This window comes from Vicugna pacos, chromosome 3, assembly GCF_048564905.1.
Source record: "Vicugna pacos chromosome 3, VicPac4, whole genome shotgun sequence".
Lineage (NCBI taxonomy): Eukaryota > Metazoa > Chordata > Mammalia > Artiodactyla > Camelidae > Vicugna > Vicugna pacos.
This window is the reverse complement of record NC_132989.1, coordinates 5,167,648-5,239,736: the sequence shown is the minus strand read 5'-3', so window position 1 is coordinate 5,239,736 and position 72,089 is coordinate 5,167,648. Positions and strand designations below refer to the sequence as shown.

Sequence of the window (72,089 nt, the reverse complement as noted above, 5' to 3'; positions counted from 1 at the left end):
CATGAACTTTAGCAGCTAAAGAAGAGATCCTCATGTTGGAAAGTGAGTTTTGATTTGATGCAGAGCCTGTTGCTCAGTGACACTATCTTATACCACAGCTTCAGAAACAATGTCAGCAAAGTTTGGTTCTTAAATATTTCAAATAATTCAATGTATTGTTAGCAGGAAATTGTGCCATTATAAAGCTACTTCTGCTCTCAAAATACGCAAGAACTTCAGACAAGGTGAGCCATAATAATTTGAATTGAGTTGATTTGGGTTACCTTTACCCCAAGAGTAATTTTGGAGATGGGGTTTTCCTACCTTAGGAAAATATTTCCTTCTACACAGAGAATAGGCAGTTCTATAAAGAATTGGAAAAGTGAAAATTGAACATAAAATGTAAAAAGAAGTAATATGAATCTGGTAGAATTCTACGATCTGTGGCTCTAGAATGATGTATGCCTGTGTGTGTGACTTTAATTAAGACCCTTTATCTCTCTCTACCTGAGATCTCTCAGTGGTTAAGAAATTGAATGGACAAAGAAGACTGACACCTACTGAGGACCTACTATGTGTTGAACACACAGAGCTAGTTTAAGTCCATCTTCAGAGCTGTCTTAAAAGTTGTTGGGATTCCAAGATCGGTAAACACTTTGTTTACCGATCTTGGAATGATTGTCTATAAGCCTTTTTAAAGCGTGCTTGATGGTCAACTTCTGCAAAATAAATTTAGGGCTGGGAGATTGACACATTTACATATAATAGGTCCTCTAAGTTGAGCTTTTATTTTTCCTTTTAACTCTGTAAGTGTCAGCATATGCTTCTAAAGGTGATCAAGAGAGGCATTCATCGCCCACCCAACTGTAGTCACAAGAACAATATTCTCCAACTTATAATATAACCAGAAGGTGTTGTTTCATGTAATTCTGGTACAATAAATAAGGTCCCATACCCCATAAAGAAATCTGTTGGTTATCAATAAAAATGGATCCTGAGTTCTGGCTCCTATGTTCCATGTCCTAAAAGCTTCAAATCCCAGATTTATGGGATCCTGTATGTAACTAACTATTGATTTCCAGTGCCTCACATGATACCAGTTTTCAGCTTAAAAAGCAAAATAGGTGTTGTAAATATCATCAAAAAAAAATCTTTACGGTACTCTGAGCTCTAATTCATGCAGCAGAGAATCAAAATGCTCGTGAGTCTCTCTACAAAATAACTGGTCTTCATACATTATAACCACTATATATCATTGTATATATATATGCATATACGGATATCACCATTATAAAACATTAGGTAGCGATTCTAAGTTTGTTGGTTTATTGCCTGTATCACTTACTAAACTTTACCTATATGAATATAGAATCTCGTCTGCTTTAATTACCAAAGCATCTCAGTCCCTAGCAGAACTGTCATAAAACAGACACTAAGTGGATTTTGCTTGAAGGAATGAATGTACTTTAATGATGGTGACTATGCTTTTTCTGTTAGGTTATTAATTTTGATTTCTAGAAAGTTATAAAAAGCAGAAGATGTCTAGGATCCCATTTAGCATCTTTGTGCACCTCTTATGTGCCTACGCACTTCTTATTCTTAGCATCTGTGAACTAAACAACTGTCAGAAAGTATTCCCATTTCTCTATGGGAAGTATTTTTTTCTTAATTTCATTCATGCTTACCAAAGTTACATAAAGTAACGATTGGTTTTGAATTAACAAATGGGAATCATTGCAACAAACCATAAATGTTTGTTCTTTACTATTGAAAAATTAGTGGCCCAATCAACATTACCTAAATCTTTGACATAACATGGCATTAAGAGTCTCCCTCAGACAGAAGAACATAAACAAAGCAGGTGGTCCCATCTGACATCAAAGCTGACCTAAGGAAGAAATCGAACATATACCGAGAAAATATAAGAAATACCACAATCACCATTTATACATGTTTGGGAGACCGAGTGAAGGAAAGAGCCAGTTGCCAGAATCGATGTGACACAGAGAGAAAAAGAGAAGTTATAAAATGTTGAGTCACAAGTAAAAATGCTCAAGGATAGTATAGGTCAGAAGAGCTAGAAAAATTCTCCAAAATTAAATTTTATTCATTTTTTATTGTAAATAATTAAAAAATATAAGGTATTAATGTCACTGTTTTATTTAAACAATGAAGTCTGAAGAGAGTAATTACAATATGTAAGCTACAGATCAAACTCATACCTCTGTCCAGGGGAATCGTTTTTCAGTTTCTGAGACTCTGCCGCCACCTACTGTGCAGAAACGAAACTACAGAAAAAGAGTAAATGTCCTTTCTGATCTCAGTATGCTTTGACCTAGTACAAAATGTGGAATTAAGCAAAAGACTAAGAATTACAGTTTCTGTTGAACAAGGCAGCGTGCAGTGAGCAAGGCATTTACCAAATAGGAAACTTGGAATATTTAAATAGCTAGAAATCTGAAGCAGCCGAACAGGCTCAAAAATTAAATATCTAAAACACGGCGAAGTAACAGGAGAATTAGAATTTAAGCATATAGAAAGTCTTACGTGAGTCACGTGAGCCAATCACTGCTGTGAATGTGTTGTGTGCAATTGACAGACACTGGGCAATGCAGGCATTCCTGTGACTTGTTTGTGAATTTTGAGTAGTGAGCCTGGCCAGGGGTTAAACCGAGATGAATGCTTTAGTTATCTTGTTTACCTCTGCTGGCTATGACACTAGACTTTAAACTTAAAGATCACTTGATCAGCTATTTATCAGAGAAAACTGGAAGTGGAGCATTCGATTCAGATATTGAAACTGCGTCAACAAAAGCCGTAGTATTGAAGGAAGGAATTCATTCTCACCAAACATGAATGAAGCCAAAGCTCCCTTTTATGCTCCCGTTTTGTTTCATTTCACGTTCTGTGCTTTGTTTTCGTCTTCATTTGCCTTTCAAGGAAGTTGAAGCCGTAAGTGTCCGTGGAGAAATGGAATCAAACTTCAGATGATTTCATTTTGTTGGGGTTGTTTCCGCCAAATCGAACTGGCCTGCTTCTCTTGTTTCTGATCGTGCTCATATTCTTTCTCGCCTCGGTGGGTAACTCGGCCATGATTTACCTCATACGCTTGGATGCCTGGCTCCACACACCTATGTGCTTCCTCCTCAGCCAGCTGTCTCTCATGGACCTGATGTATCTCTCCACTACCGCCCCCAAGATGGTGTTCAACTTCCTCTCCGGCCAGAAAGGCATCTCCTTCGTGGGATGTGGGGTGCAGTCCTCCTCCTTTCTGACCATGGCGTGTTCTGAAGGCTTGCTCCTGGCTTCCATGGCCTATGATCGTTACGTGGCCATCTGCCACCCCCTCCACTACTGCATCCGCGTGAGTAAAAGGATGTGCGTGAAGATGATCGTGGGATCTTGGATCTTGGGGTCCATCAACTCCCTGGCACACACAATCTATGCCCTCCATATCCCTTACTGCAGCTCCAGGGCTATTAATCACTTCTTCTGTGACGTCCCAGCCATGTTGCCTCTGGCATGTATGGGCACCTGGGTCTATGAGTACATGGATTTTGTGAGCACCAGCCTCTTTCTCCTCTTCCCTTTCCTTGGCATCACCGCTTCCTACGGCCGCGTTCTTTTTGCCGTCTACCATATGCGATCCAGAGATGGAAGAAAAAAGGCCTTCACCACCTGTTCAACACATTTAACCGTAGTGACCTTCTACTATGAACCTTTTGTCTACACCTATCTTCGGCCCAGGAACCTCCGCTCACCAGCAGAAGATAAAATTCTGGCAGTGTTCTACACCATCCTCACGCCCATGCTCAACCCCATTATCTGCAGTCTGAGGAATAAGGAAGTCCTGGGCGCCATGGCAAGAGTGTTTGGGATATTCTCGTCCATGAAGCAGTAATTATGGCGGCCCTCACTCTGCTTCATTTCCTCTTTCCATGTTGGTTAGAAGACCCTAGAGGAGTACTGCCTGGTAGAAATATAATGTGAGCCACGAATGTAATTTAAAATTTTCTAGTAGCCACATTTAAAAAATGAAATTAATCTGAATAATGTATCTGTTTAATCCCAATGTTATAAACAATATTGCTATTAACAACACTGATATTAATGATACATTATATTATGCAACATATTATATTACATATATGTTTGTGCATATGGTACTATTAAGGTAATAATACATTCATATTGACATTACCATTTCTCCACGTAATAGATGCGAGATCATTAAAGCAATGTTTTGTTTTGTTTTCACTGTAAGTCTGTGTGTTTATACTTAGAACCCACCGCAATTTTGACTCTACACATTTTAAGTGTCCGTTAGCCCATTACTCTGTTGGACAACACAGCCTTAGAGCATTCACTGAAATGCTCTGAAATGTTTTAAATGAGGTATGTAAAGATATTGTGGTGTATGAAACATGGATAGTGGGCTGAGAAGTAACAAGCCAGCAAAACAAGCAGGCTGACGTGCTCCTGAGTTTACCTGTTTGTTTACCTTTTCTAAAAATATTCTGAGCAGGCTTACTTGACTCAGAATTTGTCTGATTTCAACAAAGATACAGAGATTACGTGACCTGTGTAGGATAATGAGGATAATCAAAAATTATTCTGTATTCAAACTAGGAAAATCACATATTTCAATGACCTTAAAGAAGGTTTTTGTACTTGACACAGTTATTTACTGAAAGGCAGGGAAACAAAACGACTGGGGTGGCTAGAGTATAAAACGTACAAAATGAAACAGAGCCTTCAGGTTTCAGCTACAACATGTGAAACGTAACTGTGGTAGTTGGTCCACAAGTAACACGCTGCTGACAAGCGCCCCCGGTATTTGCGTGCCAAGGAGCCCCACGCTTCTGTGACAGACACTGGACTATGTGTCGTTAGTGGGGTCCACAGACATCCAGCAGATTCCTGCTCCGGGGCCCCGCAAGTGTCCAGCTGCTGCCCTTCAAAGATAACACAGAACATTCCCTTCCCAGCGCACACCTCCCTCAGCGAACTAACTACACTGGACTGTGAACGCTGTACAATGCCCGGAGGCCTGACCATCTGGACTGGTGACACCCCCTGCCAGAGTCGAATGTCTCCTCCCCCATCACAGCACCCTTCCTTCCCTGTCACCTCAACATCAGCCAATCAGAAACTTGTGCACAATTTGATCACACACCCTGCAACCCCCTTGTGCCCAATGTCACACCAGCACAAGCAGTAAAAGGTCACCCTCTCTTATAAAAGACTGCAAATATCAACTCTTGGAGCACAGAAGCCACTTGTCCGTGGCCCTCTGTTGTCTTTGGGCACAGTTACATGTTCCAGGAAGTTGTGAACATGCTACGTGGCACATCTGAGGGAGGATATAACCAGGTAATTTCTCTGCGCAAAGCTAAGTGTTCATGACCTAGGGTCTCCTTTACCTTTCAACTGAGCAATGGGCTGTGAGCCAGATTCCTCAGCTGTGACACATCTCATTCATGTGCTCTGCTGGAGCCAGATTTTCTTCTTGAACTCAAAACAAAACAAAGGATAAAAGATATGTTTTGCTACCCTGATTACGACATTAAGCATTAGTTTGTGGCTCATTCAGATGCTGAAGATCCCTGCCTTTCCTCGCCATTCTTTGCCTGCCTCCAGGCCACTTGTCACCCCAAAGTGTGTGATTTCTTATCAGTCCAGGGGTTCCTGCTCTTCTCTCTGCCCTAAGGACCCCTGCTGTTCACAAGATGTATAATCATACATCCTGCCATTTGGCCCATGCCCATCTTTTTTTTGTCTAATTCCTGTCATTTGGCCCACGTCCCCATTTCTCTGCTCATATCTAATTATAAGCCTGCTCTAACATTAGCAGAGTTAAAATTACAACTTGCATTTTCAATGAGCAGCACATCGTCAGTGTCCTCCGTGTGACAGTAAGTGCCTTTTCTTCAGAGCTTAATGCTTTCTCCTGAAAATGACATGCCCTTTCTTCAACTTAATTTCAAAAAAGTTATTTAATCAATATTTAACATCTAATCTTCAGTTGCAATCTTCATGAATTAAGTTTTAACACCAGGGAATTATCTTTGCAGGATTCTGAGTGGCACTTCTGACTTTACCAGACAGCTGAAAATTGTGAAATGCCTAATATATTTTAAAAGTAAATCAGCCACTACTTATTATAAAGACAAATCTTCTGTGAAATTGTAAGTTACTTAGTACAGTCGTATGTTGCTTGGGTTTTTTCCTCTGGGTTAAAGCAAATAACTCAATTTTAATATAGCATCATGGAAATCTCTGGTGAAGAGGGAAAGTGTTATACATCCGTACTGGAAGCAAGGGTTGAACTCTGTCATGGTGACTAATTAAATGTCTTCCAATAAGGCTTCTCATTTCTATAAATAAGATTCTGAATTTTTGATGAATCATAGTGATCTGCCACAATAGTTGATACTGAGCCATGCTTGCTACCAATTATACATATGTAAACTTCTCTCTACCCATGAAATTATATTCATTTATGAAGAAAGACACCCCAAAATTCCACTAAGTAGTAAATCATTGCCTCCTGACAAAAACACACAACCTCTGGTTAATTTATAGTCCTTTCCTTCACGGGCAGAGGTCACTTCTTGCTCTGGCAGTGGATCCTGGTCTCTAGGGCAAATCTCCTAATCAAGTATTGTTCATGGTACCTTACTATACCCTCGGGGAAATTTTTCCTTATGTGTTACAATCCATGGCCTATCTAAACTGGATGGTAGTGTCTCTGTCTCATTGATTTTCATCAGTTGATGTGTCCTTCTTCTCAAATAACGCTTGACTTTACTGCCATAAGCCTTAGTGGTAGTAAAGGATATTGTTTTACTTATGATTACATTCTTTCATCTTTTCCAGTATGTTTTCCTCTGGTCAGTTTTGAGCCACCAGCCACCTGCTCAGTTTCTTTCCAGACTAAATTCTCAAGCCTGTGTCCTTTCAATACATCCTTACAGTCTGCTATTTTTCCTGTAGGTGTACTTGTTGTTGGTAGATGCGACTGGTGTTCCAGGTTCTTGTCCCGTCCCAGAAAGAATTCAGAGACAAGACACAGTGGTTAAAAAAGTAAAGTGAGGATTTATTAAGGGATGGATAGTACACTCTCAAGGGGAGAGCAGGCAGGCTCATGTGAGCGGCTGCCCTGAGTTTCTTTGGCAAGTTAGTTACACAGGGTGTAAAAATGAATGGGTGGAATATTCATTGGGGAGGGAAGGGTTTGGGGTCATATTCCCTGATTATCATCCCAACTCCACCTTCCCAGAAGGAGGAAGGATTTTTGTCCTTAATTAGTCTGGATCAGAAGTGTCTTGGCATCAGTGCATGATGGGTACTTCTGATCTGCAAGGCTAATTTTATTGAAGTGAGGGCATGATGAGCAAAAGGTTACATTTGGACACTGGAAATTCCTGTCTTTTCTCACCTTTCTTGGTTGGTTTCCAGGCCACTCATCACCCCAAAAGTTGTGACCCCTTATCAGCCCAAAGGTTCCTGCTTTTCTTTCTCTGCCCAGGGACCCCTGGTGCTTACATGATGTGTGGTTTCCTGCATTTGGCCTGTGCCCCTCCTTTCTGCTCAATTCCTGCCATTTGGTCTGTGTCCCCCTTTCTTGCTCATATCTAGCTACCTGCCTGCTCTAACATACTCACGAAACTTACTTTTAAGCACACATTGAATATTGCTCATGGTATGCAGACATTACCCCTGATTCTTGTGCATTTCTGAAGATTGTATGGAGACCACTAAATCTCTTTAAATATATCTAGTTGTTTTTTCTTTTTTTTCCAATGAGGATACGTTTTTATCTGTTGTTACCAGTTTTGAATTCTTGTTGATAGATTCAGGTAGCAAATACCAGTTTAGACAGCATTAACAACCACACTTCAGCCAAGTAAATTTGAAAGTCTAGTTGGCTTTATTCAAAGTTTCATGTATTGGGCAGAATCCTATCTATACAGCAGAAAGGCACTCTGAGAAGCTGCACAAAATGGAAGACTTTTAGAGGCAAAAGAAGGCTGGTCCAGAAAGTTCTCTCAGCAGAGTGTTTGTTTCAGGTTAGGTGACCTTCCTTTGGGGGAAGGTGAAGGGTTATCAGGCAGATTTCACTAGTATTGACCAGATATATTCCAGGCTGTCTCATTAAGATTACATTCCTTGTAGAGGCTTAAACTGTAATTAGGTTAAATATTGTCTCAGTTTGGTGACATTGGCTTGGCACAAGTGACTCCATTTTGGGCTTGTCTTTTTTTTTTTTTTTTTAACAATTTCTCCATTTTGATCAGACTCTCAGACTGAAAGATGTAATCAAAATTTAAGGTATTAAGACATTCCCATCTAATGCTATGTAGTTTTTACAGCTTTTATTTATTCTCTGTATGATTTTTGTTGTTTTTGTTTCTAAACCTCTTTCATATCCATAGGCCACATCTTCAGGCTCACAACTTGTTAGTTATTTACTTCATTCCTTTTTAGATATTCCACTCTTAGGGAGAACATTTGCTTGGTTGTCAGCAGCTGTGAACATATATTTAATGGTTTTGGGAGAATGCAGCATATCAAAGATACTAGTCTGACTATTATAAACAGAATAATTCCCATTATCTGGACTGCACTTTGGACCCATGGTCTTCAAGACCCAAACAATTCAAAATCAAATAAGCAAAGAAAGAACACACTGAAGGAGTCATTTTCTTAAGTCAAGTGGCTTGCTCAGTAATCTTACAGAGCTGAGTTTTAACATCCCCAGAAGTGGTAATCCAGGTGCAACAAATGGAGTTGGGTAAAGAATGAACACTTCTTCACTCAATTAAAAAGTCATGAAGGGCTATTCTGTTCGAAATATTAGCCAGAACATCTTAGGTTTTATCTAGAGAAGCTATTCTCTTAGAAGCAGATTCTGCAATGCTTTCAAGAGTTCAGGAGGCACTACACAGAACAGCCACATTCATATTCAGCCTAAACCAGGAAAGTAGGGATCTGCCAAAGAAAATAAATCCTCAGTCACGAACTTCTCCTGGAGGTCTTTTCTAACGTGATGACACAAATTCAAGGGAATTGACCTATGAGGCGTCTGTTTGTGAATAGTCAAAAGTTCAGTTAGATAATTTAAGAGGCCTTGCCTAGTTATGAGCCAACCATCTAGACATTCATAGGCTCAAGGAGGATGATAACCACTACAGACAAAGGTAAATTCATTGGGGGCACATTCCACCTTTGCTAAGGTGGCATTGCTAATAGACAGATCAGAGCTTTCAAAAAAAAAAAAAATCCAGCAGCCTGAAAGCTTAACCCCACCCTTAACAATGGCCTTGGAGATTTGGGTAATGCTGTTATCATTCCAGGCCAATGCCAAGTGAAGAAAAGAAAGAAAAGAAGAAAGGTTTTTATGTTTAGTTAGTGTAGGAAGTCTTGATAGAGCATCTGGGTAGAAGAAACCTACATTGATGCCAACTACTTCTCTTCCATGTCAATTTGGTTTAGAGGTCTCCCGCTGGTGTGCAGTTCCTAGAGTCTAAAGAAGCCCTTTTGATGTGATAGATATAGATCCAATCTTCGGTTTTGTAAGTATGTCTGTCACCTGGGTAATGAGGAAGATCGCCTACAGTCCCAACCAAGGAGATTCAAGGGCAGTCATTTTTTCCGAGTGATTCCAAATCAGAATGGTGGGGGTTGGGGGAAATTGGAAACATTGGTTTGGAGAGTTGTAGCCAGATATTTGGGGGAAAAAGAAGAATTCAGAATCCAGTCCAGTTTTATATATAAGGAATATAAGAATATATATTTATATTTATATATAAGGAATATAAGAAAACCTCAAGATAACTAACAGAACTAGAATGTAATGTTTAAAAATATGCAGTTTTTCACTTTATATTTATTCCCATTTATTACCAAAACAGCCATGGTAAAACCAATTTGTTTGCATTAAAGTTGACCTGATTTTTTATATTAAGTGCACCAAGATTGTGATTAAACATATAAGATAGCTTTGCTGGAACCCTGCAGCCAAGCTACAAGTCCGACTTTTCCAAGTGGCTTTATTGGCAACATAAAGTCAATCGTAGTTTCTCAAAGCTGTTTGGTCATATCTGAGTTTATACATACCGCTCTCAAATATGGCATTCCAGTCAAAGCCTTGATAATATACCCAGTGTTTCCAGTTGTGTCCTCTCACAAAGGGAACAGATTCAGATTAAACTTTTGCAAATAATTAATTGTATTTGCATGAACACAATACTCAAGAGTTTCCAGATTCCAGAAGGATCAGTTTGGAACAAGAGTAGATGGCGCATCTTTGTTCATGAAAGTATACTTTTCCCAAATTGTCAAAAGTCACAGACAGCTTAAGAGAAAGTTTTTCTTCAATTTGGAAAGAGAGACTTTAAGAAATCAGCAATGTTTCAGACAAAACAATGTAATTATCCTCCTTGGTCCATTTAGTCACATGTAATGAATACTTGTTCTGCTTGACTCCATTTTCTCCATTATTCGTTTCAATGAATTTCCTTGAAAATAGAACAGTTTTTCAGGAACCCTTTTGCAAAAGAATGTGACAAAAACAATAACTCTGTCAATGACAAAGGCTTAAAATGCCCATTGTTAGAGATCTGATGAAAGTTCTTCGATAAAAAATGTAGTTGTTACTGTGATATGCAACATTTTAAGATGATAGTCAGAATTATGACTGATAATAATATATCAGGATATATAAAACTACTAAAAATTTCATATAATTTCTGGAACACATATGTATCTATACAAATACAGCATAAAGAAGGCTTAATATTACTTCTTATTTGACAGTTATTCTCATGTAATTTTACATATCAAATAAGCCCCATTATTTTAACATCTTTATTTGAATAAGATGAAAGAAAATATCTTTTGAAATTTTACAGGAGCCTTATGGAAAGTCGTAAAGTGAATTTGAGGACAAAAATATTTACTATTCCATTTTGGAAAGTTTATCAAGAATTATTAAAAGGGTTTCATACACTTAGTCAAATAGAACCATAGGTTACTGTGAAAAAATACTTAGCTATCCATTCAATCATCATGACAAAAGTCTGGTAGGCAAACACAGAATGTTAAATATTTTCTAAAAATCAAACACAAAAAACTTAGCCCTTTTCATAGAGAAGACTCAATTTTCTTAAGTAATTAAAGGCCTGATAAAACACAGGAAATTAATCTGATAAAACCCACAATCTTTGCTTTTTAAGGAGGTTATAATTAAATTAAAAACTTGGCTTGCAATTTCTTGTTAAAAGCAGTTTAATAATCGAATAAAACACACAGCGTCAAGGCCAAGGATGGACCATGTCTCCTGATTCCCTGTATTTTTCACTTTCTGGAATGAATGAGGCGTCTGGGGTGGGCATGCCTGCTCCTCCGTAGATTCCTGCCAGTGGTAACAACTGACAAAAACAGCAGACACTCCCATCATTTTCCTGGTTTTGCATGATGGCATTCCCTTTATATTTATTCATTCTCCCTTCTTCAGGGCGAGAAACATGTGTGATTACAGAGGGTCTCATGCTCAGATAGTCCCCTTGCTTGCTTTAATCCTCTGTGTTTGCCAACTTGAAATTCTTAATAATTTTATTTCTGAGTCTGCATGTAAGCAGAAGAGCTGCACTGGTGGCAGCATTAGCGTGCAGTTTTGGTCCAGCAGCAGGAATTGTAGATATTGGCAAAGGTACCAATTAGCCTGGCCTTTTCATGTGCACACAGACACAGTAGAGAGATCAGGGCACAGATAAGTGTAAACAAAGGGCGCATAGTAGAAAGTCACCACAGTGAGGTGGGCGCTGCAGGTTGAATAGGCCTTCTTCCTCCCTTCTGCTGAGCGCATGCGGTAGACAGCAAGGAGAACGCGGCCGTAGGAACATTCAATCCCAGTGAAAGGCAACAAAAGAAAGAGGCTGGTGCTCACAAACACGGTGTACTCATAGACCCACGTGTCCATGCAGGCCAGAGTCAGCATGGGTGGGACATCACAGAAGAAGTGATTGATGGCCCTGGACCTGCAGTAAGGGATGTGGAGGGCATACGTGGTGTGGGCACAGGAGTTGACAGAGCCCGTTATCCAAGACCCTGTTATCATCAACACACACACTCTTCTGCTGATCCTGATGGGATAATGCAGAGGGAAGCAAATGGCCACCTAACAATCCTAAGCCATGGAGGCCAAAAGCAATCCTTCTGCTCCTGCTAAAGTCAAGAAGAAGAAGCTCGAATCCCACACCCAATGAAGGAGATAGACTTGTTTTCAAACAGGAAGTTGGAGGCCATTCTGGGGACAATGGTGGAGATGTAGGTCAGATCAATTAGAGATAACTGACTAAGTAAAAAGTACATGGGTTTATGAAGATGGGTGTCCAGACAGATGAGAAGGATCATGGAGAGGTTGCCAAATAGAGCCATTAGGAAAATGAGAACAATTAGAATAAAAAGAAACAGGCCAATTCTTGAAGAGGGGAGCAAACCCAATAAGACGAAATCAGTTGATGTTTGATTATAATTTTCCACGGGGCATTCATATAAATTTTCCTAAAGATAGATAAAAGAGTAAGTTAAGTTTTAAACAATAAGCTATTTTTATTATTTACTCAGACAGTATAATATTCAAATTTTTAGCTCTTAAATTATGAACTTATCAGTTTTAGAAAAACGTAGCCTTATTTTTGAGCTGAAGATTAAAATATGAAGATGCAAATTTTTTTGACCAAGATGTTTTCCAAGAAACATTAACAAAACCATTTTATTATAGCATTGTTGGGGTAAGTATGTTTTACTACCTGGTGCAAATTCAAGTGACACCAAACTCAGATGTCATATTCAGAATTTATTCAATGGAAATCAGTGTAAATTAAATAGTATAGAATTCTATTGTCGATAAATGTTTGCTGCCATCAATGTGTGGTTTCTCTTCCATATTGCATCCCACTTTTACCTCTAAAACTGTAGCAACCTATCAGCTATGCTGAGAAGCTACTTTATTTTTAGTCTTCTTCACTCAGAAGTGTTAAACCAAGCTTCTTTTAAGTCAGGCATTACTTTGGTTTTTCTTTTGTGAAGTCTAAAATGCATTCTTATTGTCAAGTATTATTTAATAAAAGTCACTCTCTTCAGCCTTTTCAATGAATATCTTAATGATGTAGTTACAGTAGAGCCTTTGCCTGAATATATATTCACCTCCCCCCTTGTAGATTTGATGAATCTGTGTAAGCTTTCCCAAACAGCATCCGTTTTATGTCTCTGTCTCTCCAATACTTATACGGTAATCATTGTTTCATGGAACTTTGTCTAATTTTTACCATTTATTTTTTGTGTGTGTATGAAGTTCTTTCCTGTTCTCAATTAGATATAAATTTAAGCTCATGTATTTATAACATCTCCGTGTTCAAACCCAACTATCATGATTTTTCAAAAATAGGTATGTTATGAATTAAAAGAGTTCAGGTGAACCTAAGGCACAATAAGAGAAGAAATAGTTTAGAACTCTTTGAAAGTAATAATTTGGATAGAGGAATGGTTGGTCATTTAAATGGACAAAAAAATGGCATTCTAGGAGTCTTCTTCGAGCAGGTGGTAGACAGAATTCCCTAGAGACATTTAAAGTGATCAAGCTCTACAAATTATGTAGTGCTTTAATTTTGAATGCTTTTTTAGAACCAAATATTAACAGACTCTTAAGGAAGTCTGAAACATGAACAAGGAAAATGCACACGTGCACACACACGCATATATTCATAAACAAACATGCAATGAGGTAAATGGCTGCAAAAATGTAGAAAATGATGCATTTTTTAAAAATAGAATTTCTATGTTCAAGGAAGTATGAGACACTATCATTTTGCAATATAAATATCATTGGATATAGAAAAGGAAGTGTAAGTTAACAAAGTCTCTTGCAAATTAAAAAATAACGATTGATGTAAAGGATTGCAAATTTAAAGACCAAATGAAAAAAAATCTACAGGAATTAAAAGAAAAATCAGCAATAATAACGTAAAAGGCTTGCTGTTTTCAAAGATAATTAGAGAATTAATACAATGCAACCAATGAATGCTTGTTGTCATTCTTAGAAATGCATATTACAAATAAGAATGGAGCTGGTAAAATCAAAGAAAAATATTTTCAGAATTGATATAATGAATCATCATATTCAAACCACATGAACAGAACGCAGAAAAATAATTGAGAAATATTGAAGAGTATTTTGTTGAAAATTCTACATTTTCTTGAAAACATTTTCTGAAAATTCTCAATGTTGCCTATGAATATATCGTCTTAAAGTAGTCTTAACTAAGAAAATACCAATAATGAAAATAAATATTTATATAAATACTGAAATTCATCAGGTTTCACAATAAGTTATATTTTTGTGTTTCCGTAATGTATGCTAGAAGGTGGAAGAATGCGCTCAACCTAGCTACCCCAAGACACAAAGTGGAATGTAACTATGTTGAAAAGATACAGAGAGAGAAAAAGACATGGAGGTGGTGGTATGTGGAAAGGGAATGTTTCCATTCACAGTGACCAGAGTAGGAGGCGACAGATGGTATTGATACTTGGTAATTAAACATGAGAAGTTAAACAGATGGGAGAAAAATACAAGGATAAATAGAGGAGAAAAGTGTTAAAATAATACAAAATATTTGCCTTGTGGATGAGGAGGATTGGGTTCTGACACCATTGTTTTGTGCTGTGGGCTGTTGAGCTCAATTCTTGATTTACTTGCTTACTTTACTTTATTAAAGTGACATAAAGCTGAAGTCACAATTAAAAATTGAACTAACAATTAACATTATGGTGAGAGACTGAAAACTGTTCTTTTAAAAGGAAGAAAAGACAAAGATGTCCACTTTTGTCACTTCTAATTTACATATAATCCTGGAAGTAAAATTACCTCAGTTCACAAATGACATGATCTTATATGTAGCAAAATGTGGACTCCACCAAAAATCCGTTAGAGCTAATAAAGAAGGCAAAGTTGCAGGATATGAAATCAGTTGTAATTCTATAAACTAATAATATGCAATACTAAGAGAATTTGAGAAAACAATTGTATTTATAGTAATATGAGATAGAATACAATTTTAGGAATAAACTTAACAAGAAGGCAAAAACTTCTTCACTGAAAATTGCCAAACATGACTGAAAGAAATTGAAAAGACAAACAAATAGGAAAATATTCTTTGCTCTTGGGTTAGAAGGCTAAATATTATTAAGATGTCAGTACTGCCATAAGTAAACAACAGATGCAATGAAATGTCTATCATAATCCCAATAAGTTTTTTGGTAGAAATACAAAAATACACCCTAAAATTCTTATGAAATCTCAAGGTACTTAGGATAGCAAAAAGAATCTTAAAAAAGAATAGGAGAACTTACTGTTTCTGATTCAAAACCTACTACAAAGCTATGGTAATAAAAATAGTGTAGCACCTTCAAAAGACAGAAATAAACCAACAAAATAAAATTGACAACCAGAAAACAAAACCTGCACATATTAGGCAAATGATTTTTAATAAGCATCTCAAAGCCATTCAATGGGGATGTCTCTTCAACAAATGTTGCTGGCAAAACTGCATATCCTGGTCCAATGAATGAAATTGGACCATTTCCTTACACCATACACAAGAATTAACTAAACTGGATCCAAGATCTAAATATAGAGCTGGAAGTATAAACTGGGAGGTAAAATCATAGGGGAAATGTTTCCATGACATTGGATTTAGCTGTGCTTTCTCGGACATAACACTAAAAGCATGTACAACAACAACAAACATAGAAATAAATTTGACCTTTAAAACATTAAAAACTTCTGTGCATCAAAGAACTTTATCAGGAGAATGAATAAGCAAGCCACAGAATGGAAAAATATTTGTAAAATATGCATCAGATGATGGACTGAGGTAGGGGATATACAAAGAACTACACAGCTCAGCAGCAACAAAAAAACTAGTTTACAGATGGAGGGAGCACTTGAATACATATTTATCCAAAGCAGTTATACAAATGGCCAGTAAAGATAGGAAAGGATGCGCCACATCACAGATTATTAGGAAAATTCAAATTAAAACCACAATGAGACAGAACATCTCACCCTTTGGTGATGGCTGCTTTAAAAAAAGAAAGAAAAGAACAAGTGTTGAAAAGGATGTGAAGAAATAGAAATGAGCAAATGGAATGCTGGTGGGAATTCAAAATGATTAAACCATTGTGGAAAATGCTACGGCAATATCTAAAAAAAATGAACAAAGTGAAACAAAAAACATGGAATCACCATATGATCCAGCAATTACAGTTCTGCATATATGTCCAAATAATTGAAGGCAGAGGATAGACCAGGTATTTGTACATCTATGTTCCTAGCAAATTCACAGAGATGAAATAGAGATGCAAGTGGAATGGCGGTGGCTAAGGACGGGGAGGTGGCAGGCATGGAGAGTTACTGTTCACTGTGTACACAGTTTCCGTTGGGTAACATAGAAATACTCTGGGGTGATGTTGGTAATGACCGCACAACGCTACCCATGTGCTTAATGTCATTGACCTGCACACTTAAAAATGGATAACATGATACCCTTTATAGCACGCATATTTACCACAATAAAGTCAAAACTATAATTTAAATGTAACTGAAATTATCCTGTATTTTCAACTCCAAATGTATTCTACAAAACGTATGACAGCATTGTGAACACGTGCAGGAGAAACGATCTTGTAATAATATGTGGCCTATAAACCAGCTTGCCGTGAAAAATTCAGGGACCATTTTTTGTTACAAATGTCATTTGGATTCAACCTGACATATATCAGACTTTCCCATATTATACAATTTATGTTGGTAATTTAATTGTTGATAGGTAAAATATAATATTTGAAATTACCAATGGAATTATCATCATCTCATCTCATGTATATTACATAAGGCTGTGAAAAAGTTTCCATCAGGTAGTTAATTTTCCCACTCTGAAATAATGAAAGGCACATTATATCTGATATTTGATTCTCTGTATCATGACTGCCAATGGAGCATTTTTTGGGTTATTCATGTTACGCTGTTCTGGTATTTGGTTGTGATGTTACCTAAAAGACTCCTGCATCTGACAGGGAAATAATCTTAATTGTTGAAAATACCAGCCTTGAATACTTCAACGTCTAATGTGAAGAGGACATATTTACCTTGGGTAAAAATAAAAACAAAGAGCTTCATTTACTCTTTAATTTTGTTTTAATCCACTGCAAGAACAATCATCTGTTTCCATTTACAAAACATTTCATTTGCTTTGCTATTTTACATATCTTTAAAAACATGTCAATCTATGCATCAGCATTAATGACATACATAAGAGGAAAAAGCTAGCAGAAAAAAAAAATTCCAGTAACAATTTTTTTGGGGGGAGGAAACACATCCCTGAATCTGATCCATGTCCTACACAGAAGAGAAAGTGAAGGTGTAAACTTGTTTTACTACGAGATGTTTCTTAGGTGATAAAATTAAGATTCAGAGATTTGAAGTGATTTTACCTTAAAATATATAGTTGAATAGCTGGATTCCAGATTGCTCTATGTATCTACCTATCTATCTATCTATCTAGTCTGTCTGTCTATCTACTTACCTACCCACCCATCTACCCATCTATCCATCTGTCTGTCTGTCTATCTATCTATCTATCTATCTATCTATCTATCTATCTATCTATCTGTCATCTATCTATCCATCCATCCCTCAAAATGCATTCTTCACCTATCCTATCTCATCCCTCAAATATTAAATGTTTTGAAGTAATGAATCTGAAATAAGAGTGGATCACTTTTTATTCACCAACTCAAAAAAGAAATGAAAAGTAAGAAAGAAAAAAAATAAATTGAAGTCATTAAAATAGAAAATCTATCTAGTTGGTAGAAGGTCAAGAATGCATGTGAGAAGTTTCTTAGAACACAAATAGTTATTTCAGTATTTACTCATTTTGACATGTTCTTCTGCGTTCTCATATATAATGACTTTATTGTATTTTCACTTTACCCAACAACAATCACAGACATTATGTTCCAAAAATGGTCTCTAAAAGCCTTTGAATGAAATCCAATACATGTCTAACTCTCATTACATAATGGTCCCTACTTTGGAGAATCTACTTGCAAAGGATCGTCCATATGATCTGTTGTCCATTCAGACTGTAGATATATCTACATATTCTATATGATGAATAAAACCATTCACACGTGGCCCAGATTTCAAAATGAATTACATATGACCATCTCTTGAAGTCAATATGCATCAATTTCATTGCAGATATTTCTCCTATTTTTATATTTATAGTTGAAAATGAAATACTGAAAAAGCATCAGTGACCCATACATATTATAGAACATATAGTTTTTAAATATATAGTTTCATTATTAAAAAGATAAAAAAACTGAATTGCAGAGATGTAAAGTTATTCAAAACCATGTAGTGACCTAGTGATGGAGCTGAAAGACATAAAGCATATTCTCTAAATTCTAGATAATGCTTTCCACTAAAGCACAGATTTTTATATCCTACACCTTCCTCAGTTTTCATCAAAATTACTCTCAAAGATCATTCTTGATCATAAATCAAAGCTGGTGTGATAATTTACAGAGGTACAGTAAGGCTGCAGATTTCACCAGAGAAGCGTCCTTGAATTGGCCTTGCTGGAAGAGTTATAGAAAAATCTCAGATTAGACTTGTGGAATCCTCTAAGGCACAAGACACTCGCCAACAGGTTTGCAGAACATTACATCACTTCCTACCATCTTAGGTCCCTAAAATATCCTAAGATGTTGTACCTTCCCCAAATGAACTTTCCTCGCTCAACGTGTAAGGCTGGGAAAACAGTAAACCAGGTTACCTGGTCAGTTATACTGGGAGATCTTTGAGTACGTTAGCTACGTGAAGTCAATTGTAGTTCCTAAAAATTGGCCGATCATACATTCATCTATAAGTCTACAGTAAGATTATTTTGCAATACCATCAGTTACTTAGCATTGACAGCATTGTAAAACAGCTTTCATACAGTCAGAATCACATTACCCTGAAGTGTGTCCTCTTGTGTCTAGACAAATATATTTGTCTACAGTATCCTTACATAGAAGCCTACACGACATTCCACCTTCCTTGCTTTCCACAATTTCTTCTAAGGAAGAGACAAAAGCTTACATATGGCTTATTAGTTTCCTGACTTAGGTATTTTACTGATAGTATGTAATAATCAAGTAATGTGTATTTTTAATTTCTGAAGATATGCTGTTTGAGAACCACATTTTAGCAGCATAAAGAGATCTAGAATATGCAGTGAATATTTGTTGTGTCTATGTGTTTGCATGCTTCTAATTAATATAATTCCATGAGGTTTTACAATGAGGAATCAACGCTAATAAATAGGTCATTAGATGCACAGATATTTTTAAAGACAAAGACTGATTATGAGCATATGTCCTTCAAATTTTGTTTTGCAATGAGAACATATTTATCCTGCTCATTACAGAAGTACACCAGAGAGTGTTTACGTTTAGAAACTAATTATAATTTTAACTCACTTACTCACAGGTAATGTAAGCTTGGAATAAGAAATTTAACTAACTAAACCTATATCTTTTCTATAAAACAAACCTAAAGATATGTGAGATATTAAAACTATCAATTAGACAAAACATTAAAAAAAAGTGCATGCCTGGATATAACGTATCATTTAAAAGTAGCTGTAAATTTTAATCTTTATCAGTATCATTCTCATCACCATATTTTACATTCACCTCCCTTGTCATCCACTATAATTGCATGATTTTATAGTTTCCAATTATCTATTTGTGCTTTGCCCATTTGAATCTCACAAAAACCTCTGCAGGGTTGCTTATTCAAGTATTATGTTCCTTCACTGGAAATTTATTGATGTATACAGGAAGAAAAAAACTAAATAAAATGCAAGTATTAGTAGCATAACACACTTCAATTTCACAAGGTTTGTGATTAAAAACTTTTTAAATGGTTAAATATAACTAAGCATATGGTTTGTTACCTCAAATATTTCTAGAAGTTACCCTTCAAATTGTATGTGTATATAGAGACACACACACATCCATAGAAAGTTAATAGTAGCCATTTTTGAGATACATTTTATTTAGCATTTTTATATAAAATTCAAACAAGCAATTTCTAGGTTTTTATTAGACAGAGTGGATTCATGGAGGGCAAAAGAACAAGTAGGAGGCAGCATTGAGATTACCAGGAGCACTGTGTAGCCACTCTTCCTTCATTAGAAACATTATAATAAACACGATATAAGACATGAGGTTTTCCACAGTCCTTGTTTAGGACTGGTACCCTTAAGTGTGAGGTTTGCTCTTCAAATGTCACTTGAGCACATGCAGAGCATCTTCCAAGACCCTCATCTCCGTTCCCGTTCAGAAAACACATTTTTGAATCAGCTCCAAAACCACCTTCTTTTGTCCCGTTCACCCTCCTCAATTTCTCCTGAACAGTATAGTGAAAAGCACAGCCACTCCTGGACCTCAAATTTTATTTCAAGTCTTCTTTTTCTTAACCAAGTCTTATGTAGAATAGATCATGTTTCCTAAACTGATTACCTTAAATTATTCATGATTTCACACAGTAGTAACCAACCTGCCAAAAATGTTACTGCAATGGAATCAGTATGTACGGGATTACACAGTGTTACTTGCGTACAAGGATCTATATTCCTAAAGAACAGGTAACTATGCTGTTTCAAAATATTTTCTACTTTGCTGCAATCTTTCCCATTTCTGGAGGATACTTTGTAGTTGTAGATAGAATGAATCATCCTCTTCTTTAAAAAAACACTGTTTATCCTTCAACTTCCTTTTTTTCTATAAATTTCTTGGTTAAATTGGGGCAAATAAATTTCTTCTTATAATCGAAGTACCTTTTCTAATGAATATAAACTTTTATTATGTACTTTATCAAAGAATATCATAATTATATTCAATGATACTTCAGAATATGGTATCGTTGAGGGTAGACCCACTGAACACAAGCCCAGAACAGTAGCTCGTAGGCCATTTAAGCTGTTGTTTTCATTACCAATATTTCTATGTTTAACTATCATTTCATAATCAATCATTTACAATCATGTCAGTTCTCAGAATTGTACAACATGTTTTAAATTTAAAAGACCTTCATGTCTTAAAGCCCATAAATATGTGTTTGAGAAGTTCATCAATTTTTTATCTTTAAGGATACGTATTTTAGTATAATTATTTATATATCTTGTTTAAGCCAACTTCAGTCAAATAAAGTTTTCTTTTTGGAGTTCCTTGTCTAATAGAGATGACCGGATGTATGCTTTGTTTAATATAAACAAAGCTACTTAATTCCGAATATATTTATCTTAAGCCCTTGCTGGAGAGTTCGGTCTCTTCTGTGGTAATTAAAAATTAAAAGACAGTTAAGATTAGTACCTTTTATTATATCTGAACGTTCACATACTCACTGGGTTGATTAGCTGATGGAGGAGCAATGGACATCGTATAAACAAAGTCACTTTCCGAGTAAACATCTTTGAAAATTTTCTAAATGAATGTACATGTTAATATCTTATCTCTAGAGCTGAAATTTTCAACGCCTCCATGGAAACTCAGGAGCAAAATGTTTCTAAGAATTCTTTACCTGGAGGCTTATGCTACTGCCTTTTCTTTCTTTCTTTCTGTCTTCCTTCCTTCCTTCCTTCCTTCCTTCCTACCTTCCTTTCTTTCTTTCTTTTTTTGTATTCACTTAGGAATGCCCATTGAGATTTTGCGAATGTAGGTTAAGTCACTAAGAGCCCAGAGTGGCCAGATGCCAAAGCTGGTAAAGGTGTTAAGGGTCAATTCAGTAGGGAAAGAAACAAATTATTCAGATTCTTCCACTGTTATTATTAAACATTTTGAATCATGTATTTTAGATATTGTTGCTCAGTAAGTACACACTAATATGTCTGCATATATTAATTAATTTCCTAGTTTTGGTTATATCAGTCCAAAATTGAATACACTAAATGGAATATGGTTAGCTTAATAAAAACATGTAAGCCAGATTCTTAAAATATCAAATATATGAGAGTTACCTTCATTTTAGGTATTATGTATTTTCAATGGTTTCAGCTCAGATGGAAACACATATTAAAGTGTGAGACAATTTTCAGTTATTAAACTAAAGGAAATTATATTACTAACTTTATTGCAATCTTAGTAAATATACAACAAAATAATTTTATTGTAGATAATACATTAAATATTCTTATATTTTTCATGCTTCTAATTAATTCCACTTTTACTTGTGAAGTACAATATTGGAGCTGTTTAAGTTTTTTAAATATAATTTTTTAAATATTTGAATTTTTATTACAATCATCTCAGAAAAGACTTTTTATGTTAATTTAATTTATTTTGAGTTCTTTGGTCTTCAAGGATCTGGTTGTTTATTTCCCTCCTCAGATTTGGGATGTTGATGTCATTATTATTTTAAATAAGGTATTTTCTCCTTTATTTTCTCTTTCTGGAATTTTCATAATGCATATATTGTTTGTTTAGGAAATCCCATAAATTCTGTGAGATCTTTTCACACTTTCGTATTCTTTTTTTTTTAACTCTCAATCTGGAAAAATTCAAAGGATCTGTTTTGGAGCTCACTCATTCTTTCTTTGGCTTGATCGTGTTTGCTGTTCAGCCTTTCTTGATTTTTTTTTTCCAGTTCAGTCACTGTGTCCTTCAATTTTAGAATTTTGATTTGGTTCTTTTTAAGATATCTGATTTTTTTCTTGAACTTCTCATTTTGTTAAAATATTGATTATCTGATATTGTTTAGTTTTCTGTGTTTTCTTATAGCTGTTTCTTTAAGACAAATATTCTGAATTCTTTGTCAGGAAGTTTTTAGATCTCCATTTCTTGGGGCCAGTTGCCTGTGCATTATTTTGTCATTTGGCAGTGTCACGTTCCAAACTTGAGAAACTTTTATTCCTGAGTTGATGCTTTTGTATTTCAAGAAGAAGTCACAGTGAAAAAAAAAATGTGACAATGAATGTATGTTCATGTATAACTGAAAAATTGTGCTCTACACTGGAATTTGACACCACATTGTAAAATGATTATAACTCAATAAAAAAAAAGTTTAAAAACATAAAAGAAGAAGTCACAATTTCTGTTCTTATAGATTAGATTGGATAGGGACAGCCTTGAACTAATCAGCCCAGCCAGAAATTTGGGGAAGCCCAGCAGGGAGGTAACATGAGCAGGTGCACCTACAGGGTCCGTGGGCAAGTGGGCTTGATGTTTGGGTTTATATTAAAATCGGATGCTCACTTGCCTTTCTTTTCCCCATGGGAGAGCACTCAGGAGGAGCAAATCTCTCTGTGTCCTGTGCTTCATGGCACTGGGGAAGGAGTGACTCGAGTAGAGTTAAACTGTCCTTCCTACCCACTTCAATGTGTCTTTACTCATTTCTGTGCTCCACCTGAGGGCTGTAACCTCTCACCTGGAATCCAGAGCTCTCCTGAAGGTGTGTTTTTGCGTGGATGGTTATTTGTATTTATGTTTCTGTGCAGGGATGCATGTGTAATCCTTTATTCCACCATCTGTCTGACCTAATAACCATGAATGAACAAAATGCAATGTGCTTAGTCAGAGTACTAAGCGAATCCCACACAGCCCATTCCCTGCCCCAGCAAACCTATGGAATAATTTGATTCTAAAATAACCATTTTCTCCCACGAGTACGGCGTAAAGTGGTGAGTACTGAGTGCCACATACCTCCCATGAAGACATCACAAAGCCAAGCACAGCATGGAGCAGTGCATTTCCTTTATCCTAAGAGAAGAAAAAGAATATGGATTTTTTTTTAATTATTGAAGTATAGCCAGTTTACAATGTGTCAGTATCTGGTGTACAGCATGTTTTAGTCATATATATACCTATTGTATTTTTTCTTTCTCTTTCTGGCTTACTTCACTTAGAATGATGAATATGGAATTTAAGTCATATCCTGAATTGTGTATTTCTATAACTTTAAAATTTTTTCTCTGTTCAGTCCAGTTGAATTATTCATAATATCATGCAGGTTTTTTTAATTGAAACATAGTCAGTTTACAATGTTGTGTCAGTTTCTGATGTACAGCATAATAGTTAAGTCATACGTATACATACATTTAGTATATATTAGTTTTCATGTCCTTTTCATTATAGGTTATTACAAGATATTGAGTAGAGTTCCCTGTGCTATACAGAAGAAACTGGTCATTTATCTATTTTATATATAGTAGTTAATACTTGCAAATCTTGAACTCCCAATTTATCCCACCCCACTCCCTTTCCCCACCAGTAACCATAAATGCGTTTTCTGTGTCCGTGAGTCTATTTCTGTTTTGCAGATAAGTTCATTAGTGTCTTCCTTTTTCTTTTTTTAGATTCCACATATAAGTGATATCGTATCATATTTTTCTTTCTCTTTCTGGCTTACTTCATGTAGAATGATAATCTCCAGGTCCATCCATGTTGCTGTAAATGGCATTATTTTATTATTTTTTAAGGCTGAATAGTATTCCATTGTATAAATGTACCACAGCTTCTTTATCCAGTCATCTGTCAATGAACATTTAGGTTGTTTCCATGTTTTGGCTTTTGTAAAGAGTGCTTCTGTGAATGTTGGGGTGCATGTATCTTTATGAATTAAAGTTCCCTCTGGATATACACCCCAGAGTGTGAATATTGGACCATATGGTAAGTCAATTTTTAGTTTTCTGAGGAATCTCCATACTGTTTTCTGTAACAGTTTTACCAAACTACATTCCCACCAACACTGTAGGAGAAATGGAGATATATTCCACACAGTTTTAATGAAAGATCACATTTACTTATTTTGAAAAAGAGACACCATTCTGTGTCCCAAATACCAAAATACATGTGGTAAATATTTTCACAAAAAATCTTGAAAATACCAAGAACTCAGATGAGAAAAATATCCTCATAAAATGAATTGCAAAATGGATGTGTTTATAACTTTTATAAATTGACATATATGCTAATCCTGTTGGGACTAATGCCACTTTTGGTAAAATTGCACCACTAATGGGCATATTAGGGTTTTTAATAAAAAAATCCAGTAGTTTGAAAAGTTACCCCACTGGCAACGGCCTGGGAGGTTGGAGTAATGAAGTTGTAGTTCTAGGCCAATTCTCAATTTTAAAAAATGAAAGAGAGAAGGAAAAGTTTTATTTTTAGTTTAAGTAGGAAATCTTGATCGGGCAACGTTGGCACAAGCAGTCTACAGTGACGTCAGCTACTACTCTCCCTTGCCGGTTTGATTTGGAGGTCTCCAGCTGGTGTGCAGTTTCTCAAGTCAAAAGAAAACCTTTTAAGTGGGAGATGTAGACTCAAGGTTTAGTTCCTGAAGTGCTCTGTCTGTCATCTGGGTAATGATAAGAATCTGATATAGTCTCAACCAAGGAGATTCAAGGGCAGTCTTTTTCCTTAGTGTGATTCCAAATCAGAAGGGTAGAAGAAAGTTGGAATTATTAGTTTGGAGGGTTGTAGACAGATTTGGGGGGAAACTAGAAGAATTCAGGATCCAGGCTGGTTACAGTTAAATAACAAAACATAAAGACAATTACCAGGACTAGACTCTAATGTCTGCAAATGAGCAGAGATCACTTTTCTGTCTACTTCATTCCCCATTACTTTTACAAAAATAATCACAGTAAAGCTAATTTGTTTGCATTAACCTTGGCCTTGCCATTGATATAAGTGCATCAAGAATAGTAATTATCCATATAAGTTCTTTTTAAAATTGATTTGCTGGAAGCCTGTAATCAAAGTACTAGCCTGATATTCCAAAGACCTTTGTTGGCTCCATAAAATCACTCTTAGTTTCTCAAAGCTGTCTGATCATATCTGAGTCTACGTATATGACATTCCACTGAAAGCCTTGATAACATAGCCAGTAGTTCCAACTATGTCCTGTTAGAGAACAGATTCACATTGAACTTAGGCAAATAAGTAATTATATTTTCATGGACAGAAACATCAAGAACTTCCAGATTCCTCAGGGATCAAGTAAAGGAGAAAAAGCACCTTTGTTTATGATGGTAGAAGGTATACTTTACAGTTTGCCATAAGTCACAGATAGCTTAGAAAAGGTTTTCTTAGATTTCAAAACCGAAATTTTAAGGAACCAGCGATGTTTCAAACTAAACATTATCAAAATTTATAATCATCCCCCTAGTTCATTAAGCCCCATGTCATGAAAACTTTCTTGCTTGAATCCAGTTTTACCATTAGTTTTTTTATAGATTTCCTTGAAGAGAAACAGCAGTTTTGCAGGAACACTTTTCAAAAGCATCTGATTAAAACAATAGCTCCCTGCAAATGACAAACACTTAAAATATCCATTGTTAGAGATCTGATGAGTGGAGTGTTCATTTGACAAGAAAGTGTAGTTATTTCTGTGGTATGCAATCTTTTGAGATGATATTTGGAATTATAACTGATCACTATACCAGGACATACCAGATTTCTGAATATTTCATATAATTCCTGGAACACATAACATCCATCTGTACAAATACCAGATAAAGAAGGTTTAGTATTACTTTTTATTTGACAACTATTCCCATATAATTTGACATATCAAATAAGCCCAATTATTTTAAAATCTCTAGTTTTCTAAGATGAAAGAAAATTTCTTCTGAGATTTTCCAGGGGTCTTATGGAAAATCCCAAAGTTAATGTGAGGTGAAAACATATTTACTTAGTATATGATGTTGGTAATTTTGGAAAAACATTAAGAAGTTTTAAAGCACTTGGTCAAATAAAATTATAGATCACTGTAAAAAAATACTTAGCTATCCATTTAATCATAAGAACAATGAAAGATTTTTCAGGCAAATACAGAATGTTAGATACTTGTTTTTTAAAAAAAACTTTGCCCTTTTATACAGAAGACTCAGTTTTCTGAAGTAATCAAAGGCCTGATGAAGACAACACAAGAAATTAATATCATATAACTTTAAATCTTTGTTTGTTGGACAGGTTACTATAAAAAGTAAAGAAAAAACTTTGTTTGCAATTTCTTGTTAAAAGAAGATTATTAATCTAATAAAGCGTGGTGTATTGGGGCCCAGAATAGTGCCATGTCTCTTAATTTCTAATTTTCACTATCTGAAATGGGTAAGGAGTCTCGAGAAGGGATCCCTGCTCAATTCCACACTTCCTTAGATTATTTCCAAGAATAAAAACTGACCAAAAAACCCCAGACTTTCCCATTATTTTCTTCATTTTGCCTGATGCCATTCCTTTGTATTAATTCATTTTATCTTTCTCAGAGTATGTGTATTTTGCTTACATAGGCTCTCACATACAGTTAGCACCCTTGTTTGGTAAATGCTGTGTTTTGCCACCTAGAATTCTTAATAATTTTATCTGAGTGTGCATGTGAGCAGAGGAACTATACTCGGTGCCAGCAGCAGCATTCAGTGCAGTTGTACTCCAGCTATGGGGACTGTACACGTCATCTAGGTCATTTGCAAAGGGATCAGCTGGCCTGGCCTCCCCATGTGCACGCATTCATTAATGTTCAGGGCAACGCAGGACTGCGATGGAGTGATTGGGTTGAGTCATTGGCCCAAACTGGTGCTGGGGATGACAGCGACTGAAGATGCAAGAAGAACGGTGACTGGGAGAGAGAAGGAACTTTGTCAGGCAGGAGGAATGACCCATGCTGTAGGTGGGGGTTGATTTACCTTTCCATCCAGAGCCCATCCCTGTGTCATCTGCAAAACAATTAAATATATCACCTGAGTGTCAGATGAGGAAATATTAGAAAGCTTAGGCAATGAGGTTTTTCAGTAAATTATTACAAAATAAGAAAGCACAAATGACCATGGCAATAAAGTACATCAGGGAATTATTAACACTTATTAAAGAGTACAGAATATGTGGTTTTAAAAACTGTTTCAACATTGCAAAGCAAATTACATAAAGGCTTAGAAATGGAAATAACATTTAAAGATTTAAAATTAACTTGAAATTTATTGGTGGAAAAGACATTCTTTTCATGCTGTTTCACAAAATAATTATTAACAAAAAATTTTAATAACAATGTATTTTGTAATTAAAAGTATGGTGATAAAATGAAGGAGTATTCATTTGAAACAAAGATACTCCTGGGTTTCTTACACAAAGTCCACAAATTACCATAAATTTGAGGAATCATTAAAATATTAGTGATTAAATTTATATTTAAAATTAAATTCAAACTTACATGAAATGGATTTGTATTAATTGATGGTTTGAAATATATTAAAAAAACAAATCTTTTTAGAAAAATTCTCTTTGAGAATTATCAGCTCTATGTGTACTAAAATATGTATTTTGATATAATTTATCAAAAATTCAGCTCAACATTTTCACAACCTATACACATTCCTAAGAGCTCCAGTAACATAAGCAGAAAGATTCTTTTAAATGTTAAAAAATTCAAAATAATCAAAAATTAATCCCACCCTAATATTTATCACCAGTGACTGAAAACACTTTATACTACATTAATATAGAATAAAGTTTCCAAGTTATAAATTTTGATAAAAATAAATTTGGAGAAAAATGAGTCCTAGAAATCTTATCATCAGTGAAGGTATCACATAATGAAGTACTTTTTATTATGTACAAAATTCTGAGACAAAATATTATTTGTAATTTTTATTGCATTTAATATCTAATGAATTAATGTTGAGAAAAAACTACATTGAAGCACCAATACAGGCGACTTTATCCTCTTTTTGAACAGGAGGCCTCATGTTTTGATTTTGTGCTATGCCCTGCAAATAATGTAGGGCATGAACCTTCTCTTCCCTGCCACGTTTGAGGAGTGAAGAACATCTCCACACTGATCATGGATAATGATAACGATTTACCCAGGAAGTTCACCTGAGCTGATGGGTTGATATTGAACGTAGTAGAGAGACTTGTTTAGAAAAGTGATTAAGCCATAATATGAATGGTTATAACTGATTCATAAAAATTAACTTTCCCCAACCTGATTCAGTAGAAATACGGGATCTAGTAAGTGACAAATAAAATCACATTTGAGAGACGTTATCTAATATAAGAGTTGTTGTGGCTATTTAGGAAGCTAACTAAGTATGTTCTAAGTGTGGGCAATGCTTGCAAGAATGTCCTTGATATTTCTAACTACTAAACACTGAAAAAATAGTCCTATAATCAACTTCTTAATCACCTTGATCTCTGTGGGCATCTCCAGGTCCTTAGTGTTGATCCCCTGATACTAAACCACTTCCTGAGATGCACCACCTGGAAAGAAACATAAACTTGTCATTTTCCTTTCAGAGTGGGATAAGAACTTTGGAATCCTTGATAAAGCCCAGCTAAATCTCTGAAATAGTTTCTCTTTGTAAAAAGAAAGAATAACTGCTACTGGGAATTATAGGCATACTATGAGAAGAAAAGGAAGTGTTCTGACTTTTAATTTGATCTAGACGTTCAGAAATCATGCTTTAGATATATTGCAAAATAAATGGAAAATAGTAGAACTGTTGCGCGGAATGACAATTTCAGTTAGACAGTTTCCATTTCTATCACTACGTGAGGAAGGAACTTTCCCTTTGACAACATTTCAGCAAGAAATATAAGCATTTGAAACTGATGGGGAAAAAAACACCACGAATTAAAATAAAGCTCATTATATGTACGTGTGTGTGTATATATATGTTATATAAACATTATATATACATATAATATTATATATAAATTATATATACACATATAACACATATATATATAATTTCATCCAGGCAAATGAGTGATTTTCTTCTCTAGGTTAATTGTAGTCCTTGCATTTAATGATAAAATAATATTTTAATTACTGTACACTGATGAATGGATTTATATCAAAATCTTGGTACTCATTTAAAAACTTTGTCTAAATTTTCTTAGAGCAGATTCTCTGAGTTACTCTTCTCAAGGCTCCCATTACCTCTTTGTTTCTCAAGCTATAAATAATAGGGTTAAGTGTCGGTGTCAGGATGGTGTAGAAGACAGCCAGAGCTTTGTCCTCTGCTGGAGATCGAAGCGATCTTGGGCACAGATAGGTGTAAACAAAGGGCGCATAGTAGAAAGTCACCACAGTGAGGTGGGCGCTGCAGGTTGAATAGGCCTTCTTCCTCCCTTCTGCTGAGCGCATGCGGTAGAGAGCAAGGAGAACGCGGCCGTAGGAACATGCAATAATGACGAAAGGCAACACAAGGAAGAGGCTGGTACTCACAAACATGGTGTACTCATAGACCCACGTGTCCATGCAGGCCAGAGTCAGCATGGCTGGGACATCACAGAAGAAATAATTGATGGCCCTGGACCTGCAGTAAGGGATGTGGAGGGCATATGTGGTGTGGGCACAGGAGTTGATAGAGCCTATTATCCAAGATCCTGTTATCATCAACACACGCACTCTTCTGCTGATCCTAATGGGACAGTGAAGAGGGAAGCAAATGACCACATAATGATCATAAGCCATAGATGTCAAGAGTAGTGCTTCTGCAACTGCTAGAGTCAAGAAGAAGAAGCTCTGAATCCCACACCCAATGAAGGAGATAGACTTGTTTTCAAACAGGAAGTTGGAGGCCATTTTGGGGACAATGGTGGAGATGTAGTTCAGGTCAATGAAGGAGAGCCGACTAAGTAGGAAATACATGGGTGTGTGGAGATGGGTGTCCAGACAGATGAGAATTATCATGGACAGGTTGCCAAACAGAGCCATTAGGAAAATGAGAGCAATGAGGATAAAAAGAATCAGGCCAATTCTTGAAGTGGGGAACAATCCCATTAAGATGAAATAGGTTGATGTTTGATTATAGTTTTCCATGGAGCATTGATCTGATTTTTCCTAAAGACAGACACAAAATTAATTAAGTACAGAACAATAGCTATTTAAGTTATTACTTTAGTATGACTATGCGTTATTTAAAAATTCACAACTCTTAAAAGAAGAACTGAAATTTTCCATTTTGGAAAATCATAAAAGTTTTTTTTTGAGCCAGAGATTAAATTTTTAAGATGAAAACATTTGTTGCCAAAGTGATTTCCAAGAAATCTTTAAAGTTTCTTTTTTCAAGTATTATTACATCATTAGATAAGTATGTTTTACTGTGCTACACAAACTCAATATCAAAATCAGATATCATGTAAGTGTATATATTATACAAGTCCTCTTATGTATAAAATATTTATTATGATTAAGGAATTATCTCTCTTTCATATTCAAGCCCTAAGGTTTACCTCTAAAACTGCAGCAACCTATCAGCTCATGCTGAGAAGCTATTTTTCTTTCTTGATACTTTTCTAGGCAGAAATGTAAAATCAAGCTTACTTGTTATCAGGTAATGTTATTTAGTTCATGTGTTATGAAATCTAGAATGAATCTGAAGCATCAAGTACCACTTACACAAAATCATTCTCTTCTTCCACCTCAATGAGATTCTGAGTGCTGGTCCCTTTGCCTGGATAGCTATAAAATGTGCTCCTTGTAGTTGCCATGAATCTGCTCATGTTCTCCCTATAAGCACATGTTTTATGTCTCACTGCTTTTCTAACAATAACATGATAAACATTTCTTTATGGTACTTTGTTTTACCTTAACTTTCACTTTTTGTTTTGTTGTACTTAAAAATCTTTCCAATTCTAGATTAGTGTGTAAAATTAGGTGCATATATTTATAGCCTCTCTCTCCTAAAAAAATATAATGATGATTAAGAAATAGACATGTTACAAACTAAAGGAGAGTGCATAAGCATAAGGCACAATGAGAGATGGAATAGTTAACTCCTTTTGAAAGAGAAATTGGGATGGAGGAATGGTTTATCACGTAAGTGGAAAAAATGATATTCTGAGAGTCTTCTCCTGGATATGGGAAGAGGAATTCTGAGAGACATTATAAGTGATGAAGCTCTACACAGTATGGAGTACTTTAGTTGTAAATATTATTCTTGAGCCAACTGTTACCAGACTTCTAAGGAATTCTTCAACATGAAAGAGAAAGCTATCACTAATTATCAGAGAAATGCAAATCAAAACTACAAAGAGGTATCACCTCACACCAGTCAGAATGGCCATCATTCAAAAGTCCACAAATGACAAATGCTGGAGAGGCTGTGGAGAAAAGGGAACCCTCCTACACTGCTGGTGGGAATGCAGTTTGGTACAGCCACTGTGGAAAACAGGATGGAAATTCCTCAAAAGACTAGGAATAGACTTACCATATGACCCAGGAATCCCGCTCCTGGGCATATATCCAGAAGGAACCCTACCTCAAAATGACACCTGCACCCCAATGTTCATAGCAGCACTATTTACAATAGCCAAGACATGGAAACAGCCTAAATGTCCATCAACAGATGACTGGATAAAGAAGATGTGATATATTTATACAATGGAATACTACTCAGCCATAAAAACTGACAACATAACACCATTTGCAGCAACATGGATGTTCCTGGAGAATGTCATTCTAAGTGAAGTAAGCCAGAAAGAGAAAGAAAAATACCATATGAGATCGCTCATATGTGGAATCTAAAAATAAATAAATAAATAAATAAATAAATAAATAAATAAATAAATACCAGAAACAGACTCATAGACATAGAATACAAACTTGTGGTTGCCAAGAGGGTGTGGGGTGGGAAGGGACACAGTGGGATTTCAAAATGTAGAATAGATAAACAAGATTATACTGTATAGCACAGGGAAATATATACAAGATCTTGTGGTAGCTCACAGAGAAAAAAATATGTGACAATGAATATATGTATGTTCATGTATAACTGAAAAATTGTGCTCTCCACTGGAATTTGAGACAGCATTGTAAAATGACTATAACTCAATAAAAATGTTCAAAACAAAGAGAAAGCTGAACACATGTGTACACACTCACACATACACATACATATTTACACACACACTCATACACAAAGAGTTAAAATAATTGGAAAAACGTAGTAAAGAGTATATTTAAAAATAGAATTTGCCTCTTCAAAGAAGTATGAGACATGATTAATCCACGACATAAATATCATGAGATATACAAAAAACAACAGTGTCAGGTAACACTTTTGAAAATTAAAAAATATAATTAATAAAAAGAGTAAGTGAAAGTTTCTAAGACAAAGTAGGGGAAAACCCTACAGAATTAATTTTTAAAAAAGGACAGCAAGAACAACGTAATAAGATTGTTATTTGAAAGGATAGGAGAATTACAGAAATAGCATAAGGAAACCAACATATGCTTATTGTCATTCCCAGAAAAATAATAATGGAGATAATATTATCAAAGAAAAGCTTTTTCAGAATTGATATATTTGAGCCACCATATTCAAACAGCACGAACAGTACACAGAAAAATAAATGAGAAATCTTTTATTTAAAGGCATTATCTTAAAAATTCTAAATGTCTGCTCGAAAACATTTTCTGAAAATTCTCAATATTGCCTATAAATACATGGTCCTAAGAATGTCTGGATGAAGAATGTATCGATAATGACAAGAACTGTATAAAGAGAAATACTCACTAAAATATCATCAGATTTCAGAATAATTTATATTTTTATATTTTAGCAATATATACTGGAAGATCAAACAATGCTGTCAGTCTTGTCACCACAGACACAAAGTGGGATGTAACTATGCTGAAGGAAAGGGAAAAGCAAAAAAGAGATGGAAATAGTGTCATATGGAGGGAGAAGTTCTCTGTTCACAGTAACCAGAGTGACAAGTCAAGAGGTGCTATTTGTTATTTATTAATTATTTAAAAATAAGTATATTGGTAAAAATGTATTGATAAATATAGGAAAATGTGTTAGAATAAGATAAAATATTTTCCTGGGGAATCAGGTGGGGTGGTTATGAAACCAATGGTTCATCCTGAGGGCTACTGAGATCATCTTCTTGTTTACATGAATAAAATATTAAAGTAGTGTAAAACCCACGGCACGGTTAACAATTTAAATCACAACTAACATTATGCTCAATGGTGAAAGACTGAAAGCTTTTCCTTTAAGGTCAAGGTCAAGACAAGAATGTCCACTTTTGTCACTTCTAATTAACATAGTACTGGAAGTACTAAAAAGTAGTTAGGCAAGTAAAACAAATTTAAAATATCCAAACTGTAAAGAAAATATTAAACTTATCTTGGTTCACAAATGGCATTATCTTATATGTAGACAAAAACATGTTAGGATTAATAAATAAATTCAGCAATGGTGCAGGATACAAAATCAGCTGTATTTCTATACACTAGTAATGTATGATACCAAGAAAAATGTAATTGAACAATTACATTTACCATATCATGAAATAGAATAAAATGTCTAGCAATAAAGTTAATAAAGAAGGCAAAAAACTTGTTCACTGAGAGTCGCAAAACATTGCTGAAAGAAATTGAAGACAAATGGCAAAGCATCCTGAGCTCCCGGATCAGAAAACTGAATATTGTTAAGATGTTAATACAAGCAAAAAACAGATGCAATGACATGTCTATCATAATCCCAAGAGGATTTTGAAGAAGTAGAAAAATACATCCTAAAATCCATACAAAATCTCAAGATACACAGAATAACCCAAATAATCATAAAAGAATTGGGGAATTCACTCTGATTCAAAACTCACGACAAAGCTATAATAACAAAGACTGTAGTATTGGCATAAAGACAAACATAAATCAACAAAATTAAATATAGATACAAAAAACCCCAAAACCTTAATGTATATAATCAAATGGATTTTGACAAAGGTCTCAAACCTTCAAGTGTGAGTCTTCTCAACAAATATTGCCAGCATAATTTGAGATCCACATGCATATAATGAAATTATATCATTATCTTACAGCATGCACAAAAATTAACTTAAATGGATGAAAAAGCTAAATACAAAGCTAAAACTATAAATTCTTAGAAGAAAACATAGAAGAAAATTTTCATGTTATTGGATTCAGCTCTGCATTCTTGGACATACCACCAAAAGCATGTGCAACAACAAAAATATAGATATATTGGACTTCAGCAAAACTAAAAACTTCTGTGCCTTGAAGACCTTTAACAGTAGAGTGAATAAGCAACCCACAGAATGGAAAATATTTGCAAAATGTATATCAGATGATGTTTTGAGATAGGGAATATATAAGAACTACAACTCAACAACAACAGAAAAAAATAATTTAAAAATGGTAGGCACATTTGAATGAACATTTCTTCAAAGATATACAAATGGCCATGAAACACAAGAAAAGATAGCAACTAAAGTTATTAGGAAAATTAAAGTCAAAATTGCAACAAGATACCAGCTTTCACATTTAGGTGATGGCTAGTACTGAAAAAATACAGAAAATAAGTTTTTGCAAGAATGTGAAGAAATTAGAACATATGCCATGGTGGTGGAAATGCAGAATGGTGTAACCAGTGTGCAAAATGCTATTGCAATTTCAAAAATAAACACAGATTCACCATATGATCTGACAATGCACTTCTAAGTGTACGTCCAAAGTAAATGAATGTGGAACCTAGAAAAAATAAATGTACACCCATGCTCCTAGCTTTATTCACAATGGCTAAAAGGTGGAGACAGCACAAATGTCCATTGACAGATTAATGAATAAACAGAATATGGAATATATAAATATATAATCATAAAAAGGGAGGAAACTGAGAAATATAAAGTACTTTAATCAGTTAAATTTTCAATTAAGAACTAAGGTGAAAAGAGTTTATATAATAAATAAAGCTAAAGCATATACTTTAGTTATTTGTAACAGCCCATAAAAGAGAAGGCAAACTAGAGCCCAAAGGAAGAGAAGACATACCACATGCTGCATCACGGATAAAGCTGGCAGATGCAATGAAAATATGTCGGTCATGACAAGCCACATACACGATTCCACATATATGAGTTACCCAAGGTAGTCAAATTAGTATAGATAGAAGTAGAGCAGTGGTTACTATGGACTGAGAGATGGGAGGAATGGAGAGTCAGTGTTTAATGGGTACCAAGTTTCAGAGTTTTATCTTACCCAATTGGGTAACATCCTTGTGTGATGTGGGCAATGGTTGTACAGTAATGTCAATGCACTCAATATCATTGACCTTTTCACTTAAAAACTGATACAGTGGTTAAACTTTATAGTATGCATATCTACCACAATAAAAAGTCAAAAATAGGATTTAAATGTAACTGAAATTATTTCACATTTGAAACTCCAAATATATTGCAGAAAACCTATAGCAGGGTCACGAACATGTGTAAAGGGATTGATCTTCGGATAATGTCTGGCGTTTGACAACTTTGCAAACAAAAAAGTGGGAGAACAAATTTTTTCCATATATGTCATTTGTATTCAACATGACATAGCATATTCAACTGATTCCAAATTATACAATTGTTATTAACTTAATTATTAAGTCAAAACACAATGTTTGAAATTAACAATGGAATAGTGATCATTCCTATCACACATATTTTATATAGGGTTCGTATAATAAAGATTCCATGAGTTAGTTAATATTATCACACTCTAAAAGTGAAAAAAATAAGCAAATAAGGGAAGCAAAGAATGACTCATCTTATCTGATATTTGATTCCATGTATCGTGACTGCCAGAAGAGCATGTTTTTGGTTATGCATGTTGCACTGTTTAAGCATTCTGTCACGTGATATCACTTAAAAGACTTACATTTGACAGGAGGGCAAATCTCAAATGTTGAATATTAATTAGCCTTGAATACTTCCAGGTTTAAAGTGAAGTAGGTTTTTTCTTAGGTTAAAATAAATCCAAATAGCTTTTTTTTTTGCCTTTTGTTTTTATCCACTGCAAGAACAATAAATATCCTACTTACAGTTACAAAATGTTTTCAATCTGTTTGATTTTTTAAATTTCCCTTAAAAAATTGCAAACTAGGCATCAACATTAATGACATTACACAGAAGAGGAAAAAGCTATAAGGAAAAAAAAAACCTGATGATGGTTATACATTAAGGATTAAAAACAAGCGGTGAATCTGGGCTATGTCCTACGTGGAAGAGAAAATACAGGTTTAAACATGTATTGACCATTTCTATAGGTTGGCTCCTGGAATGTATCAGGATATGTTTCAGGATTAAATTGTATTTAATCTTTACCACTAATCTCTTGACCTTGACACTATCACTGATATTTTATAGATGACAAAATTGATCAGAGATTTGAAGTGAAATCTTAAGGAATCTTAGGGAATTTACTTTAAAATATATTATTGGAGTTCTGGATTCCCAGATTGTTATCTATCTATCTATCTATCTATCTATCTATCTATCTATCTATCTAAATGCATCCCCTATGTCCCCTATCTTATCCCTCAAATATTAAATATTTTGAGTAACATATCTGAAATATGAGTGGGTCACTTTTCATTGACTGACACAAAAAATAACTGAAAAGGAAGAAAAATAAAAAATTAAAGGTATTAAAAAAGAAATTCTATATAGGAGGTAGAAGATCAAGAATGTATGTAAACAGTGTCTTAAAACACAAAGTTATTTCAATGTTTATAATTCACTCATTTTGACATATTCTATTTTCTAATATATACTAGCTTTAAGGTATTTTCACTTGACCCCACAACAACCACACACATTATGTTTAAAGTTGGTCTTTCAAAGCTTTTATTTTTTTTTATTTCTTAATTTTTAAATTTTATTTTATTTTTTATCTTTTTATTATTTTTTAATCAGAGCTTTTATTTTATTATTTTTTTAATCAAAGCTTTTAAATGAAATCCAATTCATGTTTTGCTCCCAATACAAAATTCTCTCTTCCTAGGAGATTTCACTTGCAAAAGAACAAGCATATTATCTGCTCTGTAATTCAGATGATAGATATACATATACTAGATGATAAATAAAATCATCCAAATGCTGCCCAAGTTTCAAAATGAATTGGGTATGACCATCTCTTAAAGGCAATGTTCATCAATTTCATTGCAGAATTTTCTTCTGTTTATAAATTGAAAATGAAACACTGGAAAAAGCCTCTTTTTAGTGATTCATATATATTTTATGAAACATGGTTTTTAAACTATAGTTTTATTATTTAAAAGATTTTTGAAAAGAACCAGGCAGATATGAAGTGAGTTATTCAAGGCTGTATAGTGACCTAGTGAATGATTTGGAAAACATGGAAGGATGTCCTCCAGAGTCTAGATAATGCAGAATTTTCCATTGAAGCACAGATTTCTATTCATTCTCTTGGCTTTTGTTCAAAACTATTCTCAATGAAATATTTATTCTTGATTACAAAATAAAGCCAGTGTGACTATTTCCAGAAGTGCAGCAAGAGTATGGATTTATCTAACAAGCCTTAAAATACCTTTGTTGGAAGTGTTATAAGAAAATTTCAGAATTTTACAAGACTCTAAAAGCACAAAGACACTCTCCACCAGGTTTTACAGGAATTTGAATCACCTGCTGTTTTCTAAGATCTCTGAAGTAAACTAAAATGCTGGACTTCCCCAAACTAACCTTCCTTATTCTTCATGTATACGGCTGGGAAACCAGTAAACCAAGTTACCAGGTTACCAGGTCAATTTTTACCAAGGGTTCTCTGAATGCATTAGCTACAGGAAGTCATTTGTAATTCCTAAAAATCATCATACATCAATCCAAATATTTATAATAAGAGTTATTTTGCATTGCCATCAATTATCTGGAATTTATAGCATTGTAAAATGGTTTGCATAGAATCAGAATCAAATTTCCCAGAAGAGTGTTCTCTGGATTCTATATAAGCAAAGTTCTCCAGGGCGGTACCTATACATGGAAATGTACATGAGAGTCTCTGTTCCTTCAAGTATTTCCACAACAATGAAGAGTCAAAGGCTGCATAATGGCTTATATTAATTTACTGGCTTAGGAATGTTGCTGACAGTATTTAATATTCAAGTAATATATTTTCAATTTTTGAAGGTATGCAGTCTGAGAACATTTTTTACAGTATAAAGAGATCTAGAATACACAGATATATTTGTGTGTGCATGTTTGTGTGTTTCTAATTTATTCAGTAAAATTTTACAATGGCAAATCAGCATTATTAGATAATTAAGTAGAAATGTATTTTCAAAGACAGAAACTGATTTTTAAGAATATGTCCTCCAAATTTTGCTTTGCATATAAGAATGCATTTATTCTGCTTCATTACACAATTATACCAGAGGGAGTTTAGGTTTAAAACTAGACGTAATTCAAGCTCATCTATTTACAAGAAATATAAGCTTAAATAATTTATCCGCACCTCTGTTTTTATGTAGAACAGGTACAAAGAAACATGGTATATTACAAGCTATCAATGAGAGAAAACATAAAAACAGTGTATGCCTGAGTATAAAATACCATTGAAGGGAAGCTGTACAGTTCAGCATCTTTATCAATATCATTGTCATAACCATCATTTACATTCCCCTCACTTGCCATCCGCTACTGCTGCACGATTATATAGTTTTCAATTATTTCTGTATGCTATACCCATTTGATTTTCTCAAAACCTCTGCAAGTTGTTTTTTCAGATATTATTTTTTCACTCAAAATGTACTGATGTATGCAAGAAGTGAAAAGCAAAGAAATAAAATACAAAAGTTCAAAGTATAAGATATTTCAATTTTACATAGTTTGTGTTTTAAAATAGAAAAAAAATGGGTAACTCTAAACATATAGTTAGTTTCCTGGATTATTTTTAAAAGCTATCCTTCAAATTACATGCATATTATATAAATATTATTTATGTGTATAAATGACCCATATATACCCAAAGACAGATAATACTAGCCTTTTTTAACTTTCTCTATATATTCCATTTTATATTTTCATATAAAATCTAGACAAGTATTTTCTAGGTTTTGATTAGAAACTGTGGACCCACGTAAGGTAAAAGAACAGGTAGGAAGCAGAAATATGATTACAATGGGTGTATGTAATCACTCTTCATTTATGAAAAAGAAAAATTTGCAAAAAGCAGGGAATAAGACAGGCTGTCTTCCACACTCTTTTTTGGAAAGATTGGGACTCTTAGGTATTAGGTGTACTCCATGGGTATCACTTGAGTACATCCAAAGCCTACTGCAGTATCACCAGGCACTATCTCTTCAAAGACATCTCACTTGCCGTTCAGAAAGCACATTTATGAATCAGGTCAAAGACCACTTTCCATTGTCCATTTCATACACTAAAATTTTGCTGAACAGTTTTGTAAAAAGTGCAGCCACTCGCTCCACCTCAAACTGCGTTTAAAATCTGTCTCTTAACCAACTCTTACACAGCTTACATCACTCATTTCCTAAACTGATCATCTTTCATTCTGAATGATTTCTATCCAAACACTAATAAACATTGCCAAAAAGTTCATAAGACAGAATCAGCACCTATGTGACCACACAGCGTGCTTGCATGAAAACAAGTCTACTCCTTAAAAATATAATTTATGTTACCTACGCTATTTTAAAGCATTTTTGTCTTGGATAAAATCTTTCCCTTATAGTGAGAATACATCACAGGCTGTGGATACAGTGAATCCTCCTTTCTTGGATAAATATTGTTTATCCTCCAACTTTCTTCTTTTTTTTTCTATATATGTCTTGTTTCAATTACAGCCAAATAAATTATTCTCATATTTGACATATTTTAATTCATTTAAACGTTTCTAATATATTTTATCATAAAATATCATAATTATTTTGAATTATATTTCAAAATGTGGTCCAGGTAAGGGTAGATCCATGCACTGTAATTCTGGAACCGTAGTTCATACACAGTATCAGCGGTTGCCTTTAGTAACTTTACTACATCATTTCACAGTTAATCGTTCCCAATCAGATGAATTGTCAGAATTATAAAGTAACAAATTTTAGGTTTAAAAAGAGCTTCATGTTAAAAAAAATGTGAATAAGTATTTGAATAGTGTATCTATTTTTCATCTTTAAGAGTGAATATTTTAGTATAAATTACTGTATGTCTCGTTAAACCCACTTCAGTCAAAATTTCTTTTCGGAAGTCCCTGGCTAATGAGATGCCCGGATGTATTAATTGCTTGGTATAAACAGAAGTATTTAATTCTGAATATACTCCTTTTAAGTGCTTCCTGAAGAGTCCTTCCTCTTCTGTGGTAAACAACAGTAAAAATACAATTAGTATTAGTACCTTTTATTATATCCGCACTTTCGCAAACTCACTGCTTTGATTAGCTGTCAGTGGTCCAGCCGTCATCGCATAAACAATGTCATTTCCGGAGTAAACTTCTTTGAAAAATGTGTAAACAAATGTATATATTAATCTTTTATCTGTACAGTTGACATTTCAAATACCTCCATGGAAACTCAGGAGCAACAATGATTTGATTCTAGGCTTTCTTTACCAGAGAAGATTCTATTCAATTTTTTTTTTTTTTTTTTTGGTATTCACCCAAGTATGTCCACTGAGACTCAGGAAATGTAGGCTAAGTCACTAACAGTCCAGGATGGCTATCAGCCAAGTTTGGGGAAGGAGTTCTGATAACTTCTACAGACGTTTTCACTGGTGTGTCAATGGTCAGTTCACTGGAGAAAGAAACAAATTATTTTTTCAGATTCTTCCAATATTATTACGTCTGTAAACTTTCATATTGTTCATTAAGTGCACAGAAATACATGTCTGCATATATTAATTTCCCAGTTTTGATTATATTGGTCAAATCAAATAAACCAATGTGGTTAATTTAATTAAAATGTATAAATGGAAATTCTTAAAATTTCAAGTATAGAGTAGTTTACTTTAGGTACTACGTATTTTCAATTGTTTTCATTCAGATGGAAATATCCATAAAGTATAAAAAATGTTTCACATATTAAACTACATAATGAAAATATTTGTTGCAATGTTATCTAGAAAATATTCAACAATGCAATTTTATTGCAGATTATAATTTAAGTATGTTTATATTTCTCATAGTTTCCAGTGAGTTAATTAATTGTACCTTTTACTTGAGAATGACTATTATTAACCTATTTTAAATTTTAAAAATGGTTTTATAAATGTGATATTTGAAATAAAACATCTCATTGAAGACTTCTTTATGTTTATTTTGAGTAATTTGGGCTTCATGAATCTGGATGTTCATTTTCTTCCCCTGATTTGGGATTTTTTCTTTTTGTCATTATTACTTTAAAAAATCTTTCTGGCCCCTTTCTCTTTCTCTGCTCCTTCCAGAATTCCCATAATGTGTATATTGATGGCTTATGTATTCCCATATGTGCTAACAGCTTTTTTCACTCTTTTTCTATTTTGATTACTCTGACTGGGTAATTTCAAATCATCTATCTTTCATCTCACAGTTTCTTTTATTTGTGTGATCAAGTCTAGGGTTTTGTCTCTATATTTACAGTTCAGTTATTGTGTTCTTCATTTCTAGAATTTGCTTGATTCTTTTCAAATTTTCTTTTCAAAATTTCAAAATTTTCTAATCTTGTTTCAATATTGTTTTTCTGATTTTTTTTTATTGTCTCTATTCTCTCATAGCTCACAAAGCTTCTTTAAGATGAATATTCTGAATTCTTTGTCAGGCATTTATTAGATCTCCAATTTTTTAGGGTTAGTTGCTGGTGCCTTATCTTGGCATTTGGTAGTGTTGTGTTTCTCTGACACTTGTGAACCTTGCTGTCTAGAAATTGATGTTTGCATATTTGAACAAGTAGTCACAATTTCTAGTCTTTACAACCTGGCTCTTACAGGGAAGTCCTTTCACCATTTAAGCCCAGCAGAGATTCGGGGCTGGGGCAGGCAGCAGTGTGGGCAGGCTTGCTCACAGCGTTTGCGGGTATGTGGGCTTGATGTTTGGGTCTACATTAAAATTGTATGCTCACTTGACTTTCTTTTCTCCAGCGGAGAGATCTAAAGAAGAGGAAATGGGGGATGGATACACCTCAAGTGGTAGAGTGCATATTTAGCATGCATGAGGTCCTGAGTTCAATCTCAAGTATCGCCTCTAAAATCAGTCAATCAATCAGTCAATCAATCAATCAAGTTACCCTCCCCCCCAAAATAAAATAAATTTAAAAAAAAAGAGGAAAAACCTGTCCCGTGAGTCATGGTACTAGGTAAAGAGTGACTCAGGTAGAGTATAAAGCTCTTCCTACCTTCTTCAATGCAAATTTTCCAATTTCGGTGCTCCACTTGAGTCTATAAACTGTCCTTTGTAAAAGCGTGTTTTTGAATGAATGATTATTTATATTCATGTTTCTTTGAAGGGATTCAGGCTGGAATCTTCTATTCCACCATCTTACTGACACCATAACCATGTGTGAACAGGTCAAGACAGCCCCGTATTCAGTCAAAGAAGCACTGAGCAAGTCCCTCATAGACCACCAAACACCAGCAAATGCAGATGAAAATTTGATTCTGAAATGCCCCTATAAGCTGAAAAAGTGCACCAAAAAGAGGTGGGTTTTGTGGGCTTTTGAATGATGGCCATTCCGACTGGTGTGAAGGGATACCTCATTGTAGTTTTGATTTGTATTTCTCTGAATTACTGCCATTGAACATTTTTTCATGTGCCTATTGACCATTTGTATGTTTTCATTGGAGAATTGCTTGTTTAGGTCTTCTGCCCATTTTTGAATTAGGTTATTTGCTTTTTTCTTAAGCTGTGTCAGCTGTTTGTATATTCTGAAAATTAAGACCTTGTCAATCTCTTCTTTTGCAAATATTTTCTCTCATTCCATAGACTGTTGTTTTGTTCTGCTCATAGTTTTGTTTTCTGTGCAAAAGCTTATAAATTTTAATTAGGTCCTATTTGTTTATGCTTCCTTTTAATTCTACTTCCTGGGTAGCCTGCTCTAGGAGAACATTGCCAAGATTTATGTCAGAGAATGTTTTGCCTATGTTTTCTTCTAGGAGGTTTATAGTACCTTGTCTTATGTTTAAGTCTTTAAGCCGTACTGAGTTTATTTTCATGTATGGTGTGTGGGGGTATTCTAATGTCATTGATTTACACGCAACTGTCCAATTTTCCCAACACTATTTGCTGAAGAAACTGTGTTTACTCCGTTGTATATTCTTGCCTCCTTTGTCAAAGAATAATTGACCAAAAGCCTGTGGGTTTATTTCTGAGCTCTCTATTCTGTTCCATTGATCCATATGTCTGTTTTGTACCAATACCAAGTAGTTTTGATTATTGTAGCTCTGTAGTATTGTCTGAAGTCTAGAAAGTTTATTCCTCCAGCTTCATTTTTTTCTCTTCAGTATTGCTTTCGCAATCCTGTGTCTTTTAGGTTTCATACAGATCTCACTGTGGTTTTGGTTTGCATTTCTCGAATAATGAGTGATGTTGAGCATCTTTTCATGTGGCTGTTGGTCATCTGGATGTCTTCTTTGGAGAGATGTCTCTTTAGATCTTCTGCCAATTTTTCAATTGAGTTGCTTGTTTTTGATATTAAGGTGTATGAGTAGTTTGTATACTTTTGATATTAGTCCTTCGTTGGTCACATCATTTGCAAATATTTTTTCCCATTCTGTAGGTTGCCTTTTTGTTTTGTTGATGGTATCCTTTGCTGTGTAAAAGCTTTAAAGTTTAATTAGATTCCATTTGTTTATTTTTGCTTTTATTTCCATTAATCTAGGAACTGGTTAAAAATGTGTTTCTGTGATTTGTGTCAAATAATGTTCAGCCTATGTTTTCCTCTGGGAGTTGTATAGTATTGGTCTTACATTTAGGTCTTTATTCCATGTTGAGTGTATTTTTGCACATGGTGGTAGAGAACGTTCTAATTCCAGTCTGTTACAGGTAGCTGTCTGGTTTGCCCAGCACCACTTGAGGAGACTGTCTTTTCTCCATTGTATATTCTTGTCCACCTTGTTGTAGATTAATTGACCATAAATATGTGGGCTTATTTCTGGATTTTCCTGTTCCGCTGATTTTCATTTCTATTTCTGTGCCAATACCATATTGTTTTGATTACTGTAGCTTTGTAGTATAGTCTGAAGTCAGGGAGCATAATTTTATCCGTTCTATTCTCCTTTTTCAAGACTGACTTAGCTATTTGGGGTCTTTTGTGTTTCCAGACAAATTTGAACATTTTTTTCCAGCTCTATGAAAAATGTCATTGGTAATTTGATAGAGATCGCATTGAATCTGTATATTGCCTTAGACAGTATGACCATTTTAACAATATTGATTCTTCCAATCCAAGAACACATATATCTTTCCATCTGTTTATGTCATCTTCAATTTCTTTCATCAGTGTCTTATAGTTTTTGGAGTACAGATCCTTTGCCTCCTTGAGTATGTTTATTCCTAAGCGTTTTATTCTTTTTGTGTGATGGTAAATGGAATCATTTCCTTAATTTCTTTTTCTGCTACTTTGATGTTAGAGTATAGAAATGCAACTGATTTCTGTGTATTAACTGTGATTCCTGCAACTTTACCAGATTCATTGATGAGCTCTAGCAGATTTCTGGTCACTTCTTTAAGGTTTTCTATGTATAATATCATATCATCTGTGAAAAGTGACAGTTTTACTTCTTGTTTTCTGATTTGGATTCCCTTTATATCTTTTTCTTCTCTGATTGCTAAGGCTAGGACTTCCAAAAGTATATTGAATAAGAGTGGCAAGAGTGGGCATCCTTGTCTTGTTCCTGATCATAGAGGAAATGCTTTCAGCTTTTCACCATTAAGTATAAAGTGAATTGTGGGTTTGTCATCTATGGTCTTTATTATATTGAGGTATGTTCGGTCTATGTCACTTTTTAGATAGTTTTTTTCATAAATAGATGCTGAGTTCTATCAAAAGCTTTTTCTGCAGCTATTGAGATGATCATATGGTTCTTATTCTTCAGATTGTTAATGTGGTGTATCATACTGATTAATTTGAAGATATTGAAAAATTCTTGCATCCATGGGATAAATCCCACTTAATCATGGTATATGATCCTTTTAATGTATTGTTGCACTTAATTTGCTAGTATTTTGTTGACGATTTTTGCACCTGTAGTCATAGGTGATATTGGCCTATAATTTTCTTTTCTGTGATATATTTGTCTGGTTTTGTTATCAGCGTAATGGTGGCCACATAGAATGAGCTTGGAAGTGTTCCTTTCTCTGCAAATTTTTTGGAATAGTTTGAGAAGGATAGGTACTAATTCTTCTCTAAATGTTTGGTACAATTCACCTGTGAAACCACCTGGTCCTGGATTTCTGTTTATGGGGAGTTTTTAAATTACTGATTCAACTTCAGTGCTGGTGATTGGTCTACTAATATTTTCTGTTTCTTCCTGACTTAGTCTTGGCAAAGTGTACTTTCTAAGAAATTGGCCATTTCTTCTAGGTTTTCCTTTTTGTTGGTGTCTAGTTATGATCCCTTGTATTTCTGTGGTGTCAGTTGTGTCATTTCCTTTTTCATTTCTGATTTTATTAAATTGGGCCCTCTCCCTTTTTTTCCTGATGAGTCTGACTAAAGCTTTATCAATTTTGTTCATCTTTTCGAAGAACCAGCTTTTAGTTTCATTGATCTTTTCTATTTTTTTAATCTCTATTTCATTTATTTCTGCTCTGATCTTTATGGTTTATTTTCTTCTACTAACTTTTTTAAAATTGAAGCACAGTCAGTTACAATGTGTCAATATCTGGTGTGCAACACAATGTCCATGTCATGCATATACATACATATATTCATTTTCATAGTCTTCTTCATTAAAGGCTATTACAAGATATTGAATATAGTTCCCTCTGTTATACAGAATAAATTTTTTTAAATCTATTTTTATATGTAGTGGTTAACATTTGCAAAACTCAAATTCCCAAATTTGTCCCTTACCACCCCCTTTCCCTGATAACCATAAGATTGTTTGCTATGTCTGGGAGTCTGTTTCTGTTTTGTAGAGGCGTTCATAGTGTTTATTTTCCTTTTTTTTTTTTTTTTTAGATTCCGCATTTGAGTGATATCTTATGGTATTTTTCTTTCTATTTCTGGCTTACTTCACTTAGAATGATGATCTCTAGGTCCATCCATGTTGCTATAAACTGCATTATTTTATTCTTGTTTATGGCTGAGTAGTATTCCATTGTATAAATATACCACAACTTCTTTATCCAGTCATCTTCATCTTTTGATGGACATTTAGTTTGTTTCCACTATTGTAAACAGTGTTGCTATGAACACTGAGGTGCATGTGTCTTTTCAAATTACAGCTCCCTCTGGATATATACCCAGGAGTGGGATTGCTGAATCATATGGTAAGTTTATTGACAAAATGAAAATAAAATATACAAAATGGGAGAAATATTTGCAAGTACTATGAATGATAAGTGGTAAATATTCAAAATATATAAAAAAGCTCATACAACTCTATATCAAAAAAAAAAGTGGGTAGAAGACATGAATAGACATTTTTTTCCCAAGAGACATTCAGATGGCTAGCGGGTACATGAAAAACATGTTCAACATGACTAAATATTAGAGCAATGCAGATCAAAACAACAGTGAGATATCACTTAACACTTCTCAGAATGGCTATCATCTACAAGTCTACAAATTACAAATGAGGTATGGAACTAGCCTAAGTGTCTGTTAATTTGCTAATGGATGAATGAGAAAGTGTATATATATATAATGGAATATTATTCAGTCATAAGAAAAAAGGGAAGTCCCACCATTTGCAATAACATCAATGGACCTTGAGGGCCTTATGCTAAGATAAGCCAGAGAAAGAAGGAAAAATGCTGTAGAATATTACTTATATGTGAAATCTAAAAGAGCTGAACTGACAGAAACAATAGAGCAGTGGTTATAAGGAGCCTGTGGGGCAGTTAGGGACATTGGAGAACTGTTGGTCAAAGGGTACACTTTTGCAACAAGAAGATGAGTAAGTTCTGGAGCTCTGAAGCACATCATTGTGATATATACTATAAATACCTAAGGGAAAATATCTTAAGTTTTTCCACCATAAAATAAAATGATAATTATATGATGTGATGGAAGTATTAGCTAATGCTATGGTGGTAATTATAGTATTTAAATGTATTAAATTGATACATTTAATACATTTACACATTAAACTTGTACAACGTTATGTACCAATTGTATCCTAATCAAAATATTAGAACCAAAACAAAAAGACCATTATTACTCCATTTATTTCATAAACACTTCTTGGAATATACACGTACACAGTATTTTTAGAGTTGATATATTCCCAAACAGTATTACAAGCACAGCTTTTTAAGTTGTTTGATCTCAATCAGTAAGGAGTTCCTGCAGTCAAATTTTCTGTACGAATATACATAGTCCTATCAGTCTCCTCAAGGCCCCGATGACTTCTTTATTCCTCAGGCTGTAGATAAATGGGTTCAGAAGAGGTGTGATCATGGTGTAAAACACTGCTACCACCTTATCCTGTTGTGGGGAATGAATGGAGTGTGGCATTGTATAAGTGGAGAGAGTGGTCATGTAGAACAGACTTGCCACAAGCAGGTGAGAGGAACAGGTGGAAATAGCTTTTGTCTGTCCTTTTCCTGAACTCATCTGGAAAACCACAGTGAGCACACAGGCATAGGAAGCCACAATGGCCGTGAATGGTAACAACAGAATAATAAGTCCACTCAGGAGTACTGTATATTCATTCTTGGAAATGTCCTGACACACCAATGGCACCAGGGATGGAATTTCACAGAAGAAGTGGTTGATGAGTCGAGATGGACAGAAAGGAAGTTGAAATATATATATACTGTATGTATTAAAGAGTTCAGAGAACTACTGGTCCACACACACGTGACCATGAACCAACAGATCCTCTTCCTCATGAGCACAGGGTAACGTAAAGGATGACAGATGGCCACGTAGCGATCATAAGACATGAACCCAAGAAGAAGGGCTTCAGTTCCACCAAGGACCGTGAACACAAATGTCTGAATCTCACAGCCTAGAAAAGTGATGGTCTTACTATTGGACAGAAAGTTAACTGCCATCTTGGGCACAGTGGTGGAGATGTACATCACGTTGATGAAAGAGAGCTGACTGAGGAGAAAGTACATTGGAGTGTGGAGTCTGGAGTCCAGTCGAATGAGAAGAATCAGTGTGATGTTCCCCGTCAGAGCCACTGAAAACAGGATGGCGATGGCAACAAAGAGGAAAGAGTCCATTGGACCATATTGGAAAAGACCGAGAAGTGTAAAATCTGTTTCGACCGTTTGATTTCCTGTTTTCATGTCTTAAATAAAAACTATAAAAGCAGATATTTAAAACTCCATGTAACAATACTGACTTCTCTTAAAGAGAGAAAGGTGACAATGATCACTTACAAGAGAACTTTCTTGGCTCACCTTAGGTGAATAGATCACCCTCTGTTCAATACACCAAATCTGTATTTATTAAATAATAGCCACTTAACAAATTATGAAATAAAAAGAAAAGACATTTACTGAAAGTAAAACTAAACATATTGAAAACAAAAGTAAGATAAGCATTGAGATGATTTGTCAACATAAATGATTTTCCTCCTTTGTAAATATCTTCAAGGTAATACACCGGAACTGTGTTATCTTGTTATGAACATACTCTTCTACTTAATTCACCTATAAAAATAATAAACTTCCCATGACAGATTTGGTCAAATATATTATAATTTTTTTAATATTTATTGTATTTCTCCATTTTGAATTTATATTGGCTATGAATTGGAATAAAGAGTGTAATAAATTAATTAGTATTTATTCCTCCCTGTGAATGTAGAAGACATTTAATCCATTGAGGAAAAAAATATGCCAGACATTAGGAAAAACCTGAGAAAGATTTAATAAAATATAAACTTAAAACTTACTAATTTAACTTTGCCTCAAGTAGCACAGTAAAAATTATTGAATGATTGATTCAAAGCTAACAAATTTAATTTTTTTCACCTTTTCTTTTCTGACACAACCTGGCCTTTGTGTATTTCCAGAAAAAAAAATAATGTCTTAACTAACTAGAAGCCCCTTGATTTAAAAAATTCAATAAAATTACACAAAAATATTAAATGTTCTTAGCATTTATTGTGTATCCTTGTTATGGGCACAACACACTCAGTTTCTGAAACTCTCAATATGAACCAAATTGACTTTCTCCATCAAAAGTTTACAGCTATTCTCAATCATGACCACGGATGACTGCCAGGCTGTCTACATAAGGAAATGGGAGGGATGAGGCAAAGTGAGCAAGCCGACTAACACAGACAGATGTGTCAGTATCAGGCTGTTATGGTGAGAAATAATAAGGGTAATAGTGATCTTTGGACAAAAAGGTTTTAATAACGGTGAGTCAAGTGAGAAACCATAGGATAGTTTGAGAAAAGCTTGGAAGGTCTTAAAAATATGTCATCATGAATACAAGAACTCATGTACAACTTCTTTCCAGTTTCTTAAATTATCATGAAATATGCCAGATCAGAAAAAGAAACTCATATATAAGGATGATATTAACCTAAAAGGAGAATTCAGATTTATCTAAAATTAGCTGCCTATATAAAACTGCATTTACACATAAAATAAAATACCTCCCATGGGCAATTGCAAAATGTATAACAAGACAGAAGTGTATGTTAAGGAGGTACCTTTACCCACCTTGTAAATTTGAGAGCACACACTGAAGGTGGTAAATGGGGCAGAAGGATAGAAAATTCCCATGGAAGACCTCCTAAGCCAGAAATGTCAGAGAGCCTAAAAATTACTGGATCACAGTCACTGCTTTATAGCCTTCTCTCTCTCTCCTTCAGAATCCAAACTCTTCTGGTTTGAACCTAGCTGTGTTGTTAATATTGACAGAAGAATTTTAAGTTGAGCTATGTGTGAAGGAAACGATACTTAGTAAAAGGTTACCACTTAGTTCTCAATCAAGACAGGGAATGAGAAAATTACTGAGAGGTTAGTTCAAATTTGAAAGGGTTAAATGAGCCTCCTTATAAAACTATTGCCAAACAAAGAGAAAAAATTCAAAATATTTTCAACAACACTAACCAACATTGATACCAAAGTATGACAAAGGCAAGAACTGTTGAAATTACTGCTGAATATGCACATCTAAATACAATTATGCCAAGCAGAGCTCCATGATGTAGCATGAAGTTACATATATAAAATCATCCAGGTTGATATAAAACAAAGACAAGCCCTACTAAAAATTGCACAACAATATGTTAAATAAGATATTATACACTTTAATGTACTCCAAAGTAATTTGATCTAATTGAAACCAAATCTTAATAAACAGGCTTATCATTATATATAATGATAAAGAACAGCATTTGTATCTGAAACAGTAAACACAGTGATGCAAAGTAAAGATGATTACTTATTTAATTCAGAAAAAAAAATCAAGGGAGCATTATATCATCAATATAATATCGCTTTTAATATCCTAGGCCAGGAAATAATATGAAACAAAATGGTAATCCCAGAGAAAGACAAAGCTAATATTTGTTTTGTGAAAATTACTAAAACTAGTAATATTCCTATATACAATCATTCTCTTCCTAGTAGTCTAAAATATTTTCAGATTACTAATAACAAATAATGAGAATTAAATATAATAATGCATATGTTTATAATAAAACTGGCTTTTTTTAATAGAGACAATAGCAAATGTTGCTTTTGATTTAAGGAATAAAATACATATTATCGAATAACATTTCTTAGTAAACCAATTCATGGAAATCTTCCCTAAGATGAAATTTTCACGGAGATAGATTATTAAAATTGTGGAAAATTGGGCCTGATACAGGTGTATTACTACTTCAGAGAGTAAGTTACGGATGTTCAGGGCTTAATCAGAACCTTTACACATTAGACAACTTTTTTTAAAAATTTTTTTAAACATTTTTTTATCGATTTATAATCATTTTACAATGTTGTGTCAAATTCCAGTGTAGAGCACAATTTTTCACTTATACATGAACATATATATATTCATTGTCCCATTTTTTTTCTCTGTGAGCTAAGATAACTTTTAGAAAGTGTCATTACCAAGCTACCTCCCTTCAGCTCTGACTTGTTTTTGAGTAACTGACATCCTAATCACACTCAATTCCTCATGATTTCATTCATATTGAATATACTCTAAATTTCTGTCCTGTTTAAAACATGTATTTTTTATTCTCTTAATTGCTTTCCAAGAAGGACAGAATTCTTAGACCTTTTGCTAAGCATGTAGAAAGTTACCAACCAGGTTTCACTCGCCTCAGATGCCAAAGATAATATGTAAATCCAGTTAAAATATGGTTTTAAAACAAAATCAGAACCTTTGGTAGGGAGAGAGGAAGAAATGTTAACCTTTCTATTCACTATGGTGGATTTGAAGATTAGTTTCCTGTTATTAGCTACATAAAGGGAAAATCACAAATTTCCACCTAAACAAGTTTATGAAAGAAGCAATTAAATTTTTCACTTATTTCTGCATTACACAAACTCTTCAAATTCTTAGATTCCCCCACGTATATTTTTGAATTGTCGCCCTCCAACTTACCCTTGAGTTTTGACTCCTGTTCTTATTAAAAATCTTTATTGTAAAGTTGATTTAAAGGTATCAATAGCTGACTCCAGGAGGTAGAACAAGGGACAAGTGCAGAACTGAAAGCCATGGATATAGAAAATATGTTACATTCTCAGTATTCACAGGCAGCAATAAAATAACGTCTCAACACACGGAAGTGTTAGTAACAGCCAAATTGCTATGGAGCCATGCAACTTATGAAACGTTTTATTTACTAGAACTGCCATTCTCACCATGCATTTGTATTTTTTAAATAGTTTACCTATTTTATATATTTCATCATTCCCCAAGTATTGTTGCATAGCATTATGCCCTAAATTTAACACAAAAACTTGAAGATAAAATAAGGAAGAAAAAGATGTATTCTCCATTCCAATCAGGAATACAAGGATGCTCAAAGGTCATACTCTCTCAGGTACAGGATATGCAAGACTATTGAAACCCGGTCCTAGCTCACTGCACCAAGGTACTCCTTAACCCCCTTGCCCGCGTAACCTTGAGATGATTCAAATTCAATATAGGACCAGATAAATCTCAATAACATCTTTATATTATTTTTGCAGAAATCACATAATATCTGTATAACCTAGCCAGCTTAGAAATAGCCAAAAAATATGTGCATGTAAGAAAAACAATAAAATTTAACTATACGTAAACATCGAAGTAAAATACAACATTTTAAATATGTCTGAGAGTAGACACGTTTTTCTTTTAAACATGGGTTGTGATCAACTCAACAAAGAACTACAATTTCTTCTGGCTCACTTTACAGGAATCAGCAGTCTGAACAGTCTTGATACTGAGTGATATCACCGTGAATGAGATTTCTTCACCTTCATCAATTCATGCCCATGATGCTCACCTTGAAAACATAGATTATCCACTAGATAAACAGATATATCAATCATCTTTCATCTGATAACACATTTAAATTAAAAGGGAAAGCTCCTTTCCACTGAAGTACATTGCATCTTGTACTGAGATAAAGCTCATTCTTCTAAGATACTTTACTTGAAATAAAATATTAACCGAGGAATGAGAGATGGAGCTGCAAAATTAGATATAAAAATTGACTCCCTCCTACCTCACTTAGAGGTAGTAATTAGAGAGTCACAGCAATTAATTTTCTGCTAATCTTTTTAAATACAATTGTATTGCTTGAGGATCACAGAAAGATCACACATATTCTTAATAATTAATCTAATTTATCCGTGGCACTGCTGCAAGAGGCATAAAATAGATATTTCAAAATCTATAATTTCAAACACATTTTAGTAATAACTATGAGCACACAATGAATTTGTAAGATTTTTGTTAGTTTTGCCTCAGACCATTAAACTTCAATCATTTACAATGAAAAACTCATGGAGAATAGAATTTAAACAAAATGGTCATTTTTTTCCAACCTTATGCAAGACTTTAAAGGCGTCAAATTAAATGGGCTCACTGCCTAATCATGATAGAATCTTACGTCTTGTTTGCAAAAGACCTTTAGGGAAAACTCAGTCTCCAATCCTCAATTAAACACATTGGCTACATTGAAATGATGCTTTATTAGAGCTACTTCCTGCACTCAAAAAAATTTAAGTGTGAATATAAAAAATTGATTTTTTTTTCAAATGAAAACAACCATATAAAAATTTTTAACTGTTAGGTTTTAAAATATATTACTTAACTCTATTTCATTATATACATACAGACATTAGAATCTATATAATTATAACCAAGTGATATATAATTTGATATATTTTGAACAAAACAGTATAATACTTCAAGGAATTACATGACTCAGGGGATGTTCTATGTTAAAAATTACAATAAATTTTCTACCTAAAATATCTTGAGAAGATTGCCATAGTCATGGTAATGGGAGATGCACTTCTATGCATCCAATAATCTGAATCCTTTCCACAGGTCCAATAAAAATATTGTAATCATTAAAATTTTATCTAAGTATCTTATCACAATGTACTAATGCAGTGGCTTCCTAATTTTCCCATTTCAATTCTCTCTGCAAACACAGCAATGTTTGCCAATTACTGGATTAAAAGCCTGAACTCTCACAATGGTCAACTTCATATATCAAATTCTGGCTCCATTTCCTCTATCCACCAGTTTAACCCTTGATTTTCTTTGACCTGCCACACATGTTCCCTCCTCAGGGCATTTTCACTTGCTTCTTTCTGTGCCCAGAATATTCTTCACCAAAACTCCATTTATTTACTTGTCTTATTTCAGCCTTTGACCAAATATTACTCTCATATTTGCCCTTTCATGGACAAGGTGTTGAATGATTAAAACTTCTAGCCAAGAATACTTAGTCCGACAAAATTAACTTTCAGACATAAAGGAAAAATAAAAGCTTTCCCAGGGTAAGAAAAGCTACTGGAATTAGTTCATAATCACTAGAGTTGCTTTGCAAAAAATGCTCAAACTGAAAAGCTTGTGCACAGCAGAGTAAAGGAACAACAAAGTGAAAGAGAATCTACAGAGTGGGGAAAAAATGTGTGCAAACCATGTATCTGATAAGGAGTTACAATATATGAAGAACATATGCAATCTAATTTTAAAAGGAAACAAAAAACTTCAATTAAATTCTGTCAAAAGACTGGAAAATAATTTATCCAGAGAATAAATGTGAAAAACCAACAAATTCATACCAAGATGCTCAGCATCACTCATTATCAGGGTAATATAAATCAAAACCAAAATGCCGCAGCATCTTATTCCTGTTACAATGGCAATTATCAAGAAGACAAGATATAACAAGTGTTGAGGATGTGGATGAAAAGGAACCATTGTGCATTGTCATTGGGACTATAAATTGGTAAAGTACTACAAAAAAAAGCATAGAAGTTTTTCAAAAAATTAAAAATAGAATTCATATATGATGTGACAATCTCACTTCTTGGAATAATCCAAAAGAAATGAAAAACAAAAAGGCTACTGAAGAGATATCTGTACGTCAATGCTTACTGCATCATTATTCACAATAGCTAAGATGTGGAAATAATCTATGTGTTGGTCAATGGCTGAATGGACAAGGAATTCGTGGCAAATATGAAAGCAATGAAATATTTTCAGCCATGAATAAAAAGGAAATCCTGCCAGTTAGGACCATATGGATGGAACTTGAGGGCATTTTGCAAAGTGAGAAAAGCCAGACAGGGAAAGACAAATACTGTTTTTGGCATTACTTATGTGAAAAAGCCGTAACTGTAGAAACAGAGGTTAGGATGGTGGGTTTCATGGACTGGAGGCTGGGTGAACTGGGGAGATACTGTTCAGAGAGCACAAATCTCCAGTTAGAAGATGAAGTTCTGGGATCTAACGTGCATAATGTTGATTATAGTTAATAATACTGTATTATGTAACGGAAAGTTGCTAAGAGAGTAGATCTTAAATTTTCTCACCTCAAAAACAAAATAACTATGTGACATGATGGAGGTGTTATGAAGGTGCTAATGATGTGGTGGTAATTGTACACACAATTAAGTGACTTGTACAGAAAGTTTTTTGGCGGTTTTATTCATAATAGCAAACATCTAACATCAGATAAAACAACCATGATATAATCACACAGTGGGGATGCTACTCAGCTATAAAACAGTTACATTTTTGAGGCATAGAAAGTAGGTTTGGATCTTATAAAGTTGTTGAGCAAATGCAGCCAGACACACAAAAGAGAAGTTACTCTTTGATTCAGTTAATAAAATTTCACTCAAAAAGGGGGAAGTCAAAAAACAAAAAAAAGATTACCATTGCTGGGACAAAGAAGGTAACACCAGAGGAGAATAGGGAACCCAATGATGGAAATTTTTGTTTGTTTTATTTTGTTTGTTTGTTTGTTTTCAGGGAGAGCAGAGGCAGCTGCCTTTCTTGGGGGCCATGGAACGGCTGGCTTCACTCAAAGGCCAGGCACTTGATCTTGAAGTTGCCATCGGCAGCCAGGCAGTTGGTGGCCTCTGGCCATTGGGGAACTCGAATTCGTACCCATCGGGCAGCTTGACGGTTAGATCTGCCTGGTGGAAGGAGATGCACACTCCATGACACTTGCAGGCTGGAAGCAGAAAACAGACTCGCCGCTGCTCGGCCCCCCCAGGCCCCACTGGCCTTGCTGTTACACACGATGGCTTGGGTGTCCCCATGTGTGTGGAAGCATGGGTTGAAGGGCAGGCACAGCTTGCTGCCGTCTTTGCCCACGTTCAGCAGGAAGCTCTTGGCATCTGGGGCCGCCTCGCCCCACACCATGAGGCACTCCCCAGGTTTGAGATTCAGGGTGCTGGCGACCAGACCACAAGCCATGACTGAGGAGAAGGGGACGTTCCCAGGACTGCGGCACCAGCTGTCAGAAGACACCGCCGGAGAGATCTGGGAATGTTCTTGCTGTGGTTTCCTCCAGCTGTGTTTTGCTAATTCCATTTCTTCCAGCTGTGCAGTCCATCATCTTAGCCTAATCGCGAGCTCTTTGAATTTCCTCACGTCTCACGTCTGATACGCCTCAAAGCTCAAACGTCTGCCTGAAATTCATCTGTGGAGTCTGGTTATTTCTTGCTCCTCCAAGATGATCACTTGGGTCCAAGATATTATTTTATCACAATGAGGCTACTGCAATGGCTGAAGAGCCCATTTCAGTCTTCTCTGCAAGACCCAATAATCATGTCTCATTTTCTTAGATTAAATGCCAAAATGTTATCCTGCTCTACCTTACATTACAAATTCTGGCTCCATTAGATCTACTCATTTCCTACTGCCCAGTACTTTACATCTTGATCTTCTTTGACTTTCGCCAACCATCTTCTCTACTCAGGACACTCTCATTTGCTTCTTCCCCTATTTAGAAAACACATTCCCAAATATCCATTTAACTCACTTTCTCATCTCTTTTCAGTCTTTGACCAAATACCACCTTCTTAGTTTCCATTTTCCAGACAGTTTTATGCAAGATTGCGAGTTCTATATCAAAATGTCCTACTTAATTGTTATGACCGGTAATTCCTTTTTGATATAGCATAAAACTTTATTTATTGAATGTCTACCCATGCTGAAATTTGAGCTTTATGATATCAGAAATATCTGTCACTTTTTCATCTTTGATTACTTCATTATCACCAGTTCCACACATACTGTTAAAGTATTAAACATATGCTGAATGAGTGGATTATGTACGTTGCTCTCTATTAAAGTTTAGTCACTTAGAGATTCTCTTAATGGTGTGTGTTAGGATAAATTATATTTCCTATGCATTGCACCTCAGGTGCTAAATGTCCAATTTAAAATATTTATAATATGGAAACACTTGGTTAACAGGGTTGAATTCTATTTCATTAAAAGTTAAATAAATTGGATAAAGAACTGTTTATCTAGCTTCTATATTGAAAATTGATCTAGTTCCAATAACAGTGCTTGAGGTAATCCCAAATCAGGAGTAATTAAGACTTTTACCACTTTATTTATTTCATAAACATTTGTTAAAATTCATGTCTTTCTACCGTTTTTTTTTTTTTATAGTTTACATCTTCCCAAACTGTATTGTAGGCACAACACGTTATGTTGTTCAGTCTCAGTCAGTAAGTAGTTCCTAGAGTCACATTTTCCGTACAAATAGTCTCCTCAAGGCCCCCATAACTTCTTTATTCCTCAGGCTGTAGATAAATGGGTTCAGAAGAGGTGTGATCATGGTGTAAAACACTGCTACCACCTTATCCTGTTGTGGGGAATGAATGGAGTGTGGCATTGTATAAGTGGAGAGAGTGGTCATGTAGAACAGACTTGCCACAAGCAGGTGAGAGGAACAGGTGGAAATAGCTTTTGTCTGTCCTTTCCCTGAACTCATCTGGAAAACCACAGTGAGCACACAGGCATAGGAAGCCACAATGGCCGTGAATGGTAACAACAGAATAATAAGGCTGCTCAGGAGGACCGTATGTTCATACTGAGAAGTGTGCTGACACACCAATGGCAACAGGGATGGGACTTCACAGAAGAAGTGGTTGATGAGTTGAGATGGACAGAAGGGAAGTTGAAATATGTACACCGTATGTATTAAAGAGTTGACAGAACAACTGGCCCACACACACATGACCATGAACCAACAGATCCTCTTCCTCATGAGCACAGGGTAACGTAAAGGATGACAGATGGCCACGTAGCAATCATAAGACATGAACCCAAGAAGAAGGGCTTCAGTTCCGCCAAGGACCAAGAACACAAATGTCTGAATCTCACAGCCTAGAAAAGTGATGGTCTTACTATTGGACAGAAAGTTAACTGCCATCTTGGGCACAGTGGTGGAGATGTACATCATGTCGATGAAAGAGAGCTGACTGAGGAGAAAGTACATTGGAGTGTGGAGTCTGGGGTCCATTCGAATGAGAAGAATCAGTGTGATGTTCCCCGTCAGAGCCACTGAAAACAGGATGGCGATGGCAATGAAGAGGAAAGAGTCCAGTGGACCATATTGGAAAAGACCGAGAAGTGTAAAATCTGTTTCAACCATTTGATTTCCTGTTTTCATGTCTTAAATAAAACTACCAAAGCTGACAATATTTAAGAATTCCATGTAGCAATACTGACTTCCCTTTAAGAGAAAAAAAATGAAGTTTATTAAATGTAAGAAAGTTTTCTTGAATCACGTAGGTGAATATATCTTCCTCTACTGAGTACATTTGAAATCTTTGTCTATTAAACAATAGCCATTTAACAAATTCTAAAGTAAAAAATTACTGAATGTATAATTAATTATATTTTGAAAATTAAAGTAAGATACACATTGAGCTACTTGCTCACATAAATTATTTTTCTGCCTTTGTAAATATCTTCAGGGTGATAGACTGAGCTGTATTCTCTAGCTGTGAGCATAGTCTTCTACTGAATTCAATCATATAAGTAATGAAATTGTTGTGACAGACTGTCATATATAATTTTTAAGTATTTACTGCATTTCTCCATTTTGACTTTATATTGGTTAATAATTTGTATAAAGTATAATAACACATTTAGCCTTAATTAATTAATTAGCATTTATTTCTTCCTGTGAATATACAAGAGATTTAATCAATTAAGGGAAAAAAATACAACAGACATGAGGAAAATCTTGAGTATGAATTAATAAAATATAAACTTAAAACTTACTAATTTAACATTGACTCAGGTAGCATTTAAAAATGGTTGAATCGAAGCAAATTTAATTTTTCTCCTTTTAGTTTCTGACACAAACCTGTCGCTTGTTTATTTCCAGAGCAAATAATGTCTAACTAGACACTCCTGCCAAAACATGGAAACAACCTAAATGTCCATCAACAGGTGACTGGATAAAGAAGATGTGGTATATTTATACAATGGAATACTACTCAGCCATAAAAACCGACAACATAATGCCATTTGCAGCAACATGGATGATCCTAGAGAATGTCATTCTAAGTGAAGTAAGCCAGAAAGAGAAAGAAAAATACCATATGAGACCACTCATATGTGGAATCTAAAAAACAAAAACAAAGCATAAATACAGGACAGAAATAGACTCATGGACAGAGAATACAGACTTGTGGTTACCGGGGGAGGGGGTAGAGGGTGGGAAGGGATAGACTGGGATTTCAAAATTGTAGAATAGATAAACAAGATTACACTGTATAGCACAGGGAAATATACACAAAATGTTATGATAAATCACAGAGAAAAAAATGTGACAATGAGTGTGTATATGTCCATGAATGAGTGAAAAATTGTGCTGAACACTGGAATTTGACACAACACTGTAAAATGATTATGAATCAATAAAAAATGTAAAAAAAAAAGCTGATTAGACAGGAGTCATAATAGAGATTTAAAAAAGGAAAAGAAAAAGATTAAAGATTAAATTTAAAGTACCTATAATGAAAAAGAATATGAAAAGGAATATACGTATGTACATGTATGACTGAAATATTATGCTGCACACCAGAAATTGACACAACATTGTAAACTGAGTATGACTCAATTAAAAAAAATTTAAAAAGAAAAAGAGTATTAGTCAACAAGCGATGGTTGGAACAGAAAATCATTTACACAAAGTAGAAGACAGTCCTATCCTATTCTGTCCCTCTTCACATTTTGACACAATATTAATATTAATATTTCAGTCTGGTTTAGAAAGAATGACTCTGAAATAAAATACACTGGACAATTAAGAAACAGATTTTTTTCCAGTCTATTACAATAGAGAGAATATCCCTTAATGAGCATCAAATGACATCAGTAAAACAGATTAGTAATGAGTGTGATGTCTTCTATTCCAGGGAAGACAATTCAATGGGTTGGAAGGGCACAGGGTCTCCCAAGCAGTGGAGCATCCGTCCGGGGGTTGTTTAGGCACGAGTGAGTTTTACAGAACATTAAAAGTGGCAGCGTCGAAACAGTGCGTGATCGTTTGAGGCTGCCCATGTGAAATAACAAAAATTCAGCAAATAAATGTTAAAGATATAATCGGCTTTATAAAATAATTCGTGAGTCAGGCAGCACCTCATCTAGCAAGCAGAGAAGAGCTATGAGATGCTGTGCAAAATGGAAGGCTTATATAGGCAGGAGGAAACAAGTAGATGATTCCAGACTTCGGTAAACAACCCGTGGGGGATGGAAGAGGTCACATGGCAGATTACTTCCTGGTGCTGATCAGAATATTCCAGACTGATTGATTAAAACTACATCCCTGGAGAACAGTGAGACTGCACATAGGTTTAGCATTAAGTCTTGCTTTGCCGATCAGAGGCTTAGCACAAGTGACTGCATTTTGTGCCTGCCATTTCTTTTTTTTTTTTTTTAACACATATCTGACCTTATTTAGAAAGATCAAGGAACAAGAAATTAAGTACAGAGCCCAGAGTTACCTTGGTGTTTGCGGATTGGCTGACGGGAGATATTGCATTTCTGGTCAAGCAGAACATTTACAGGAACACAAAAGTTCAGTTTGCTGATGTGACGCCCTGGGAAGAAGCAACTCCACTTTGAGCCTAGAAATTTATTTTAACATGGGGAACATCTCCCTGCAGAGAAAGGGGAGATTTATTTAGTAGCTAAACAAAGCAGTCATGAGCCTTAGGAAGAAGGGAGGGGGGTTCATCTGAATCATGCGAGAATGAGTCATTCTTCACAGTTAGTCCTTTACTGGGACAAAAAAAAAAAAATAGGGTAGTGGGGTTTCTTACCAGTAGCTGTTTTCTGGAAGCACAGGGTGCAGGTAAAATCAGCTTTCCTCTGGCTTAGACCCGGTGAGTTGAGCATCTTGACACAATTCCACAGCAACAATCGTTATTACTAACCCCATGTCATAAGGTAATTGGAGGTGTTAAAGACCACAGGTCCAGATGGAGTTGCTCATTGTAAGCCCTACATCCTCAAACTTAGACCTCATTACAGTTGCAGCTCTCCCGGGGATGGAACCTTAAGCCAGCCTGTTAGGATTGTCAGATCAGCTTTATTTAGGTAACCTGCCTTAGAAGCCCCCTACGAGGAAAGTAACCTTGCAAAAACAAATCTGTTTTTGCCTAGCATGACTTTCCTGTGTCCTCTCCCTTCTGTCTATACAAGTGTTTCATTTTCTACAGCTCTTTAGTTACTTTCTTTCCTGCAGAGGCATGCGGCTCAACTTATGAATCACCGAAGAAAGCCAGTGAGACCTTTAAAATCTACTCAGTTGAATTCTGTTCCTTCACTGAGGAAGCACAATCAGAATCACTCACCACAGTACACAAGGGCAATTCTCATTCCTTAGAGTTATGCAGACACTCTTTGTTATCTTTGGGGCATTTTTTTTTCCCAGAGGAAGAAACACTGGCCACTGTCCAGTTGCTGTTCCTCAAGTTTATTTTTCCCAAGAGACTGCTTCTCAAGTCCACTCAGGATGTCCAGCAAGTTCTTTCCAAGAAGAGAATACGTTTGGAGAAGCCCTGAACATAGTCCTGGTTATCGATTAAACTTCTCACCTTAGTCAGCTGTGTCCCAAGGCAGCATCGTGGAGTTTTATAACTCTGGGGAGAAACTCTTACTGCCTCACGGGTAGCTATTCTCTTATTCACCATCAGCCCATTCGTATCACGATTTCCTTTATTTATTTTATTTTTATTTTTATTTATTTTTTTTTGGTGGGGGGAGGTGGTTAGGTTTATTTATTTATTCTTTGAGGAAAGTCCTGGGACTTGAACCCAGGACCTCATGCATGCTAAGCACGCACTCTATCACTTGAGCTATAACCTCCCCCCATTCTGCTTTTCTTTTAAAAAGCAGTTTGGAATAGTCACACCAGGGTCCTCTTGAAGCACAAGAATCTCCCTTCCAGTGGCCCCTGGTTTGTCTGTGCTTAAGTGACCCCACGGAGGCTGGTGCCCTTTGAGGTGAGAGAGTGGGGAGGGTAGAAAGAGAGGGTGAGAACACAGGCTTTTTGTGGAGGAGGAGAGGCTGCGACGCTGAGGGGCCTGAGGATAAATGTGCTGGCATCCTTCATCCAGCCTCTTCTCTTTATCCCCTCCTCATTTTATTTCCCCTTGGTCTAGGAATTCTGTCTCAACATTTTTTTCCCCCCAGAATGTGTCTGCCCTGCAAATGCCTGCAAAGAGAGCGGTGGGTAATTCATTTCCTCTGCCCTTCAAGTGTGGTCTGAGGGCCTGCAGCCAGCGAGCGAGGGCAAGCCTTGTGAGATCTGCAGGAGTCCAGACCCTCGCGGCCCTCCTTCGAGGAGTAATTCGTTGCACATTAAGTGGAAGAAAGCTTTAATGATGTGCAGGATATATTACTTCAAATTTCGCATTTTGGCATATTGTATATTCTGAGCTGAAGAAATTTGTGAAAAGGCAGGTGCAAGACGGACTTTCTGACCTTCCTCTGAAGCAGGTCATAAGCCCCTCATAGAAGGGAACCCTTTCTATTCCCTTTTCCTGGAGAAAAGAAACATCCTTATTTTGAAGGAGGACATTGAGATGAATCTGAACACACAGGCTTTGCTAAGTTTCCCTCGGTTTATTACCAATAAATTATACCCACTTTGCCTATCAAATTCCTTCACCACCATCCACTCTTCATCAAATCCAGCATAAAAACAATTTTTGGAGGGTCTTCATTTCCTCATGAAGGGTCCTGTGTAGTGTAAAATTTATATTAAGTACATTTGTATACTTTTATTCCATTAAATTATCCATGTCAGTTTAATTTTCAGACCCAGCCAAGGACCCAACAAGGGTCTAGCAAAACTTTTTTCCTCCCCTCCATCCCAGACTGTATTATGGAAGGAAGGGAAACAAATCATGCTTTTCGACACTACTCATTAAATGCTTATGGATTTTTGCTCTTTACAAATTCATGTAGCAACAGAGACAGCAGGAATAGAGTTAGAACTTGCAGTAAATGTTTGGCTCAGTTCTTCTTGGGCAAATGATTTAACTTCAAAGCCTCGAATGTCACATGCATAAAATATGGGTAATAAAAATCATGTGACCTCCACAGATGCAGGGAAGATTAAATGAATTCAGAGCACCTGACTCATTAGGGAATTAATAAGCATCAGGTCCTTTTCACTAACAAAATAGAAACATACCTGAGAAATAATGATGCTTTAAGATTTAAATGACTCATATATCATTGTTACAGGCTAACTTCTTGGTTTATCCAGAATCGTACACCAGGCTTTGGGGAAAATGCCAAAGTCTGGGGACAAAGCAAAGTCTGGGGACAAAGAATAGACAAAACCATATGATATGATAAAAGGATCTGTATGGGAATTGGGGGAATAAAAACACCCAATGTCCTATGTTTGATGGCTGTTAAATAAGAGAAGTAACCAATTTGTGATTATTCTAAAATAGCCATAATTTTATTAATGCATCACAAACAAAAAAACAACAAAAGCAAAATTCTCTTTAAGAAAAGTAATTTCCTACTTGGCACTCTGGCATAAGTTGCAGAGACTCATCTTTATAACTATTTACCTCACTTTGTTCTTCAGACCAGCTTTATAAGATCATCCAGAGAGGTTTGGGATGGTTTTGTTTTTTTTTTTTTTGCAGTGCACTTATGAAAATATATAATGTTGGAATTAAAACAGTCACACAGAAGTCCAGGGGAAAAAAGCATGTAAGTTAAGAAGCACAGATCTGAGCCAACGATCCCCAGCGCCATCCGTGGCCCCTGGTGGAGTTCGTGACCAGGCTAGGGACGCCTGTATCACCCGCCCGTTCACTTTTGCTCCTTGCCTCCCTCTCTGTCACGCAGCAGCAGCCTCCTCAGGGCCCCCTTCACCTCTTTGTTTCTGAGGGTGTAGATCAGGGGGTTCAGAAGCGGGGTGACAATGTTGTAGAAGAGGGTGAGGAACTTCCCTTGGTCCTGGGAAGAGCTGTTTCCGGGTTGCATGTTCATGTAAATGATGTTTCCATAGAAAAGCGAGACCACTGTGAGATGGGAGCCACAGGTGTTGAAGGCCTTGTGCCGCCCTGATGCTGACTGAATCTGTAACACAGCCCTCACGATGCAGCCGTAGGAGACCAGGATACACGCAAGGGGTGACAGCACGATGCCCACCGCCAGGACAAAGACGGTGCCCTCTATGGCAGCTGTGTTCACACAGGCCATGCGGATGAGGGCGGGCATCTCACACAGGAAGTGGTCCACGCTGCGGTGCCCACAGCGGGGTAAGCGCAGGGTGACTGGGGACATGACCAATGAGTTGGCCACGCCACAGCCCCAGGCCACCAACACCAAGCCCAGGCAAAGCCGCGGATTCATATCCACCATGTAGTGCAGGGGCTTGCAGATGGCAACAAAACGGTCGTATGCCATGCCTGCCAGGAGTAGGCATTCCACACCGCCCAGACCCAGGAACAGGAAGAGCTGGATGGCACAGCCTGTGTAGCTGATGGTCTTGTCGCATCCACTCAGGTTATAGAGCAGCTGGGGGATGGAGCTGGTGGTGAAACTAAGGTCCAGGAAGGAGAGGTGGGCGAGGAAGAAGTACATGGGAGTGTGGAGGTGGGGGTCCAGCCGAGACACCAGGATGATGGTGGTGTTGCCCACGAGGGTCAGGAGATACGCAATCAAGATAACCACAAAGAGGATTCTCTCCAGATGGGGGCGACTGGAAAACCCCAAAAGGATGAAATTTCCCTGGGTGCTCTCGTTGGTTCCATCCATCTGTACTATACCTGAGAAGGAATTTTGATATGAATAAAGGTTACAGCCGATACAAGGGAGCACTTAACTATGAGCCAAGCCTTCTTCCACGCTTTTTACATTTACTTACTCCATTAACCCCAACAAGAATGATACCAAGTTGGCGCTCCTATTATCCCTGACTTACAGAGAAAAGGAAATTGAGGCAGATGTGTGCTAGGTAACTTACCATATTCTAGAAAGAGGCAGAGCTGATTCTGAACCCAGGAAATGGGGCTTGGATTCTTTACCCTTCACTGTTGGTACTGCCTTTAATTCCAGTGACAACAAAGATACATCCTGCCCTGGCCCAACTATTGATTCTTCTTGAGACACAAGTTCCTAAGTGCCTGCAAAAATCTCAAAGGCCTCAAATGAAGTCCATGAAGAGCCATTTAATAGTATTTAGGACGTATCAATTATATGCAAAATACCCATCTACTCTTTATCCCAAAGACACACTTTATTCATTTGATCATGATTCCTAAGCTAATTTAAATACCAGAGTAGATAAATAACGTATGAGACAAGAAATTATTACTAAAGCAGTATGCACATAAAATTAATCTCCCTCCCCCCCGCCCCCAACCCTTCATCTCTCTCTCTCTCTCTCTCTCTCTCTCTCTCAAATAGGTCTGGTATGGAAGAAATTTTTTTTCCTTCCAAAATACTATATACTGCTTGAGTAAAAAAATAATCATGAAATTTTGTAATGGATAATACAACTTACTTTCTTTTTTTGTGGGGTGGGGGAGGTAATTAGGTGTACTTATTTATTTTTAGAGGAGGTACTGGGGATTGAACCCAGGACCTTGTGTATGCCAGGCATGCGCTCTACCACTGGATAATACAACTTTAATGCAATGATTCACATATACGTGCAGAAACGCCCATCAAATTGCAATTCCAAGAACGCATCACATGCAAAACAAAGTACATTTGAGGACACAGACCATAAGTCTTACAGACAAATACAGAGGAATGAATTGAAAGCATCTTGAACTGCTCTCCCAATCTCCCTGGTTACAGTCCCTCAGCCAACAAGATAGAATTATGAGATCTTAGAAGGCTCATTTACCTTCACATAGTTTTCTCATCTAAAATGGTAATAATCAAACTACCTTATTTACTTCCAGATATGTTCTTATATTTGTATTAATATGAAAGAAAGTTGGTAAGTATTTATATTTATTGTATAACTGTAAACATATGACTTACATATAAAACACATGGCATACAAACAGAATTGGAAAATAAGTCCATGGGACTCGGCAGGGAAATTCAAAAGAAAACAAAAAAATTCTAATGAGGAGAAACTATCCTTAACATATATCCAAACATAGTTTTAAAGTATAATAATTAAAACATAATTATTGATAAGACATTTGGGGTTGGGGAGTAGGGAATCCTTAAATTACTCCTTGCACCAAAACGAATTACAAATCAAATATTTAAAAACACTAAAAAATACAACCAGTATAAAAAAGAATGGTCACTCTTCAACCTCTCTCTTTCCTGATCATCTTGGTTTTAGGAAGATCCCACTAGGCAAATTGCAATTTTTGAAAGCTATGATGCAAAATATGAATAAATTTGAGTCCGTATTTTTAAAAAATACCACAAAAAACTACTAACATAGTTTAAAGAATAATGACAATACTAGAGAAATTCAACATGAAAATTGAAAGACCAACTTGTTATTTTAATAAAAGAAACATCCATCTTCCATAAAATTTTAAATTCTATTTTTTGACACATTAATTCTGCATGTTGGAATACGTCCTACATTTATTAACCCACAGCATGTAATATAATCCCTCAATAATTTTCTGTATTGATTGAAATGGGTAATACTCAGAAACAATGTATATTTTAAAGTTATTGAAATGGTTTGATAAATAGCAACTATCAGCTGAAAAAAATAACTACTAAATGAAAATAGATTTTGTATGTGGCTTCACTTGGAATTTTCTTTTTAATCTGATTAGTTTCAAACAAGAGGAAAGCAGACGATAACCCATAGTGAGAGTTTATGTAGTGTGACCCCATGCTTTTGGTCACAAAATATACGCATATTTTGATTAAAATAGAAACGATATCTCAAGATATACAGTGAACTGTCAAAAAGATTCACTTGTAGAGCAAGAGATGGCATTTAAAGGAGATTTTAATGTTTACATGTCTTTTATTTATAAAGCAGTAATCAGTGATTATGACTTATTATGAAACTGAAAATTGACACATATACACCTGCAGGTAGTATAATATTTAGGAAACGTCTCTATGAATGATTTTCTTCTTTTAAAGTCTGTTAATCCATCCTTTTAACTTTGTTTTTCCTTCTTTTAGGAGGGGAAGTAATTAGGTTTATTTATCTCATTTGTTTACTTTTTAAATGGAGGTGCTGGGGATTGAACCCAGGACCTCGTGTATGTTAAGCATGCACTCTACTACTGAGTTATACCCTCCCCCCTGCTATTTCTTCTTTAAAGAAATAATTGTCCCATCCCCTTTACTAAATCTTTCTTTGTTGTTCTTGTAATTGGCAAACTGAAAAAGGAAAAAAAGTAGAAAGAAAGACAGGAAGTTAGGAAAGAAAAAAGATGAAACTTTCAATCTCCAGATTAATGCCTGTGTTTTAAAACAAACTGCTGTATGATCTTGTAGTCTTAAAATTGTAAATCCTGTGACATAAGAGAAAATTGAGATTGAGGACTGAAACATGGGTCTCACGCAGGGAGGGATGTGAATTTGGTTTTCAAGAGAGCTTGAGTTCCAATCTCCTGAATTCTTTTTACAACTTTGATGTGCAGATAAGAACGGCCTCTTCACAAGAAGGGTCAGGACGATTGAAAGAGAATGTTCTCGCTAATACCTCACATCTTGCTAGCTTTAATCAAGATGCTGCTCCTTTCCTTCTCTTGTAACAAAACTGGATCTGAGACTGAGCATCCCCAAGTCCTGCTGTTAGCACAATTTCCAACAGAGTTGGGGAGTCCCACCACCAGCAAAGAATTCTTGGACATCAGCAGGGTATCCAAGAACTCAGCTCAATTCTGACCCTCTCTACCCAGAGATTCCACAAGGTCAGCGCTCAGTCCTACAAGACTTCCCCAAACCCTAACCAATTTAGAAGTCAGCTGCAAAAAAGCCCAAGTTGTTACCTGTGCTTCTGGCCAATTGGCTGCAAATCAGATATTCTCATGACCCCTCTCCTCAGGCTAGATTAATTTTTTAGAGCAGCTCACAGAACTCCGAGGAACATTTTACTTACTAGGCGACCAGTATATTATAAAAGGAACATCTAGATGAAAAGATGCATAGGGCAAAGCTGGAAGGGCATGGAGGCTCCACACTCTCTCAAAGTGATGCATTCTCCCCGTATCGCCATGTGTTCACCAACCTCAAGGCTCTCCCAGCCCCATCCTTTTGGATTTTTATGCCCCATTCATAGGTGTGATTGATTAAATAATCAGTCATTAGCAGTTGATTCAACCTCTAGCCTCTCTCTCTTCCCAAGAGATCAGAGGGTGGGACTGAAAAGTACCAACCCTTGAATCACATGGTTGTCCACTGGCAACAGTCCCCATCCTCAGGTGCTTTCCAAAGTCACCTCATTAATATAACAAAAGACACCTTTGTCATTCTCAACACTTAGGAAATTCCAAAGGTCTGGGGAGTTGTGAGTCAGGAACTGTGGACAAAGACCAACATATGTGAGAAATACATTTTGGTCATCTGGGTGACCAAACATATATGTCTTATGGATCATAATGTCATAGTTCTGAGATCCAGAAATCTGCTTACCATTTTTACTTGTATGGTACCAGGTATCATTAAAAATCAGAAGTCACCCCGCCCCTCGCCGCCGATTCCCCGACGCACCTCGGAGCCTGGGGGGGAGGGGTACGCAGACCCGACGGGGGCGAGCACGTGCCTGATGCAATTCGGGAGGGGGGGCGGTGAGCGGGGCCGGAGAGGTAGGGTGGTAAAGAGGGGGAAGTGCCTTAAAGGGCCAGCGCGTGAAAGCGGACGCAGGTGGAGCACATGGGAACGGGCCACGCGGCCGGCCGGGCCTGCTCGCGCTCTTTAGTTTGGGTGCGCCAGATTACGCTGGGAAGGAGCCATTAATGTCGCCCTCGATTTACAGGATGGTGGAGAGGGGTGCTGCCGGCTCTCGGGTGCCCCGTGGGCCTGGCCCCTCCAGGCCCCGCCTGGGTGACCTTGGGCGAGCCGCCCTCACCTCCGCGGACTGTGCTCGGCTCCTCCCAGCCCGCCCGGCCGGGACAGTGTCCCGAGTTGGAGTTGACGCCCGGCCCGGAAGGCAGGCCTTTAACCCTTGGGGCCATCGGGCACCTAGGAAATGACCAGGGAATTACTAGCAGACCCCAACCCGGCCAAGCCCCGACACCGAGAATTTATGGACAGGAAATGTCTTTTTTGTCAAGTGGATTTCATTTTTTATAAAGATTGCTTGCGGCGGGGGTGGGAGAGGGTAGATAAACCAAGCCTGATTGGCACTCTGGAGATCTGAGATTTTATCCGGACCCTGCCCCTTACCAACTCTGCAGCAGTTGGGCCTCAGTTTCCCGATTGTAAAATGTGTAAGTGGTATACGGCAGCGGTTTCAAATTTTAGTGCAATTAAATATTTACCGACCTCGTACTATGCGGATTCTAGGAAGCAGGGTTTGGAAATAAAACCAGGCTAACAAGGTCCCTGTCCTCATGGAATTTACATTCTAAGGTGGAGAAAAAAGCAAATTAACTGATAAGCAAGTGCTCGTTTTGTATCTGAAGACAATAATTACTACAGTAATAGGTTACACTAGATCCGCTATTTTAGTTTGTACCATGAGGGGAAACCCTGAATGCACATTCTGACGCATTTGGAATCAGGCATGTCTTGGACTGGATCCAGAAATCTGCATGTCTAACAAGACCCTTTGGGTGCTTGTGGCCCCACACTTCACTTGGCAAAGTCCTGGCCTCTGGCACATAACCAACTGGACAGAGGAGAAGGCTGTTGAAAAGCCTCTTGGAACTGCCCCAAGGGAAAAGGCCAGTTGCAGGGTTGTTGTAACCAGGACTACTGAAGAGAGGTGCTGGTGGCAACAGCCAGGCAATCTGATGTCTAGTCCCAACCCTTCCATAATTTGTAATGTGGCCTCCACACCCTGGCCAGCTCTCAGCACTTCGCCTGGGCCCCCTTTCCTAGTTGAAAAATGGGATAAATTATGCTTGACTTGCTCCTACCTTCTCAGCTCTTGTGAGGAGTCAAGTGATATGTGAGTCAAAGTGCTGTGTAAATTAGAGACTGAGGCTTCAAAAGAGGTACCAAGGGAAGTAATGATTAAATGATTAAATGGATCTCAATGAATTTAAGCAGGATTCTTCATAATTATATGTAACCTTAATCAAAGGCAAATTATTGTGCACTGCAACTAGAATGCACTGTTTTTTATTTATTGATAAGTATTTCCTGAAGAGGATTCACATTAGACCCTCTCTGAACTTTTTAAGACAGGACACAATGGTCACTGTTGGTCATTCTTTTGTATATTCCTATAATTGGAGGCAGAGGGGAGAGGTGATCTCGTACAACTTTATGAGGGAACCAGGGCTCTGTATGGACAAGTAACTAGTTCATGCCACCTAGCACTCAGTCCAAGCTGAACAAGTATCACCAGGCCCTGTATGGAGATTGGAAGGGCACTGGGATCTGCATACCAGTGCAATGCCCCAGAGAGGGGCTCCTGAACATTCATGTGCCGTTTTACAGATGGGCAAACTGGGGCCAGAGAAGGTAAGAGGCCGGCATGAGACTACATCTTAGACTGAGGCTGTTAGAGCTGGAAAAAGGAATCTTAATGATTACTCAATCCCCTTGCTTTTCAGGAGACTGAAGTTCAGAGAAGTTACTTACTTATTGTTTTTATTTGTTTGGGGAGGAGGTAATTAGGTGGGGTTTTTTAACGATTTTAATTGGAGGTACTGGGGATTCAACCCAGAATGTCATGCACGTAAGGCATGCACTCTGCCACTGAGCTATTACTCCCCCACCCCAAAGAGTTACTTAACCAAGGTTACATAGCTAGTCCATGGTAGAGTCAGCTGTCACACCTGAATCTCCTGATCCTAAATCCAGTAGCTTATTCTACTGGAAATGATAGAATGGGGATTTGAATTCAGTTTTTTTTTAATTCTTGCCCCATTATAGCATACTATGTACATGTGTTCTAAATATTAATGATCAAATAGTGCAGAGTAGCTACTTTCATTAAGTAACTACTAACTATATGCTAGGTTCTGT

General features: G+C 36.0%; 5 protein-coding genes and 2 pseudogenes across 5 annotated transcripts in view; 1 reads left to right on the top strand and 6 right to left on the bottom strand.

Moving 5' to 3' along the window:
• The window catches only part of LOC140690418 (olfactory receptor 2L13-like), a 4,317-nt gene extending 437 nt beyond the window's left edge, over positions 1-3,880 (top strand). Inside the window, exon 2 of the mRNA XM_072952115.1 lies at positions 2,948-3,880. Coding sequence (XP_072808216.1) covers positions 2,948-3,880 — 933 coding nt within the window. The remainder of the gene's footprint in view (positions 1-2,947) is intronic.
• Positions 3,881-11,716: 7,836 nt separating this feature from the next.
• On the bottom strand, positions 11,717-20,452 carry LOC140690415 (olfactory receptor 2L5-like; annotated as a pseudogene).
• Positions 20,453-29,980: 9,528 nt separating this feature from the next.
• Positions 29,981-30,919, bottom strand: LOC102539240 (olfactory receptor 2L5-like). Its single transcript, XM_031671098.2, has one exon. It carries the CDS (start codon positions 30,917-30,919, stop codon positions 29,981-29,983), a length of 939 nt encoding a protein of 312 aa, XP_031526958.2.
• A 17,428-nt stretch (positions 30,920-48,347) lies between these two features.
• Positions 48,348-49,294, bottom strand: LOC140690412 (olfactory receptor 2AK2-like). Its single transcript, XM_072952096.1, is given in 2 exon segments — positions 48,348-48,812; positions 48,815-49,294. Coding segments are annotated over 2 exon segments (945 nt in total).
• A 7,216-nt stretch (positions 49,295-56,510) lies between these two features.
• Positions 56,511-56,912, bottom strand: LOC102524872 (galectin-1-like; annotated as a pseudogene).
• Positions 56,913-58,194: 1,282 nt separating this feature from the next.
• On the bottom strand, positions 58,195-59,183 carry LOC102526794 (olfactory receptor 2AK2-like). The gene has a single exon (XM_006219711.2). The coding sequence runs from the start codon at positions 59,122-59,124 to the stop codon at positions 58,195-58,197; it is 930 nt and encodes a 309-aa protein (XP_006219773.2). The 5' UTR covers positions 59,125-59,183.
• Positions 59,184-64,808: 5,625 nt separating this feature from the next.
• LOC140689315 (olfactory receptor 2W3-like) lies at positions 64,809-65,760 on the bottom strand. The gene has a single exon (XM_072949731.1). It carries the CDS (start codon positions 65,757-65,759, stop codon positions 64,809-64,811), a length of 951 nt encoding a protein of 316 aa, XP_072805832.1. The 5' UTR covers position 65,760.
• Between the last annotated feature and the right edge of the window lie 6,329 nt (positions 65,761-72,089).

Excerpts from the sequence above, each read along its gene's own strand:
- LOC140689315 (XM_072949731.1), bottom strand. The coding sequence starts at position 65,759 with ATGGATGGAACCAACGAGAGCACCCAGGGAAATTTCATCCTTTTGGGG.
- LOC102526794 (XM_006219711.2), bottom strand. The coding sequence starts at position 59,124 with ATGAAAACAGGAAATCAAATGGTTGAAACAGATTTTACACTTCTCGGT.
- LOC102539240 (XM_031671098.2), bottom strand. The coding sequence starts at position 30,919 with ATGGAAAACTATAATCAAACATCAACCTATTTCATCTTAATGGGATTG.